At 43.3% G+C, this 72,089-nt stretch overlaps 2 protein-coding genes across 2 annotated transcripts; both read left to right on the top strand.

The window, feature by feature from the left end:
- The first annotated feature begins 14,632 nt into the window (after nucleotides 1-14,632).
- On the top strand, nucleotides 14,633-62,280 carry ccdc9 (coiled-coil domain containing 9). The gene is given in 18 exon segments (XM_034115862.1): nucleotides 14,633-14,726; nucleotides 15,830-15,876; nucleotides 16,048-16,152; nucleotides 18,929-19,078; nucleotides 26,368-26,431; nucleotides 26,690-26,923; nucleotides 27,061-27,077; nucleotides 27,438-27,521; nucleotides 28,205-28,312; nucleotides 28,314-28,370; nucleotides 28,477-28,658; nucleotides 29,022-29,083; nucleotides 39,040-39,160; nucleotides 39,615-39,750; nucleotides 41,376-41,889; nucleotides 42,046-42,207; nucleotides 50,073-50,222; nucleotides 59,873-62,280. Coding segments are annotated over 17 exon segments (2,154 nt in total). The 5' UTR covers nucleotides 14,633-14,726; nucleotides 15,830-15,873; the 3' UTR covers nucleotides 59,878-62,280.
- Nucleotides 62,281-64,430: 2,150 nt separating this feature from the next.
- LOC117471108 (putative transmembrane protein INAFM2) lies at nucleotides 64,431-66,444 on the top strand. Its single transcript, XM_034115908.1, has 2 exons — nucleotides 64,431-64,978; nucleotides 66,132-66,444. Exon 1 carries the CDS (start codon nucleotides 64,663-64,665, stop codon nucleotides 64,939-64,941), a length of 279 nt encoding a protein of 92 aa, XP_033971799.1. The 5' UTR covers nucleotides 64,431-64,662; the 3' UTR covers nucleotides 64,942-64,978; nucleotides 66,132-66,444.
- The last annotated feature ends 5,645 nt before the right edge of the window (nucleotides 66,445-72,089 follow it).

Here is a 72,089-nt window from a genome sequence, read left to right as displayed (position 1 = left end):
GTAGTCCACAGGGAACCTGAAATGTTCCCACAAAGCTGATTTAAAAGAAGCAGGTGGGTCTTATAGGTCCTGTGTGTTATCTGAACTTGCAATACTAACTTTTCTTCTTCTTGTATTTTGTTCGTTTTGTTGTGTTTTCTTCTTCTTCTTCATTTGTTGTTTAAGGGTGGCTGGCAAACAGCCTTTAGGCGCAATACCGCCCCCTGGATTATATATAGTGTAGTGGATAATGCCCTGAATGACAGACTTTTTTCCCACTCGAAAAAAAAAGAAGGCGTATTCGTCGTGTGACTGCATGCACCGAACCGTGATGTCCGAACCGTGACGTCCGAACCGTGACGGTACGGGACAAATACGGATACCGTTACACCCCTACCCCCTATACAACTTCAAAAGACTTCCTTAAATGTCATAAAACCATATATTATCACAAGAACAAAGGCTCAATAATGTATTATTACTAGGGATGTCCCGATCACCTTTTTTGGCTCCCGATCCGATTCCGATCATTTGATTTTGACAATCTGCCGATACCGATTTTTCCCGATCCGATCTTTATGCAATGCATTAAGAGAAAAAAAAGGTAACAGATAACGGCTGGTCATCCAACGCGATGAATTCAGCTATCTTGGCTGTTATTTTTTTGGCCAGTGAAACAGTGAAAACACTGTTCTGGGGCAGTTTCTCTTTCCTTTTAAAAGTCTCTGAAAGTGTCGGTTGTTTCAGTGCCGTTACCCGAGTGGCCGCTGTATACTCCTCATGTTGTTGTTGGTGTTTGTTTCTCAGGTGGCGTTTCTCTGTTCTTTCCACCACGCTGAACCTCCGCCTTGCAAACATTGCATCTGGCTGTTACACTGCCTTCACTTTCAATTTTATAATACTTCCAAACTCCTGACATTTTCTCTGTCCCGACTCCCGAGGCACCAGCTGAACGTAGCCTCTCGTTAGCTTACTGCTACTATTAGACACTGCGCCCTGCCCACTCTGTTGCCAGATTTGAGAGAAATAAGCAACACATACATGATGTTGTGTAATTTTAAACCAAAACTAAGGCCTCAGGATGACTTTAAGACGTGAACATGGTCATTTTTGTTTTGTAACATTCAATAAAATAATAAAAATATTTTATAAAAATTCCGATCCCCGATTTTTTTCTCCCGATTCCGATCTTTTGAAAATCACGTGATCGGCTCCGATCCCCGATCACGTGATCGGATCGGGACATCTCTAATTATTACCCCCTAAACTTCAAAAAGGACATCCTTAAATGTCATAAAACTTCAAAGGATGTTGTAAAAGAGATTGAACAATATGTTATAGGGGGCGATACAACAACAACAACAGGCGATCAAACACTTAAGTCATAAAACATACTAAAGAATGCTTTATAGGGGGGTAATACAACAACAAGTGATCAAACATTTAAGTTCCAAGTCATTTTGGAGCGAACTGTTGCCTCCCAACTACAATCTCACCTGGACAGCCATTTCCTTCATGAACAATTTCAATCCAGTTTCCACACTTGCCACAGTACTGAAACTGCTCTACTCAAGGTCACAAATGACATACTCCTCTCTGCTAACTCTGCTTCCCTCTCCATCCTCATCCTTCTTGACCTAACCACCGCCTTCGACACCATTAACCACTCCATCCTCATCATCCGCCTTCAGTCCTTAATTGGCATAACCGGCAACGCCCTCTCCTGGCTCAAATCATATCTATCTGGCAGAAAACAATTCATTTCCATCAACAACTGCAAATCCCCCACCGCTTCAGTCACTCACGGCATCCCCCAGGGCTCTGTACTTGGTCCCCTGCTTTTCACCATTTACATCCTCCCACTTGGAAAGATCCTCCGTCAATACCAACTCCGGTTCCACTGTTACGCCAACAACACCCAACTCTACCGCTCTACAAAATCTATTTCTACAACCACCCACTCCCAACTCACCAACTGCATCACTGACATCAAAACATGGATGCAAAACAACTTTCTGAAAGTAAACTGTGACAAATCTGAAATAATCGTTATTGGCCCAAACTCATTAATCCGCTTCACCCGAGACTTCTCTCTAAACATCGACGGCTCCATTGTCAACCCCTCAAGTCACGTCCTTAACCTTGGCATCATCCTAGACCCCGCTCTCACTTTCCTCTCTCACGTCAACCAGGTCACAAAAACTGCCTTCTTCCACTTAAAGAAAATTCTCATCCACCGCTGCTGAAACCCTCATCCATGCCTTCATTACATCCCGACTGGATTACTGTATCAGCATCCTCTATGGTTCACCTGCACTCTAAACAACGATTCATGGGGTTAGTAGATTCCACTTAAAAAAAAATACTTTTTCAACATAGAACATTTAGTTTTTTACCTCAACTTATTTTAGTTAGCTTACAACTCATTTTAATAAGTCGGTCAAACTGAAAAAGAACACATTTCTGCGTTCACTCAGCTATAGTGAAATACTAAGTTAGAGTAACTCATATCTATTGAGTTTCAACGGTATAGTTTCAAAACTGAACACACGCCAGGACTCTGCTAGACCGCATGTTGAGTTGGAGCAATCTGCATTCATCCTGGAAGCGGAACACTTGATAGCAGTGGAACAACAGGATTTTAATCTAATAATCTATCAAGTTACTTAGTAAATAGGCATTTTTGTTCAGCTTAATTTACAACAGCTGTTTACTGCATATACAGTGTAACACAAGCTATAAGGTAGTCATTAGCTACTTGTTTTAAGCTACTGTAGCATGCATAGTATACAGATTAGCTAGCTGTTTGTATCCTCCTGTATCCTTTGTTTTACAGTTGCAGTCAAAGTTCATTATTTGTAATACAGTATGTATATATAATTTTTTTTTCTTGTTAGAATCAACGTTACATTTGATACAAACTGATTAAAATAAATATGAACAGCAACTGACAATGCCCGGCATGTTCAGTTTTTGCAAACAAACCTTTGTTTTTCTTTCTCAACATTAAAATGTTCTCCTTTTAAGGATGATTCGGTGGAAAGAATAAAAGAGGTTGCTATCCGGTGCTTGGTGGTGTGTCTTCGTGAAAAGGAGGATCTCTTCAAGGAAAACGTAAGTACTTGAAGACGATGCTTAAATCATACTGTAACTTGTGTTAACCTGAAACACAATGCAATGTTTTCAAATCTGATTGCACCAAAAACACTGAAATGTATTTTCTAATCTCCAGGATGGTGAAGTGGAAGTTAGCAATGAGGTGCTGAAGATTTCTTGACCAGGGGTGCGGATGCAAGAATAGTGATTGAAGGAACAGAAATCCAGAAGAGCCTGTGCCATGCTAATGGGGCTAATATACGCATTCAACCTATGTTTGAGAACATTTGTTATAAAAAGGTCATTGTGTAAAGAACATTTTAAAATAAACTGTTAAAAAGTGGAACTTAAATGTGTATATTGTTTTTGACTCAAATAAATGAGTTTCTAATACTCAAACAAATGAAGGTAACAATTTGCATGGACATTTGTGAGTAGTATGGACTTAAATAAATAAATTACATTAGCTTAAATTAAACAAAATGCAGCTTAATATCACTCCATCTTTACGATTCAAATTAAGTTGTTTCAACTTAATTTAGTTTTTAAAGGTGAAAGCAAATTATGTTTAGTACTGAACTAATTGAGTTAATCAGATTATAAATGGGTACTCGGATTAATTTAATAATCGATTAAGTTGGAAATACTTAAAAAGATAGACGCAAATTGTTACCTCAATTTATTTTAGTAGAGCCGGTGCATACATCCTCAATAAACTGCAATATGTCCAAAACTCTGCTGCCCGTATATGCTCACCTCCACCCGACACTCCGACCACATCACCCCTCCACCACCTCCACTGGCTCCCCATCAAACACCGGATTGACTTCAAATTATTACTTCTCACATACAAAGCCATTAAGAACCTTTCCCCCCCCTACATCAGTGACCTTATCCAACCACACACCCCTACCCGTCGCCTCAGGTCTGCTGACAATAATCTACTACAGTCCATCAGGACAAAGCTCCGGACCTGGGGTGACAGGGCCTTCGCAGCAGCCCCCCTTCCTCTGGAACTCCCCCCCCCTCCCTCTGGACCTGGGGTGACAGGGCCTTCGCAGCAGCCCCCCTTCCTCTGGAACTCTCTCCCCAGTCACATCCGAAAGGCCAACACTCTTGAATCCTTAAAAAAAAAATCTCAAAACTCACTTATTCACTCTAGCTTTTCAAACTCTGATCAAATAGGAAACTGATCTGTCTCCTCACATCCTGGTGAACTTCTACCGCTGAACCATTAGCCGCGTTCACACCGGAGTACTTTTCCCCGTACTTTTCGCGTTTAGTTCCGTTAGTACCCCTTATGTCACGTTCACACCAAAAAGAGTACTGAGTGCCGGGAACTTTTACCCCCATTTTTAGTGCCTGCTGAGAGGTGGTACTTTCCTGGGGGAAAAAAGTGCCCCAGTTCTGATTGGCTGGGCGAATTGCAAACCACGCCCCGTAAAACTCTGAAATGTTTTGTAGAGCCGCCATTTTATTATCCTTGCATTAGCATTATTAGCATTAGCATTCGCCCAGCGCACAAACGCAGAGAGACTAACTTATGGCAACACAAAATAAAACATGGGAGCGGTGGAGATGAGGAGGTATCGGCGTTCTGGCGATTTACTCGGAAGGCTTCAGTAGAAGCTGCTGGGAGTCCCAGCAGCTTCTACTGAAGCCAGTCCCCAACTCCGGGGACTTCGGGTGGCAGTATACGCCGTGAAGTGGTTTGCAGCCTGCCAGTAAACCCAAAGCAGAAGAAGACGAAGTGACGTCAGCGGCTCATTTGCGTAATCTTCCCTCAGGGAACTTATTCTGGTGTGAACGCGATCTGTACTAAGGGCCCTGGGGTAATAAGTGCCGGGGCACTAAGTGCCGGCACTAAGTACGGCAAAGTACTTGGTGTGAACGCGGCTATTGAGAGCACCCTCACCATCAGCATCAAGGGCTGAAACTGCACTGCTGCAGACTGGAAAACATTCCAGAGGGTAGAAAAAACTGCCCGACGCATCACCGGTACAATCCATCACACAAGATGTCTGCAGAAGGCGCGCAGCATCATCAAGGACACTTCTCACCCCAGCAACAGACTGTTGGCTCTCCTGCCCTCTGGGAGGCGCTACAGGAGCCTCCCAGAGGGCTCTTCCAGGAGCAGCAGGTTCAGGAAGAGCTTCTTCCCCTCAGCTATCACCTGGCTGAACTGTAATAATAATAATAATTATAATAATAATACATTTTATTTAAGGGCGCCTTTCATGACACCCAAGGACACAGTACAATTTAGTAAATATTCTAAGACGTTAAAAAGCAACAGAAAATGATAAAAAAAAACAGGCAATCATGGAGGAGAAAATCAAAGTGTACACAAATTATTGGACAGGTGGACAGGTTATTAAGGGGAAACAGATGATGGTTGGGCACTACAGTGAGTAGGCTAATTTGAACAGGTGGGTTTTTAGTAAGGATTTGAATGTGGTGATTGTGTCAGACGGTCGGATGTGTGGGGGGAGGGAGTTTCAGAGTCTTGGACCCGAGCACCCATGATGACGAGGTGTGGGGTGGGGACGGTTAGCCAACCAGCAGAAGATGAGCGGAGGGAGCGAGAGGGGTATACTCCTGAAAGAGGTCAGCCAAAGAGGTGGGGGCCAGATTAAGGGCTTTGAATGTGAGCAGGAGGTTTTTCTAGTCGATCCAGGATTCAACAGGGAGCCAGTGCAGTTGGATGAGGATGGGGGTAATGTGGTCAGAGGATTTGGTGCGGGTGATGATCGGGGCTGCAGAGTTCTGTATGATTTGAAGTTTATTGATGAGTTTGGTGAGAATGCCTGAGAGGATGGCATTACAGTAGTCGATACGGGATGTGACGAATGCGTGAACCAGGACTTCAGTTTTGATTGAGACAGGGATGGGCGGTGTCTGGATATGTTGGGTTTGTGGAAGAAACAGTATGGGTGATGTTATCTATTGGCGCATTTCCATTGCAGGGCCTCGCTCGGCTTAGTACGGTATAGTTAGGCCTTGTTAGGCCTTGTTAGGCTCACTTCATGCTGCGTTTCCATTACAGTTTAGTAGCTGGGGCAGTAACTATAGTAACGCAGTGTAGGCGGAGCCGTGACGTCATCTTCAATGCGAACCACAGAAAAATGACATCAGCCGTTAGCTGTTAGCACTCAAGCTCACAGCTCCTCATATCTGTTCAGAAACTAGACAAAAGTTTGTCTGTCTGTGTCATGGTGAATACAGTCGCTGGTTTATTTATGTCTGTATAGGCCGTTGTTGTGAGTGTGGACGGTCGGAGCATATACTGCGTTAGCTTAGCCAAGCTCCATTTAGAAAACACACATTTTAAAAGTGTTTTTGCCTGCCGCCTTGTCTGCAGACTTGTCAAAGCATTAATTCATGGTTTTTACTAACCGGTATCATTATGTTGTTACTTCGGCATCATTTTGAAACGTGTATTACAATTAAATCACGGTCAAATATGTTCATTTTGTTGTAGTTGTAGCCCCCTTGCCAGCGATTCTCTCTCTCTAGTTTAGCATACTCAGCCCGACTCAGCCTGGTTGTTGGCCCGCTAAGAACCTCGATTTTATGGGGCCAGAAAAACTGTGAAATAGTACCCGCTAGCCGGTACTACGCCGAGTGGACACGCAACCAAAAACGTGCCGTAGTGGACATGCGCCATAAGTGAGGTTCAAATGACAGGGAGCTGTCCAGGATGACACCAAGGCCCCGTCCACACGGAGACGAAAACGAACCTTAGTCGTTTTCAAAAAAGTATTCCGTCCACACGCAAACGGCTCAAGAAACGTGTCCGTCCACACAAAAACGCTGGAGACGCTGTAGTACATATGCCGGGCCTGTAAGTGGCGCTGTACTTCCGCCACAAAATACACCAAAAGCAGCGAATAAGACCGATGACGATTATTATTATATTATATTATTATTGTTGCTGATGGTTGTGGTAGAGGAGCTGTAGATTTTACACTAAAATCTGTATCATGGTCAGTAGCGTCTGGAGCACGAACGCAACCCTGTGATCCGCCATTGTTGTTGTTGTTGGCAATCGTCATCGTTTTCAGGAAATGATCGTATAGGGTGTACACACGGAGCTACAAGCGTTTCGTCCTCAGACCTACCCACTTTGGGAGCCTTTATCAAAGTGTATCGGATTCGGGCTCCGAATCGTCGTTTCCGTTTCGGCCTCATGTGGACGAACCGTCGATGCGATAGAGAACGTTAGCGGATTCAACTGATATCGTTTCCGTGTGGACGGGGCCCAAGGCTTTTAACTTGGCTCTTAACTCTGAACAATGACAGCTGCCCTGATGGCAGTCACCCGGCTCTGGTTGCAAGATCTTATCAAGTGATTACCAAATCCTTCTTGGTCATTATCTGCCCCACAACAACCTGGCTGTTTGTTTTGACTGAAACTGGGCCATGGGATAGTCTGTCATTTGTGTCTGTGTGTGTGTCTGTCTGTGTCTGTTACAGAATAACAAGAAAAGTGCTGAGGCACTGCTGATGTTGTACTCTTTTAAAAAGGGAAATAGTGAGTGAGAGAAGTGAAGACATAAAATCACGCAGCTCCCGCCTTCACTCGTCTGAATCGAGCCATCTTTATAATGAAGCTTGTACATTTACAATGAATACACTCAAATTTCAGGACCAATAATTATGACTAAATTCTCCTTTATCTTTAACAGTGATAACACAACATCTGTATGGGCATGTGAATGTAACAGTGCCTAGCTTAGCTGCTAACAACATGACAAAAGGTCAGATTCTACAGCGGCACCACAAGGTATACAGCAGCTAGCTTCAATGCCCACAAAGTTAGCCAGAATTAGCAAGAACGTCCAAACAATTCAACAAAGTGCAAAATACACACTTTCCTCTCACAACGAACCACGGTGATGTAATACGGATTATATATAACATGGGTTGATAGTTTTATAGTGCTTTGTATACTGTAATTAACTTAAAAAGGGAAATAGTGAGTGAGAGAAGAAGTGAAGACATAAAATCACGCAGCTCCCGCCTTCACTCGTCTGAATCGAGCGAGGAAGAGCGCAGTAGTGATGTGTCGGTCGCGAACGAGCCGATCCTTTTGAACGGCTCTTTGGTACGAACGAGGGGAACCGAGTCGTACTTGGTGAGAGCCGTTCTTTTTATCGTTCAATCGTTGGTCCGCACTCACTGCCTGCCAAAATTCACTCGCCTTTTAAAAAGCTTGAATTTGTTCCCCAAACGTATTCTGTGAAGACCCGCCCCTACTCTGATTGGTAGGTTTCAGCACGAGGAGTGAGATGGGGTGGGTCTTAAGGGAATACGCGCGAGAGAGAATAACAAGTGGTACAGGACAGGTAGACGACGTGTTTTTCGGATGGAAGATGAGCCAAACGCGAAAACGCAGCAGCATTTGGATGCACTTCAACCAAAACCCAGGCAGTGATAAAGCGCACCATTTGTAAAGGCAAAATATCCTTTAAAGCAGGATCAACAAATAATCTCCATCGCCACTTAAAAACACAGTATCTAATATTAAGAGTTGCGTGAATTTCATTCAAGGCAAGGCAACTTTATTTACTTAACACATACAGAGGGTAAATTCACTGTAGTAGTACATTCACTGACATGAATGACATGGATATGACGCCACCTTGTGTCATGTTTACAATGCAGATTATTGACATTAGGTCTGGCAATACAGTCAATCATTATCCTGGTGATTATTTCGCAGATAAACCTAGTAATCCTGCCCCCTTTAAAAAAACGGCTCTTTTGAACGGCTCTTTTGAACGGCTCATTGAAAGGAACGGAGCCATAAGATCCGGCTCCCTTCAAAGAGCCATAATTCCCATCACTTGAGCGCAGTGATCCAACCCACCGGGACCCCAAGGCATTACCAACAGATCAACGCACAATCAACCCATACAGCAGGATACATCTATCTCTCAGAATGTACTATTCTTGTCTGTCACACTGACATATTACTTCAAGTCAAACTCTCAAGTGCTCCTTTTAATTTTTAATTTTACACTTTGCTATATAGTTACTTTTACCTTTATAGATACAAAAAAGTTAGATTGATAATTTATTCATCCGAAATTTGGAAATTATTTGAAAAGTTTGGGATTTATTTATAACTATTATTTATACTATACCCAGAGCTTATTTTATGATTGCCTTGATTCGAATCTATGAATATGCACATTTTATTTGAGTTTATGTTTAAATCAAAAAGTGAAGCTGCATGACTCATAGGCGGCGCGTGAGTCTCAGGTTTGGGAAGGCTAAATAACTTTTTTTAACCTGACGCTGCCCGCCTCCGGCGTCTATAGAAAAGAGATCAACTCAATGAGAGCACCGCCTGCTGACCAATCAGAGCTCAGTGTGCGGAGTTTAAATCTATCAAGTCATATTACAGGATAAAGGAAATACAGTTTAAACTGCCGTATGCAGAGAAGACGCCGACGTGTCGCACTTATCATTCATATCATATCACATCATCAATCAGATCATCGATCATATAATATCATATGTTTCCTTATCTGAGTCAGCTTCTTGAGCCGTATCTGGCCGTGCATCACTTACATTGTCACATACTGTATGCAGAAGTATTATTTTAAGCAACACATTAAGTTGACGAAACACTCGAGTCAAATGTAATTAAAGTCAGATCCACTCGTGTTTTAGACGGGGCAGTGATATCATAAAACTGTTGTACACTTTCAAACACTCGGTATCGTTTATTTATTTTTTAACCAGTTGTTCTATATTCACATTGCAGGTGCAACTATGTGGCTTGTATCCTGGATTATATGTTTAAATCATGGATGTTTAAAGTTCATATTTGTCTAATATTAGTTTACTTTTCATTAATGAAGTATGACGATGCGCTGTCAGTACACTTGTCCCTGTTTGTGATTGGTCAAATGTAGCTAACCCCGCCCCTTTCACGTGAACGCGCTCTTAGCTGGAGAGAGAAACCCTGGCTTGATTTACCGAGTTGATAACCAGTCGTACGTAGTGATGGGAATTATGGCTCTTTGAAGGGAGCCGGATCTTATGGCTCCGTTCCTTTCAAAGAGCCGTTCAAAAGAGCCGTTCAAAAGAGCCGTTGTTTTAAAGGGGGCGGGGTTACTAGGTTTATCTGCGAAATAATCACCAGGATAATGATTGACTGTATTGCCAGACCTAATGTAAATAATCTGCATTGTAAACATGACACAAGGTGGCGCCATATCCATGTCATTCATGTCAGTGAATGTACTACTTTGAATTTACCCTCTGTATGTGTTAAGTAAATAAAGTTGCCTTGCCTTGAATGAAATTCACGCAACTCTTAATATTAGATAGGCTACTGTGTTTTTAAGTGGCGATGGAGATTATTTGTTGACCCTGCTTTAAAGGATATTTTGCCTTTACAAATGGTGCGCTTTATCACTGCCTGGGTTTTGGTTGAAGTGCATCCAAATGCTGCTGCGCTTTCAAGTTTGGCTCATTTTCCATCCGAAAAACACATCGTCTACCTGTCCTGTACCACTTGTTATGACTTCTCTCTCTCGCGTATTCCGTTAAGACCCACCCCATCTCACTCCTCATGCTGAAACCTACCAAACAGAGTAGGGGCGGGTCTTCACAGAATACGTTTGGGGAACAAAATCAAGCTTTTTAAAAGGCGAGTGGATTTTGGCAGGCAGTGAGTGCGGACCAACGATTGAACGATAAAAAGAACGGCTCTCACCAAGTAGGACTCGGTTCCCCTCGTTCGTACCAAAGAGCCGTTCAAAAGAATCGGCTCGTTCGCGACCGACACATCACTAAGTCGTAGGACCGCTTAGCGAGATCTCGTTTGTTAGGGTTAGTTAAAGGGCCCATGTCATGCTTTTCCGGTTATTACCCGTCCCCTTGTGTGTTATGAAGGTTTTTATGCATGTAAACGGTGTGCAGAGTCAAAACCCTCAAAGTACACCCTGTAGCGAGTAAAACTCTAACACAGAAAATACCTCCCCAAAACGCCTCGTTGGAGATACGTCACTGCCCATTTGAGTCTTCCATTTAGTTCCGGGTACGGCATGATGTCATGCGGTACCCGGAACGAAATGGACCAATCCCGAAGAGCTATGGCCACACCCAGCGGCGCTGGCCGCACCCTCTGCCAGCCTAACATTTACTGTTGGAAGCTCTGGTTCAGTTCACAATCGATCCAGTCATGCCAATGCCAAGGACCTGTTTGCTGAAATGTGAGGAGAAATCTGAGCTGTTTGTCCTACCGACGGAAGAACCACGACGAAGTCAGTGGTTGAAATTTCTGTTTAACACTGTTCCTTCAGAGGTTCGAAGAACGTTACTGTGTGCGCGGCATTTCACAGACGAAAGCTTCCAAAACATTGCCCAGTTTGAGGCCAGATATGCACAGCATTTGAAACTGAAGGACGATGCTATTCCTAGTTTGTTTGGACCGTTTGGAGCAGGGGAAGATTCGGGTACACAACCTGTAAGTTTGCATTGTTATTTGTGTATTTATCAAACAAGGTATCTACCACGACTGTTTAAATGTGTAAACGTGTGTCGGACTGCTAGCGTTTCCATATATCAACTCTAATATCAGCAGATGGCCTTACATACATGTATCTCATAGCAGGAGAATGTCTGCATTCACACACGAAATACTCATAGACAGTATACTCCGGGTGATTTACCGTACGGTCAGTCGCGAAACGTAATTACATTATAGCTGACGTTCCTAGCGTGTATGCTACCGAGCTAACCAACGGAGCTAGACATGGGTTTGCTCGGGAAAACACTTGACACAGTGCTTACTGGGCTAACGACGTTGCTAGCGTTTAAATATATCAACTACAATGTCAGCAGATGGCCTTACATGTTTGTCATGGCAGGAGAATGTCTGCATTCACACACGGAATACTCATACAGTATACTCCGGGTGATTTACTGTACGGTCAGTACATTACAGTTGGCTAGCTAACGAGGCTAGCTATACATGCTAGCGGAAAACATCGTATTCATGCCAGTTACAATGAATGACCGAACGTAGCAGACTACCCGTATAAGATTGCAATTATAAACACGTTATTGCTAGCCTAATATGAACCACTAGCTTTTGTTCATAGTAGTTTTATTACACTACATTATAGTTGCCGTAACTCCGAGCTACCGTTCATATCGTGTTTGCTACCAAGGTAAACAAGAAAGCTAGGTTAGCATATTAGCTGGCAAGCTTACTGTGTTGATTAGATAGATGGATTAGATAGATCCACACTCCTACCACAACTACTACTAACGAATCTAAAACAACTAAGTTTCTCTAATATTTTGTGATTTGCATTTGATTTCGTCCAGCCAGATCAGGACACTCCTGGCGTATCTGGCGGACAACACACACACGGGATGACCCACTCTGATGCCTCGTCCTAAAAAGCCCCGGCAGCCGCTTACAAAGCTGCGATAGGCAAGATGCCGAAAACGCCTATAAGGGGAGGAATGGATGATATACAGTGTCTATATGTATATTTACTAGGGCTGTCAGTCGATTAAAATATTTAATCGCGATTAATCGCATGATTGTCCATAGTTAATCGCGATTAATCGCAAATTAATCGCACATTTTTTATCTGTTCTAAATGTACCTTAGAGGGATATTTTTCAAGTTTTTAATATTCTTATCAACATATGAGTGGACAAATATGCTTTATATGTTTGTTTATTATCATTTGAACAATGACAAATATTCTCATGAATATTAAACACAACAACCTCTGAACATTACAAATATTCGCCTCAATTCAACCTGGAACCTCTCTCATACAATAATACAATACAAAGTGTGTGTGTGTGTGTGTGTGTGTGTGTGTGTGTGTGTGTGTGTGTGTGTGTGTGTGTGTGTGTGTGGAGACACTGTGATGGATCGTTGGAGCTATGTGCAGCTCAAGGCTATATGCTCGATCGGGAGCTGCCTGGACGCTGCAATCATGTTGCGCACACTATCCGTGCTGAGTGTGCTGACTTTTCGTACAATGTCCCACTGTCTGGCTACCTGCATAAAGTCAAGTGCTCGGCGCAGTTGTCGGCGAAATGTCGCTCCTCTGTTTTCATTGAAACAGCTCCTTATATCCGTTAGCGCAGCTAGCTAGCACCAGATGCTAACAACAACACGTAAGATGTGCCTCGCTCGCGAGTCGGGCCACACATACACACATCCTCCCGGTCCTCCCGATGGCCAGTCCGGGCCTGCCGGTGAGCGTGGAAGTGTGGTCTGCCACAAGCGGGCGGCAGGAGCGGGGCTGTCAACATCAGCTTGTAGATGGTATTTTAAACTCGATGCGCTCTGAAACTACGGGGCGGCCGAGGACAAAAAATACACATGCGTTAATCGCGTTAAAATAATTAGTGGCGTTAATTTTTTTTTGCGTTAACGCGTTATTAACGCGTTAACTTGACAGCCCTAATATTTACGCATTTTCATTTTGTACATTTCTAAAAATAAAGTTTGATGGAAATACTTAGTAGGCCTATCCTTTCTTCCCTGAATTATTTGCTCCTATAACATATCATTCATATATAGCAAACCATGATTTGATTTCTCATCAAACAGTAGTAGTTTATTACAGGTAAAAATAACTTACTCTTCTATAACAACAGTTGTAGGTACAGTTCGGTTAGTTAGCGTATAAAATATACGGCTGTACCGATGCCATTATAAGACTGATGTTCCGAGAGCGAGCCGAAAAAAGCACTGTTAGACATGGGCGGAGCCTCTCTGGTGGTTGACTAATCAGAACAGAGTGGCCGAGCTGACCAATCGGAGCACACCCAGGCTCACAGGGAGGGGGGGGCAAGAGCTCCAACGAGTCGTTTAGTGGAGTGAGTGAATACACATACTTTACAGAGATGCTGTATGCGAAACCAATGTGAGTTTGGAAAATTGCACAGTATAAATCTATTTTAGTATACCTCAACAATGTAATTATGATCAGTGGAAATGGCCATGACATGGGCCCTTTAAGATAACTAAACATATCCAGGGTATGTTGAACTGGCTTCGTTGATAGCCTGTTGTACACTATCAACGAATAGGGCACAGGTGGCTGCATAGCAGCGCTAATGTCAAAGACACAAACGTTATGCATTATATATTTATTTTACCAGGATGCAGTGACACAAATATTTGGGAAGGCTTAGCCTCCCCTAGCCTACAGTACCCGCCGCCCCTGTGCATGACACAAGATGGCTCCTACTTGTGTGTTTACCTTTAAGAGTTTCGGCGGCAGGATCATGGGCAGAATATGTAGGCTAGTTGTAGAAATACTAGTAGACTGACCACTGGCTCACTCTGGTGGACCGTTGGCGAATTGCAAGTGCTGCACAGAGAACATATTCGTTACAATTATCTAAGTCATTGTTCAAAAAAATAAAAAATAAAAAACAATAACAGTTTGCTGTATTAATAAAGTGTTATCAACACGAAGTTTATCGTTAACTGTCTCTTTAAATCGACCGAGACGGAGGTCAGTATTTGGCAGGAAGTTAGCTAGCAGCTAACAGGAAGCCGAATTATGAGGACTCATTGAGGCGCAGGAATTGGCAAAGAGCAACGAGTCCAGCATTGGTCGTTACAGTCGTTACAACTCCCCCTGAAACAGGTAACACAAACAAAGTCTCTCCTTAACGCCTTTAAATGTTTATATTCCGCTGTTTGGTTGTGTGTCCGTGGTTTCGTGTGTGTGTTGTGTTTCCATCGTGGCGGGTCAGTGCTCTGCATCAGTACAGACAAGGCTCATGTGCTTAACGTTACTACCAGAAGAGTTGAGTGGATTAATATCCATAACTCTTTATAAAAGTGCTGTTTAAAGTCACTGTCAGTCTGTGCAGGGACTTTGACCTGCACCCTGTCTGCAGCTCTAATACGCTTACAGAAGCTTTGCAACACATGCAGGATCTATCCATTTGGGTTCTTGTGACACACACACACTCACACTCAGACACACTCAGTCATGGAAGTAGTCACAAGTTGTTACGAGAATTGTCTTAAAGAAATTGCTGCATCAAGACCAGACATTACAATAAGCAGGAATACATGTTAAACATCAGCCTGATATGAAAACAACCTACAAATGAATCACAGGCCTTTTACTATTTTAAGGGCTATAGGAATTCAAGACGTACATCTAAAAATAAGTACACACAATCAAACACTGCAGTTATGTGTGTGCCGTCCTGTCTATCAGCCAGCAGTTTCCTATTTATCAGTTTGAGTCACAGAGGGAGACATGAGTTTGAAAATGATATTGATTACTCAAGAGGACCCTGTATTTCAATGCAGTGGCCTGCTCAATAGTAGACCCGCTCAAAAAGGTCCTAAGGGAAGAGGGTCAGCCATGGACCCTTCAGACTGGAGCCAAGTGGGTCTGCAAATAATTATCGATCAATTTATTTTTTGCACCGTAGATAATCATTATTGTTGTAAATATTGCAATAGTAAAAAATGCAATTACTACTCGCAAAATTATAATTACTGCACAACATAAAGTAGGTTAGCTCTCTAAAAAAGAAAAATAATCATCAATGAAACTCTTAGATCTCTGGCTCCCCCCCAACAATGTTCATACAAATGTGTTAAAAAAGAAAATAATGTGAACAGGACAATGAGCAAAACTCATATTTGAGTGGATTGTAAAGCAACTAATGGGCAAATCTTTGACTGATTAACGCTGCAGCATCATCGTCTTCATCTTCCTCACCGCAGGAGGAACAGCAGCCAGCCACCTGTGTTTGAAGACAGAAGCCGCTATGGTGAGTAATTGAGAGAAAAACCATAGAAAGGCAGGAAAATACCAAATGTTAAACTTGTAACAATGTTTCTGGAGACAGTTGACCATCTAACCACATACAATATTAGATATGGACAAAAGTCTGGCCTCAAACTCATTCCCTTTCTCTCCTAACCCCCCCTCTCTGTGGCAGTCTTCAGCGGTGGATTTCAAGACTAAAGAGGAGAAGGATGCCGAGTTGGACAGACGGATCGAAGCCCTGAGGAAGAAGAATGAAGCTCTGGTCAAGAGGTATCAGGTATGGAGGACTGTTTCACACAAACGCTCACACGTATCTTTGCATCTACCTACAGTTAGTGATACATCTGCACTACACTCACATATATAAATATATATATAGGGGATTATCACTGACTTTTTTTTTAAAAACCAGAAGCTTTTCTTCACAATAACTGCAAAAGATTGGCTTTTACTTTACATATCTGTGGGGGCTGTGAGGGCTCTGAAGCAATTGGAGTCAGGACTTAGGCGCCGTTTACACGAGGAGGAAACTGCTTGTATCTGCATAGTTTCGCGTGCGTATAGCCCTATTATTTACACGAGGCCGATAGAAACTGACCCCACAAACGATAACGGGTCCCAAGGTGGATAGATTTGCAAACGAAACGCTCTGGGGGGTCAACCAAGTCCGTGTAATCACCTCTATACGAATATTTCCTGAAAAAATAGCGAAAAAAAAAAAAAAATAGCACCTCTCCTGCTCACTGCTGTAGCAACTATCAAAAATAGCTGTGTTAATTAAACGCACAAGGGGTTCTTGAATGAAATAATATTATAAAAGGCAAACCAGAATTGTTAACGCCCAATATACTCCTTAAACAAAATAAACAGAGTCAGATTTCATGCATTGATCCATTATATTGACAAAGGTGCATCTCACCCGGTGTTTGTAGAGAATATCTCTCTTTCTGAGCCGTCCTCTCGATGCAATATCCACAGAGACGTGCTTCTTGGTTTCTTTCAGTTAACTTCCCCGTTGCATTTATCCATATGCTGAGGAAATGACTATATCCCGCTGAATACCAGCAATCGCCACACACACTGACTTCCTCCTGTCAGTAGCTACTGCTAGTGCTACTGCTACTGACCATGCTACAGATATTAGTGCAAAAATATACAGCTCCTCTACCACAACCATCAGCAACAACAGATTCGGTTTCTTTCAGTTTCAGTTTCAGTTTCAGGGCTTAAACAGAAGGGTAGCCATGGCAACATTGCTGCGGGGCTGCTCCAGGCTGCTCTTCTTTGCGGCTTTTGGTGTATTTTGGCGGAAGTTACAGCGCCACTTACAGTCCCAGCATATGTACTACAGCGTTTCCAGCGGCCTCGTTTAAACAGACACGTTCAATGAAACAAATGCATGTGAACGGAAGACTTTTTTGAATACGCATACTGTGCATAAACGCAAACGGTCCCGTGTGAGCGGGGCCTCAGAGAGACACGAGGAGAGCTGGAGCTTTGATGGCAAACACTGACGGTTTATTTGGAGCTTCGGCCGGAGAATTCACAAGACATGTCACGGGCCACGATCTGACCACACGGTTGAGATGCCACAATCAATTCTGAAGAACTCTACCCCAGACCCGTGTATTTAGCTAGTTCTGAGAGAATAATCAACATTGTGCATAACAAGATAGAATCATAACACCTCTATCAGCTGACGCCAACAGGCAGGAACAGGGAGACAAAGCACTGAGAGCACAGCAGCCAAGGTTACAGGTGCGTGTGCTCAGTCAGGACAGTATAAACTGATAAACTGGGTCAAAGTTATGGGCCTTGGGAAATATTGCCCCAACAATCTATTACCATTCAATCGGTTTACGGTTTGAATTCAATTATATGGTCAATCCACCAATTTACTAAATAGGGTGGTGAGCGCATTCAATGTTTTTCACCATATCTGCACTGATTCAAATCCATCAAAATGACCCTAGAGTGATGTGTAATTCATAGGTACAAAAATAAAATAATATTTTAGTTATGGGTAGGGATGCTCCGATCGCCGATTTTGGGGCCGATCTCCGGAATCAGTATCGGCCGATACCGATTCCGATCGAGTGGGCGGGGCCTAAATGGAAGATTTAAACATCACTTTAAATCTTCCATTTAAAGTGATGTTTAAAACTCAGTTAATGGGGCTCATTCACTGGAGCTTCCACAAACAACAACCACCTTAATTATTACATTCAAATTATGTACATTATTCAAGTTTACATTCACTTTGGATAATAACACGGGAGAAATGAGCGGAAGCGCTCTCTTGTCCTCTCTCCCTCTCTCTCTCCCCCTCTCTCCCTCTCCTGACAGCCCGTCAGTATCTCCTGCAGCTCACTGATCCAGTAATGAGTGACCCGACAGTGAAGAATACATATATTTATAACTAGTTTAGCTTGTTCCAGAGGTAGATAAAATAGCTAAGTGTGTTAGGTCTAACTCTTGTGTGTTTTGCTCCGCTCACCGGTCCGTCACAGCGGGTGGAGCTGCAGGATTTCTGCTTCACACACGTTGCATACCGCTATTTTACTGTCTTAAAATAATGCCAGACCGGTGAAGCCATTTTGGAGAGCTTGTTTTGCAGCGCACAGAGAAAAGTGTCATGTATTTTACGTCATGCGATCGGCTCTCGCGATCGGCATGTTTAGAGAGCACCGATCGATCGGTAGAGAGTGAGTATCGGCAGATCTCGATCGGTAGAGAGTGAGTATCGGCAGATCTCGATCGGTAGAGAGTGAGTATCGGCAGATCTCGATCGGTAGAGAGTGAGTATCGGCAGATCTCGATCGGTAGAGAGTGAGTATCGGCAGATCTCGATCGGTAGAGAGTGAGTATCGGCAGATCTCGATCGGTAGAGAGTGAGTATCGGCAGATCTCGATCGGTGACCGATCGATCGGAGCATCCCTAGTTATGGGGTTCGAACATACATGCCCAAAATGTGCTCAGGATTAGCCTTGATAATATATTTTGGACAAATCTGTAGTCTCATATCACTCATGTTGTCACCTGATGTCAATAGGAAATTGAAGAAGACAAGAAGAAAGCAGAGCAGGAGGGCATCGCCGTGACAACCCAGCGTAAACCCCGCCAACACGAGCCGGAGGCGGACAGGAGGAAGACGGACAAAGAGAACTTCACCGTCACAGTCGACCTCTCTAAGCAGACAGGGGTAAGACATGATGTGCACCTGATTTAAATCATGCCACCTCTGCAGAGGGACAATTAATCATGATCACATTCATCCCATAAAACTATATAATATGACAAACCATATATTTAACCATCATGCCCTGCACCAGCCTTCTGCCTGCTTCTTGTGTTACATATCTCGGGTGGTAGAAACATTTGGAATACATAGGTTTTTACAAACATACATAAAAGTGCCAGATCATAGTCACGTAAGACATTTGATATGTGTTGCTTTCCAGCTTTAAGCACATTCATGTTAAAAAGGCTGAGTTGTTAAATACAAGCATCATCATCATCAGAACTATGAAGAAACTACTTAATATGAGAAAAGATGAAACGGTGACACCTGCAGGAACATCTGGTTAAAATAACAGCAAAAAGTGATATTCCAATGTAAAAATACAACAACGTATTGTACAAGAAAGTTGTAGAAACAATAGAAATAAGAGCGAAATATGTCTATAGTGATAATCGTATTTTTTGTTACACAAACTATTCTAGATATATGATGAACAAAATGAGGTTATATCTGTATGATGCCTGGTGAAATGTTGCTTTTGTAATTGTTGGAAATATTAGATTCAAATATGAAATAGTGGATTATTTTCTTTAAATAGAAAAAATCCAATGGATATCACAAAAGGTTGAGCTGCAGTGATGGAATAAGAGCGTAAGTGTGGGAGAGAAAATGTATTTGGAAAGCAGCTTTAATCTTCATTATGTGTTTAGTTTCATAAATTATACATCTGTTTGCTTTAAAAATGTCAAACATCCTGTAAAATCAGTTTAGCCATCTAGCAATCCTGCTCAAGTACTATTACCACAAATGTTATACTGTGTAAAGAAGCATCTATTCAAATGATACCACATTGATTATACTTAATGATTCCATGTAAGAGTTTTTGAGAAAAGGGTTTTCATCAGTTTAGTGTGTGCCATCCAAATTGCTCTGCCTATTCTTGATTCGATTTCAAAACAATTCTGGCAATGTTCCTAAAACAGAGCTGATGATTGCTCCTGTTATAGCCTCAGAATGTTGTAATGGTAGATTGAGCAGCAGAGGAGTCATCAAGTTAAAGTACACTCCTGGAAAACAGGCTCTGTAACCGGTTTATCTTCATGTCCAGTCTGCCGTTCAATAGGGATGGGCATTTCAATCTGATCATCATTGGGAAATATTCTAGATTCATTCTTTGAAGATCTTTGCTGTTAATATAGTGCAACAGTATAAAGAGAGAGGAAGAGAGTTCCGGCACCTAACAGCTGTCTGGGCCCAGCAAAGTCTCCTTTAAAGTGGAAACAAGGGAAGCAGCTGGACAGATGTTGGTTTAAATACATCTTCCACATTCTGAGAAGGTGTAGAAAAAGAAAATCTAAAACAGTATGCATGCAATTATTGCTATAGTTATGACAGAATAATAAACTTGTAGGGACATGTTGTCTGACATGTGTGGAGACTTTCAGATCTGAAGTGCTTTGCAGCCTGTGGGGACCACTCTTTTGGCCCCTAGGGCCCCCAGCGCACACAACATTGACATATCTTCACCTTTTAAGTTGATACTAGTATTATTCAGTTTGTTGGCTCAAAATCTTGTTCTTCTATTAGCCAGACTGTTCTGTTTCATGTAATATGAGAGAAATGTACATTACGTAATCCGTTATTGATCAGGATATTTACGCTGGCGTTGCATCGCTGAGGTTCTTGATAATCACAGGGATGCAAACTTGTCACCTTTCGGCGAAATTCGCCGTTTTGAATCCAAAATAGGTCGTTTGTGTGATTCATGTAGATCTGCAATAAAAATATTTTTGGGGTATGGGGGGGGTCTGGGACCCGGAGTAATCGGCGGCCGCGAGCTGTTATGTGCCATCATGACACGCATGGTGTATATATTATAATGCAGCGCGATCTGTGTGCTCGAGTCTTCTGCTCATGGATGTATAATAAGGCTCTGCTGCTCCACGATGATGGTCTAGCTTCATTAGCTACATTATCTACGTGTGCGTTCGTTAATATTAACTGTGCGGTCCGGAGTCACTGTGGCACAGACTGCACCGCTGGTGAACAGCTGTTAGAACGGGCCGTTCAGGTGTTCAGAGCAGAGCACCCTGTCGGAGCGGCAGAGCGTGATGTGCACTGAAAAGTTTTTCTGTCGCAATATTATCGTTGTCGAGCTAGCTAACTAGCATACATTGTCACTATCTGCTAACGTTAGCTTTAGCCTTCGTTTTCTAATAGTTTTTTTCATAGGCTATAAACGGAGGTATATATATATATATATATATATATATATATATATATATATATATATATATATATATATATATATATATATATATATATATATATATATATATATATATATATATATATCTTGTACTTGAGTAAAAGTAGAAGCACTCAGGTTTGAGTAAAAGTAGAAGTACCAGAGTGTAGGAACAATCCTGCAATCAAAATGTTCCTCAAATAAAAGTACAAAAGTATTATCATCAAAATATAGTTAAAGTAGCGACAGTAAAAGTAGAAGTACTCGGATCTTGTACTTGAGTAAAAGTAGAAGTACTCGGGTCTTGTACTTGAGTAAAAGTAGAAGTACCAGAGTGTAGGAATACTCTGTTACAGTAAAAGTCCTGCATTCAAAATGTTCCTCAAGTAAAAGTAGAAAAGTATTCTCATCAAAATATAGTTAAAGTCGCGACAGTAAAAGTATTCATTGTGCAGATTGGTCCATTTCAGAATAATATATATGATATGTTTTATAATGATTGATCATGAAAGTGTTCTCAAAGCTGGTAAAGGTGCAGCTAGTTTGAATGACTTTGTATACTGCAGGGTAGCTTGTGAATTTACTCCAGGTGGAACTAAAGTCTGATTTAACACTTGATTAGATTTCACATCATTCATCCACATCTGTAAAGTAACTAAAGGTATTAAATACATGTAGTGGAGTAATAGTACACCATTTTCCTCTGAACTGCAGAGGAGAAGAAGAACAAAGTAGCAAAACATTGAAATACTTAAATAAAGTACAAGTATCTCAAAATTGTACCCAAGTATAGTACTTGAGTTTATGAACTTAGTTACTTTACACCACTGGCTATAAAGATAGAAAGACTAAGCCTTGCACAGAAGCATGAAAATACATTTTCAAAATGCTCAACAGTGCTGCCAAAATTATAAACGGACTGCTACACAATTAAAATAAATGCTTTTATATATTTCTATTAGATGTGACTCTTTGGCGTTTCTGTTATTATTAACTGCTTTAGTTGTTCTGACTGCTAAAATCCTCTGTTATTCCTCATTTTAAAGCCGATATTCCGTGGGGTCGGGGGGCTCGGATCCTTGTCACCTTTTTCATACCTGATGAGGTTGCATCCCTGAATCAGGCCTAATAGTTTACTTGCCAGCTCATAGAGTCTATTGTGAACCCGGAAATGTTGAGTACGGATTATGATAGAAATGTATAGTACGGATTCCCCGCACATAGAAACTGCCGGACTTGCATATGTTGGGCAATATGCACAATTGGCATACATTGCCTTAATTAGCATATGCAGATAACTGCGAAAAAAATAGCTTGGCCAATTTAGGCAATTTCTGATTTTTTTTGGGAGGTTATTGAGGATGTTGGCCATAGAAAGTAGCCATATTTGTACTCGCAGTGGGTTGATTTTGATTAATGTTGGGGGACTCGTACTATACATTTCTATCATAAAACTTCGGGGTACTCAACATTTCTGGGTTAACACACCTGGCTAGTATCAGAATCAGAATACCTTTATTAGTCCCACAGAGGGGACATTTACATTGTTACAGCAGAAAAGAGCCAAAGATAGCTTAATGTTACCTAAGAAGCATGCATAAAAAAGTATTAACGATAACAAAATTATAATTAAAAAAAGTTACACAATTTACAAAATACACACCCTGTAACAGTTCTGAGGATTTAGCAGCCAGGTATATATTGCACAGTTATTAACGGCATATATATACAGGGGTAGACATTAAGGGTCAGTAGATTTTCATTATCACTGGCCCCACCATTGTAACCACTGGCCCAAGAGCATTCGTCCAAAAAATCGACCCTAATAATGAAGAAAATGGACACATTTGTTGCAATAGTAATTTATGCACAAACTACATTACATCTACTAGGGGCCGTGCTGGTTATATAGTCTGACCGCTGCAGGAAGGAAGGACCTGCGGTATCTCTCCGTGAGACAGCGGCGGGCGGGGCAGCAGCAGCAGCAGCAACAGCCTGTCACTGGAGGAGCTGCACAGTGAGGACAGGGTGTCCTGGAGGGGGGACACACATTGTCCAGCAGGGAGGACAGCTTGGCTGCCATTCTCCTGTCTCCCACCACATCCACAGTGTCCAGAGGACTCCTGTCTCCCACCACATCCACAGTGAGGACTCCTCTCTCCCACCACTTCCACAGTGAGGACTCCTCTCTCCCACCACCTCCACAGTGAGGACTCCTGTCTCCCACCACATCCACAGTGTCCAGAGGACTCCTGTCTCCCACCACATCCACAGTGTCCAGAGGACTCCTGTCTCCCACCACATCCACAGTGTCCAGAAGACTCCTGTCTCCCACCACATCCACAGTGTCCAGAGGACTCCTGTCTCCCACCACATCCACAGTGTCCAGAAGACTCCTGTCTCCCACCACATCCACAGTGTCCAGAAGACTCCTGTCTCCCACCACATCCACAGTGTCCAGAGGACTCCTGTCTCCCACCACATCCACAGTGTCCAGAAGACTCCTGTCTCCCACCACCTCCACAGTGTCCAGAGGACTCCTGTCTCCCACCCCCTCCACAGTGTCCAGAGGACTCCTGTCTCCCACCACCTCCACAGTGTCCAGAGGACTCCTGTCTCCCACCTCCTCCACAGTGTCCAGAGGACTCCTGTCTCCCACCTCCTCCACAGTGTCCAGAGGACTCCTGTCTCCCACCTCCTCCACAGTGTCCAGAGGACTCCTGTCTCCCACCACCTCCACAGTGTCCAGAGGACTCCTGTCTCCCACCACCTCCACAGTGTCCAGAGGACTCCCGTCTCCCACCTCCTCCACAGTGTCCAGAGGACTCCTGTCTCCCACCTCCTCCACAGTGTCCAGAGGACTCCTGTCTCCCACCACCTCCACAGTGAGGACTCCTGTCTCCCACCTCCTCCACAGTGTCCAGAAGACTCCTGTCTCCCACCTCCTCCACAGTGTCCAGAGGACTCCTGTCTCCCACCACCTCCACAGTGAGGACTCCTGTCTCCCACCTCCTCCACAGTGTCCAGAGGACTCCTGTCTCCCACCACCTCCACAGTGAGGACTCCTGTCTCCCACCACCTCCACAGTGAGGACTCCTGTCTCCCACCACTTCCACAGTGAGGACTCCTGTCTCCCACCTCCTCCACAGTGTCCAGAGGACTCCTGTCTCCCACCACCTCCACAGTGAGGACTCCTGTCTCCCACCACCTCCACAGTGTCCAGAGGACTCCTGTCTCCCACCACCTCCACAGTGTCCAGAAGACTCCTGTCTCCCACCACCTCCACAGTGAGGACTCCTGTCTCCCACCACCTCCACAGTGTCCAGAGGACTCCTGTCTCCCACCACCTCCACAGTGTCCAGAAGACTCCTGTCTCCCACCACCTCCACAGTGAGGACTCCTGTCTCCCACCACCTCCACAGTGTCCAGAGGACTCCTGTCTCCCACCACCTCCACAGTGTCCAGAAGACTCCTGTCTCCCACCACCTCCACAGTGTCCAGAGGACTCCTGTCTCCCACCACCTCCACAGTGTCCAGAGGACTCCTGTCTCCCACCACCTCCACAGTGTCCAGAAGACTCCTGTCTCCCACCACCTCCACAGTGAGGACTCCTGTCTCCCACTACCTCCACAGTGAGGACTCCTGTCTCCCACTACCTCCACAGTGAGGACTCCTGTCTCCCACCACCTCCACAGTGAGGACTCCTGTCTCCCACCAGAGGACTCCCCAGGACAGAGCTGGCCTTCTTTACCAGTCTGTTCAGTCTCTTCCTGTCAGCAGCCGAGATGCTGCTGCCCCAGCAGACCACACCATAGAAAATGGCTGATGCCACCACAGAGTCATAAAATGTCTGAAGGAGTGCCCCCGCACCCCAAAAGACCTCAGTCTCCTCAGCAGAAAGAGTTTGCTCGGCCCCTTCTTTTACAGAGCAGCAGAGTTGTCTGACCAGTCCAGTTTATTGTTCAGATGAACACCGAGGTATTTGTAGGATTTCACAATCTCAATTTCCGCTCCCTGGATGTTCACTGGTGTTGGCGCCGTCTGAAGTCCACCACTGTGGTGTAACGGTGCTGTCAGCCCCTGCTGAGCTTCAGATTACATAAATATCCTGCTGATGACTGCAGACCCCCAATGTTCAACATGGAAAGGTCACAAGGAAACAGGGTGGCATCTGCTCCAGATGTGTACCTGTCTGAAGGGGTTTTTAAAAGTAAAATGGTCAAGTTTGGTTCATTAGTCTGTTAAAGCTGTACAGCACACTCCTGATACCTGAGCTGAAAGAGCTCTTTGAAACACTGATAACAGTCATCCGCCTCCCAGCCTCGCTCTCTGGGCTCATCATGCTGTAGTTTTGCATAATCCATAGCCCTTACTACTCTTTTGTACTTTTTACTGCACCAGTTCTAAAGATTGAGCAGATTGAATCTGTTTAAATTAAAAGTAGAGCGGTTAAATTCAGGACAGGAAATATATTTTTTCCAAACCCACTGGCTTTCTAAAAAGATAATGAGTAATCACTGGCACAGCTGTTTTATATTTATTTATATCTCTTTGGTTTATGAGACCAAAACCAAGCTTCAATGCAGAGTAGTGGAACCAATCAGTTTAAAGTGAACATTTATTGCTGTGGTTCCCTGTTATTTTTTATTAAAAGGTTCATATTTATTTTTCATAGGTAGGATTTTAATGTAATTTTACAAAGGTACTATCATCATCTGCCCATGCAAGGATTTTTATTATGACCCATGTAGGAGCCAAAATGCTTATTAAGCCATTGTCAATTATTTCGATTATGAGCATTATTTGTTTACACCACACACAGTTGTATTTGGGCACTTCATGCAATTGTCACATGGCTGTGGAGTCAGGTATTTAGTCCACCTTAATCGCTACAACCCCTAAAAGTCCTGTCAGTCATGAACAGAGTCCTTGCTCTACAAGTAAAGATTAAAATATGTGACTGAGTAAACTTAGACTAATTCTCTGTGTGTGTTCCCTGCAGGACAAGAGAGTCGTAAACGATTGGAAACCTGTAACTCCTCGAGCTCGGAAGACCTCAGAGGAGAGTGATGCCCAGCGATGGCCCAGCGACGCCCAGCGATGGCCCAGCGAGGGCCACCACCGGGGGCCCAGCGAGGGCCACCACCGGGGGCCCAGCGAGGGCCACCACCGGGGGCCCAGCGAGGGCCACCACCGGGGGCCCAGCGAGGGCCACCACCGGGGGCCCAGCGAGGGCCACCGCCGTGGGCCCGGCGAGGGCCAACGAGGGCAGAGCGACGGGCACAGAGAGCCAGATGACAGCCCCCAAGGAGGTCCCAGTGAAGGCCAGCGGGGGCCAAACAGCGAGCACAGCCCCCAGAGGAAGACGGGGTCAGGACGAATGAGTCGGGGAGGTCAGAGAGGGGGGCGCCAGGAGAGGAGAGAATGGGAGCCCAGGACACCCAGAGAGGGAGAACCTGGGGAGACGGGAGGACCGGGACGCAGAGGAGGGAGGAGAGGAAGAGGAGGAGGAGGAGAAGGAAGGGGGAGGGGGGGAGGAGAAAGAGGAGGAAGAGGAGGAAGAGGAGGAGGAGGAGGAGAAGGAGAAAGAGAAGAGGAGAAGGAGGAGAAGGAGGAGAAGGAGGAGAAGGAGGAGAAGGAGGAGAAGGAGGAGAAGGAACACCAGGTGGAACACCAGGTGGGACACCAGGTGGCCCAGACAGGAAATCCAAGGTGAGGATGAGCTTTATTGATCAAAGTGAATGTGCAGAAAATGGGGATAGAGAGGGGACTAGACTTGAAACCTGGCCACTCAGGAAGAGATACATCAATATGATCTCAATATTGGTCAAAATAATTGTTATTATCAGTTTCGCCATAATCGTGCAGCCCTACTACACGTGTTATACATTTGTTATAAGTTTACATGGAAGAGAAAGTGTTTTTGACCAAGGCTTCTTTCAGACCAACATTATTCCTGCATGATTAAAGCCAGGCTTGTTCGGCAAAAAGGTTTGAGCCTCATTCTGAAGGCCATGTTCACGTCCTACATTGTGATCTGTCACTGATGATGCTGCCCTGTGTTTTGGACAGGAGTGGGAGGAGAAGAGGAGACAGAACATTGAGAAGATGAACGAAGAAATGGAGAAAATAGCAGAATATGAGAGAGGACAGCGGGTAAGAGAGTCTCTGTTTATTAAGATTATTATTATTACTATTCATATAAAGTGTTTCAACTCATGAGATGGCATTTCATCAGTAGTGCTTTTAGATTTCCTTTTAAAACAATTTAAAGTCTCCCATCTCTCTTCTCACACTGTTATAATTGTCAGCTTTATTGTTGAACTTGTAACACTTAACTTTCTGAAGGAGCATGGAAGAAACGCAGAGGTTGCGCTAGACTTTTTCGCTGTCCGTCATTTTGACAGACAGGATCGTAAAATTTCCGTCAAAATCCAGTATTACCCGTCGGCCTTTACACAACTCTGACAAGGGGGGGGGGGGGGAGAGAGAACGCTCGTGAACTGTTAGCGCCGTGTTATGCATGGCATGCCCACTGCACCTCGCGGGAGCGCGCACAGTGTAAAGCCAAAACTCACAGACATTTCAATGATTTGTACGGCAAAGTTAGGTTTGGAAACGGTATCATTTCCTTTTTGGCGGCCATGCATAACACCGGAGCCTCGCTGCGGGGAAACGTTAGCGCTGTTCCGAGTTTGTTCTAATCTGTCAAAATGACTAACTGCTTTCAGATTTTTCCGTCATTGTTAAAACAAATCTGTCATAGACGGAAAATATTCGGATAACGCGACCTCTGGTTAAATGTGACACATTTTGAAGTGTATATTTCCTCTCCTTAGGCAGATGGAGACAAGCCGATCCGTAACTTCCTGGATGACCCGAGACGTTCAGGCCCAGTGCCAGACATAGACCGCAAGGATGGCAGCCGGAGACATGTGCGGAACTGGGGGGGGGCTGGACTTTGATAACGTCAAGACAGGAGGCGAGATGGAGAAAGAGTGGACTGTGAGTTGTGTCGTTTTTTTTAAAAGGTCGTAGGCCAGCAGGCCTTTTGACAGCATAACAATTTTTCACTTCCCACTGTAGCACTCATTAACCCTCCTGTCTGTAGAGTCGGAGGCCCGGTCCCAAAGACTCTACGGACATGACCGTGTCTATGACCGGCCGGGAGAGAGCCGAGTACGTCCGCTGGAAGAAGGAGCGCGAGGAGATTGACGAAGAGAGACTCGCACGGCATCGTAACGCCACAGGCCAGTGGAAACGGGAGTGGGACGCACAGAAGACAGAGAACATGTGAGGAAGGGGATATTAGACCCTCATTAATCCTATATCTGAATATTTATTTTATCTAGGAGTATAAGTAATACGTGTGTTAGTAATATATAAGAGAAGATATACTTCATTGATCCCAAATTGGGAAATGTTTTTGTTACAGCAGTAGTAAATAAACAAATACAAAATATAAACATTTCAAAATGGAAAATTAAACGGAACTAAAAAGTAAATTGATTTAAAAAGATTAAAATCTGTAGACTATGTGATAAATACTCACTAAGAAGGGCCAAAATACAGCCAACACAATTCAAAAGTGTGATATTATTTATATATTAAGTGCCTGCTATAATTGTGTCTCTGACCCTGCGGCTTTTTTCACAGGTTTAAGGAAGAACCATATGCAACCTCAGAGGGCAGCACAACCGAGCAGGGCAGCAGGAGAGGCAAGTACACACACGCACACGCACACGCACATACTTGTGTGCTGTTTCCAAGGTTACACAACAAAACAGCTGTCAGGAGTATGACACCACACCCATCCCATGTCTCTGATCGTCTGACATCTTGTCACTCCAACATGTCACCACACACACTGTAAACACACCACAGGACACAGCACCACCTTCCTCCTCCAGCTAATTAAGGCGGCTATGTAAATAAGGCTTGATTAAGCTCCTTATGTAAACGCCTGCTGTATTTCCCCGGAGTCCAAATCCACCCCTCGTGCTGATCTTAGGCCCTAGCCACACGGTGACGAAACGGGTCGTATCCGCTACAGTTCTCTATCTTATAGACCAGGGGTTTTCAAAGTGTGGGAAGGTGAGCCTCCCCTCAGAGAACATAAGAACATAAGAACCCCCCTCCCAATTATTATTGCTATTATTATTATTATTATTATTATTATTGTTGTTGCTATAATGCAGGGGTATTCAATTGCATTTCAAATGCGGCTTTCACACCAGCGCTTTTCCCTTTCTAGCTCCGAGCTAGAGCTTTTCTGGTTCAGCTCCGGTTTCCCTTTTCTGCTCCTGCTCTGTTCACACCACTCAGAGCTGGGATGGTGCTGCCGCTGCTGCGTCATGACGTCACCGTTTACGTCGCTGATTTTCTCCCCAACGGAGCTCACAACAACAACAACGGGGGACTGCGTCGGGTCGATGATCGTGTTGCTTTTAATCATACGAAGCCAGATTAAATTAAATAACGACTTCTCCAACGTTATACTTTTCTCCAGAGTGCCGTGGTTCATTGTTTATTAATGTGTTTCAGCGGCATTTACCGACCGCTGCAGTGCTGACTGCTCTTCCACGGGAGTTTATTCTCCCGTTAGCTCCGGGTTAGCTCACACGGCTCTAAAGTATTCACTGTCTGAGTCACACAAGCAGCTGATACATATCCCCAGTTCCCCTTAAGTGAATGTGTGTCAGTCTGAATTGACGCTGTTTGGCATCACAACGCTGTTATGAAAGTTTCTCTGGTATAACATGGGTGATGTTAGCATAGCAACCGAAGCTAAACTGACTACTTGCTAAGCCGTTTTCTCCAGGCACATTTTACCGGCGTATTTTTCATTATGATTCTACTTGTGATAGTCGGACATGACAACCTGTGCAGCCCATGTATTGATTCCATCCGATAGCTGCTATAATACAAAACAAAACGTCTGCCTGCTCTCCACAATGATCAATAACAGCGAACGGATGGTCAAAGTAAGGTACAAATAAACAGAATCACACGAAGCCTGGTTAGTGTTGCCTGACTTTATAAAGTGTGTTTTTTTTTATAAGTGTGTGGTTGCCTTCTAGTCACTTTGCTCAGCGCTACTTCTTGTAGGCAGGCATGACAAGACTCTTCAGTCGACCCATGTTCAGGGGAGGTGGGTTTAGTTTCCTGCACGCCTCGACGTAAGAGAGACGTAAGCGGCGCCGCCTCTTAGCTCCGGAGTCTTGCTTCGAGACCGACAATTTTTTGGAGCTGGAAACGAACTGGATTCCGGAGCTATGAGGTTTTTGTGTTGTGAACAGGAAAAAACGGTACTTTTCAGGCTCTAGCTCCGAGCCGGCGCTGAAAACGCGTTGGTGTGAAAGGGGCAAAAGAGGTCCAGTAAGAGAAAATGTCATTAAATGCTCTGTTTTCGCTGTCTACCTTCCGCCATTTGAAATTACTCCGGCTGTTTCTCTCCTCTTGTCTCGTCTCTGTGTGTGTGTTTGAATCTATCGTGCTGACTCACTGACTGCACCGATTTGATTGGCTGAGTAACGTCACCTCCTTAAAACATTAAACAATAACTTTTTTAAACCTTTTTATCTTTATGTTTTAAACATATTGTATAAAACTCCCCCTGTTAGAGCCACAATGAAGTCAAAGTTATTATTTAGATTCATAATTTGATAAATGAATTAACGATGGAAAATGATTTATATTGCCATGGTGAATATCTTTTGTTGAAATTATTGTTTATTTTAAATCGTAAATATGATCTGTTTCCTTGTACCTTCCGGTGTTTATTTAAGTGAGGTAATTGGACTGCAAAGTATAGTTTATATAAGAAAGTATATCACCGAAATATTGTTATTTTGAGACTATTTAAGTCAATACTTTTTTGTTAATAAATTACATTTTTTGACTGAAAACCTTCGGCTGCTTATTGCTTTGGATTGCGTGTCGTCAACCCCGCTCTCTAGTGGCAAAAGGAAACCTTGGATGCCACTACACCCCCACTACTTGGACTATTCCTTGCACCCCTCTAGAATACGCCTGAATGGTCTCAACCATATTGCATCAGTAACGTGCACTTGTTGTTATAACAAGATCCCAAGGACACTGGTAGCGATCGGACAATTGAGTGTTGTTCAGTTTGTGTGTTGTGGAACATGCGTGTGCGTGCATGAAAATATACCACACACCCAATTACAATTGCATGTTCAATTCACTACCCTGGAAGTTAATAAAGTTGTTAAAGTTGGAACAGCCTGTGGACAGCCGTTCTTCCTTGCATGTCAGTCGCCGACACCTTCTTACAGAGGACAGGCAAATCTAGCTGCAGCACGACCCGTATATTTTCGCACGCCGTGTTCTCAACACATATTTTTTTTAACATTTTTAACATTTTCAACATCGTGGATACATCCTTATATGCTCCCGGCAACACACTGAACGTCAACTTTGCCTCCTCATTACACTCACCCCTACTTTAGTGGGAACAATGAGTCTGCGTCTTTTGATGCACACAGGAATACTCTGGCTGCAGCCTTGACCGGTACTTGCTTTTGATCCGTACTTGCTTTTGATCAAAGTCAATGCGGAAAACCCGCACTGACACAGGGAGGTGGAGGTGAATGGAATGAGCACTTTTACAGCCTTTTTGGCGAGGTGGGGGAACTCGGTCTCCACAGACATCCAAAAGTGTGCAAGTGTCACTTTACTCATCTTTTTCTCGTTTTTTCTTTTCTCACGCTGCGCCTCCCCTGAAGCTCTCTGGCGCCCCACAGGGGAGGCGCGCCTCACACTTTGAAAACCGCTGTTATAGACGGTTCGGCCACACAAGGCCGACAGGGAAACGCGGATAACGATAACGGGTCCCAAGGTGGGTAGATCTGCGGACGCAACGCTCTGGGGGGCCAAACGGCTCCGTGATTACGCCCTATACGATCATTTCCTGATAACGAAAATACTGACGAGCTGTCAGGAGAGGGGGAGGAAAAGAGAGACTCCGTGTATTATTCTTATATTGTTATATAGAGTCGTTATTCATTTGTTTTAAAGCTCAATAAATAGAAGACCTTTGACCGGCACTTTTATAATTTTGTCCGGAAGATTTAAACTAACGGACATGTTGACCGGAAACTCTGCCGCACGGTTCCCTTGGAAGAGGCGGAGAGGTGGGTGTTTTTCATCTGCTGGTGGACTACCGGGGAGATTTACAGCAGTAGCACACGCTTGCCTCGGGGAGGGAGAAAGAGAAACAGCCAGAGCCCTGCCTCTCTCCACCTCTGCTGCTAAATCCACTGCGGAGAATAAACAGAAGGGCAACCATGGCAACCATGCATGCTCTGGAAGTCTCAAGGTTGTTGAGGGCTTTGAAAGTGAAAAGTAATATTTTAAAGTCAATGCGGTGTTTGATGGGGAGCCAGTGGAAGTCATGGAGGAGAGGGGTGATGTGGTCGGAGCTTCAGGTGGAGGTGAGCAAGCGGGCAGCTGAGTTTTGGACATATTGAAGTTTTTTTTAGTATGGATGCAGGTGATCCAAAAAGTATGCTGTTGCAGTAATCCAGTCGGGATCTTATAAAGGCATGGATCAGAGTTTCAGCAGCGGTCGATGAGAGGGAGGGTCTGATGCGGGCGATGTTCTTTAAATGGAAGAAAGCTTTTTTTGTGACCTGGTTGACGTCAGGGAGGAAAGTGAGGGTGGGGTCGAGGATGATGCCAAGGTTACGGATGTGAGTGGAGGGGTTGACAATGGAGCCATCGATGGTAAGAGAAAGATCTTGGGTTGAGCGGGTAAGTGAGTTTGGGCCAATGATTATAAGTACCGATTTGTCACAGTTAAGTTTTAGAAAATTGTTTTGCATCCAAATTGTTATGTCAGTGAGGCAGGTGCTGAGCTGGGAGTGTGTGGTTGGAGAAATTGATTTTGTTGAGAGGTAGAGCTGTGTGTCATCAGCATAACAGTGGAACTGGAGTTGGTGTTGACGGAGGATTTGTCCAATTGGGAGGATGTAGATGATGAACAGAAGGGGACCAAGTACAGAACCCTGAGGGACGCCATGATTGACGGGGGCTGTGGGGGATTTTCGAGTTGTTAATGGAGATGAATTGATGTCTGTCAGAGAGATAGGATTTAAACCAGGAGAGGGCAGTACCGGTTATGCCAATGGAAGACTGGAGGCGGTTGATGAGGATGGAATGGTTGATCGTGTCAAATGCGGCTGTTAAGTCAAGGAGAATGAGAATTGAGAGGGAACCAGAGTCAGCAGAGAGGAGAATGTCGTTGGTCACTTTGAGTAGGGCAGATTCTGTGCTGTGGCGAGTACGGAAACCAGATTGAAAAGGTTCATGAAGGTACTACAGCGTCTCCAGCGGGTCGAGCGGTCTCGTGTGGAAGGACACGTTTCTGATGCCTATTGCGTGTGGATGGAAGACTTTTTTTATATCGAATTTGGTTCGTTTTCATTTCCGCGTAGCTAGGGCCTTAGAGGAGCTTTCAGAAGAAACCCAGTTTCCTTTAACGCCGCAACTCATTATCACTCTGTGAAGTAAAGGTAAAAACACGCTGGAACTCCAGAGGGATGCATGATTATTTTTCTGATTAATCCCACATTAAACCAAAAGTTACTTCTTTCAATTAATGACTTATTTTGGTCTGGATAAAAAAAATTGAATAATTAACCTATTTTTGTTTTATTTATTGTTATTTGGTTTGTGTGCGTTTCGCAATGTTAATTATTTGAATTTAAAACAAATGCCAGCATATGGATGCTAATATGAGGCTGTTTATTAAACTTTACAGTAACATAAGATAACATTTGATTTTAGTGCCTTGACTTTCTTTGGTAATTTACATTTAACCGACAGCCACTGAGATTTCCCCGTAGGGTGAAAAGATTCTCTGAGGGCCTGTGGTAATCCCAGGAGTCGACCTGTTGGAGTGGCTTTGCCTCTCCACTGCTGTGTGTCCTCATGGTGTGTTTCTCTGACAGAAAGGCGCTGGCAGAGTCCGCCTCATCCTTTCATCAAAGCCTTTCCCAGCTCCTTTTCTAAATGTCTTGACAACATATTACCACGTTGACAGCAGTTCAGTGACGTGCGGTGAGGTTCATGGCTGGTGAGGCACTGACTCTTTCAGAGTCAGATTTACAAATATTATAGCCTATTTTGACCTTAATCGAAATATTCTGTTATTTTCAAAAGCTTTTTTAGTCTGATGCTATGATTAATTTTAAACAGACCGATCAACAAAAGGATACCCAAAATCTAAATATTGGATTGTTCTTTCTAAGTAAGATCCCATTTTCATTACAGTTGTGGTCTTACCTTGACTTGAAGATGAATATAAGTCCATGCTATCCTTCTGGACAACAATCTCTATTACTGTTTTGTAAAAGTCCTCCTTATCTTCCTGTAGTTTCAAAAGTCTAGTTTGTTGTTTGCGGTAGAATAACAGTAGCAACAAGAACCTGTGGGCTCACGTGCGCCCCCTTCAGTGCGGCAGAGGTTATGGTTGCCTCTCCTGGTGCTTTTTTCATTGCCGTTGTACGATGAGACCAGCGAGCCTAAATATCATATATACGTGAAATAAGTTATTTAGAGACTATAGATGGCGAGGATAAATGTAATAAAGGGATCTACAAACATTACATTGGTGACCTACAGTGAGATGGTAACGGGCATGTGCTTAGGGCCCGCTTTCCAGCCAGTTTCTGTGGGGTGACGCATTCTGAAGTGAGGCAGAGCTCATCTGTGCCTCACCTCACCCCACAGTAACTGGCTTGAGCGCGCTCACAAAATAAGTGGCCGCGCTAAATTAGTGCCCGCGCTCCAGCAAGTTACTGTGGGCTTACGTGAGGCAGTGCTCGTCCCTGCCTCACTTCTCATCGCTCCCGTAGCGGAGCTCGGCAAATTTGCTGATTTTGACTATAAAATGCGATTGGAATCATACAGAAATCACATTTACACAAGATCAGTGGAGACATTTTATTATTATTATTATTATTTAGTTTTTCTTTAATTGTTTTTCCGTTACATTGGAGTATGACAGGTGAGGCTCTGCCTCCCCTGCCTCCACTGACTGCATGTCGCTGCAGCAGTTGTATGATAAACTAGCATCACCCCAATATAGTATAGTATAGTATATCTGTACATAGGGATGGGTACAGAGCCCCGGTATTAAACGGGCCCCGGGGCTGAATTATTAAAGACCGTGGTACCGTTAAGCTCCGACGTTATCTGTCTTTTTGTCGGTAGGGTACTGGAGACATGTAAAAAATACCTGGACCTGGAGGTGCTAACCTGGTGTCAGTAGCACTTATTTTAAATATGAAATAATATGATTAAATTACATCAGCTATATTTGACTTGTTAACTTACTAATGTAACATTACTGGAGGCTAAAGGAACAGCTTAATCTTATTTACCTGGCCATGGTCCTCTTTATTTCATCGCCGACGGTGATCTCCAAAAAATGGATAAAGTATAAAAGTAAAGTTTCTGGATCCTTTTCAGCTGAGTTAGCTTGTAAGCTAATTTGCTAGCAGGCTGCTGGAGCAGCGCAACCGAACAGCGCGTATCACGTGGCGTAGATACGAAGCGCTCCGTAGGCTAGACCGTCTCATTTCGTAGGCCGCTCGGTCCAGCCTACCGTGGACCGCGTAGGCTGCGTACTCCGAAGCCTCTGAATTGAGACACGGTCCTCGTCTCACATGCGTGTACCTCACTGGTGTTTAGTTTTTTTTCTTGGTAGCAAGATGAGTGATGTCTACATGGTGATTTATCTCTTGTTAACTCTCTCTGTGTGTGTGTGTGTGTGTGTGTGTGTGTGTGTGTGTGTGTGTGTGTGTGTGTGTGTGTGTGTGTGTGTGTGTGTGTGTGTGTGTGTGTGTGTGTGTGTGTGTGTGTGTGTGTGTGCGTGTGTGTGTGTGTGTGTGTGTGTGTGTGTGTGTGTGTGTGTGTGTGTGTGTGTGTGTGTGTGTGTGTGTGTGTGTGTGTGTGTGTGTGTGTGTGTGTGTGTGTGTGTGTGTGTGTGTGTGTGTGTGTGTGTGTGTGTGTGTGTGTGTGTGTGTGTGTGTGTGTGTGTGTGTGTGTGTGTGTGTGTGTGTGTGTGTGTGTGTGTGTGTGTGTGTGTGTGTGTGTGTGTGTGTGTGTGTGTGTGTGTGTGTGTGTGTGTGTGTGTGTGTGTGTGTGTGTGTGTGTGTGTGTGTGTGTGTGTGTGTGTGTGTGTGTGTGTGTGTGTGTGTGTGTGTGTGTGTGTGTGTGTGTGTGTGTGTGTGTGTGTCCTCTCTGTAGCCCGGGGGCGTAACTCTCGAACAGAGCCTCGGGGCAGGGCCTCAGGTTAGACCACAGCATGGGAATGAGACTCCATTGTGTGTGTTTTTATTTTTTTCAGTTGTGTCGTCTGAAGCACAACAGCTGCACCCTAAACCAAATGCACCCCAAACTCCCTAACCTGAAGAAATCAGCTACAGCCATAATTTCAGTAACTCAGTTCACTGCTATTCATATTATTCTAGTTTTTACTTCTGTCTCAACATGTTGCATGTATATACAAGTATCAGAAACGTTTAATGTGCTACCTCGGTACATAACTTGTCACATACAAAACATTCTGCTACACAGAATAACACCTGAGGATTTGTACCTGATATACATTTTGTTTTATTTCCTGAGACAGCCGAGACTAGAGTAGTTATGTTTTCCTGTTGTATGTCCTTCCACACTCATATCCTTCTGACCGGGATATCCCAGGAAAAGTCAAAGCTAAATTTGGCAAAAACGTCCACTCGAGGATGAACCAATTTATATTTTGGTGGTCAAAAGGCAAGGTATTAATTATGACCATTTCCCATACTGTTTATGTACAACCCGATTGGTTGGCGAAGGCATTTAATGACAACTCTTAAAACCTAGCTTTGATTGTTGTGTTTGGAAATAGGACTATCTTATCTTTAAAAAAAGCTCTAAAAGGTTTTAATTGCACTTTTTTTTCTTGTTCTGTACGTTAACAACCTTGTTTACATTTGACCTATTTGTATCACAAATCAAAGTTTTGAGAATATATTAAGCCTATCTTTTTTATTTAAACAGTTCTTATTGTTAGTGTTGCCTTCTCTTAGTACCTCGTGGCAGATCATTTTTGTTGGACAGAAAGTCAAATCAATTTTATTTATATATCCCTAAAACACAATTGTCTCAGGGGGCTGTACGATTTGTACAGATCAACAAACATGAATGACAGTCTAATAAAAACAATTGATATAATGGCAATGTTAATGTAAAATACAAAAATATAATATAGGATCCAGGAGGATTCAAGGACAGCCTGAGCCAGCCCTAACTTTAAGCCTTATTAAAGAGTAAAGTCTTAAGCCTGTCTTAAATGTGGAGAGGGTGTCTGCCTCCCAAACACAAATCTGAGTTTAAATCAAAAGTATTTGATCTTCAGGCTGCTGTGCTGTGATGAGGGGATTCAAACCAGCGCATGATTCTACCAGCTGCTCATTCCTGCTTTATTCCTTTTCTTGCTGTCTGGCTGCAGAGGATGTTACAGATTATGACATTACACCGTCCCCACATTAAAGCCTGCGCACGCTGTGTGTGTGTATATGTGTGTGTTCCTTTTCTTCTCAACCACTTCTAATTTCTGGAATGACTCGAGTGTCCTCCTCACGCCTCTGGCTGCTCTCTTCATCCTCTCAGTTTTTAGTATTCTCCTCTGATCCCTTCATTTCTTTTGTGCTTGCGTTTTCTTCTTCTTGACCTTTTTTTGTTATCACAAACCTCCTCTCTCCCTTCAAGCCCTACTCCCCCCCCCCCCCCCCCCCCCCCCCCACTCTCTGCATCTCCTCTCTGACCTTCTGTCTCCTTCCCTCCTCTGCTCTTCCTCCCTCCCTCCTCATCACATCTTTTCTTAACTGTGATTTAATTGCTTCACACCTCTAAGGTCTTCTGTCCATCTTCCTGCTATACTTTTTTCTATCTTTCGGACATTTCTCTTTCCTTTATCCCTACTTCCTTACTCTGCTACATCCGATTATAGCATGTTTCTCATTTCATGATCTCTTATTTTCCTCTACAGTGATATCAGACAGTGACCTTTGTAACACACTGGTTGCTTACTGAGATAAATAATACATATGTGACATTAAGAGGGTTTGTTTAACAATATGGCACATTCGCAAAATACAACCCACTTATATATTATTCACAGCTTCTTTTATAGAACATTTAGCACTACCTACCTGATGTTTTTCATTCCTGATCATTATATTTACATAAAGCCGAGGTGATTTACCACGTCACTCACTAGCTGAGAATCAGACATGTGACCTCAGTTCAGAGACTCTGCAGCAGTCTGACCTGCAGACAGCTCTGATGTTACACATCCACTCTGACTGCAGATGTGATGTGTTTAAGATACTCTTCGTACCATTAACCTGCACTTTTTTAGAACCGTCTTAAATTAGGTCTTGTATTTGGTTTTATGTAGATGGCATGTTGTATATTGACACACTGTATGCCTGATCCGGTGCATGAGTTCCTGCCTTCATGATCTCACTTCCTGTAGAGGATTTCTCCTGGACTGATCACGCTCATCTATCAGTCCCTCTCCTCTGATTAGCCCTACCCTTTTTAGGTCAAGAATAACAAAACCATTGATTTACACTCTTAATTGTTTTTCTTGCAGACGACAGTAAGCGGCCTCCTCAAACTCCAACGTTTGGTGACTTCATGTCTCAGGGCCGGACCCCGGGGCCACGGGGGGACCGCGGCAGAGGGAAGGGCCGAGGACAGAGGGCCAGCTACAGGTAAATCCAACAGTCTCTCCTCTACTACATGTTAACTAAAGATGTTCAGCTCATGCTCAAGTCTACTGTATAATTACTAGGATTTGGTGTTTCTTTTTATCACTTTTAACATCTAATTATTATTTTCAATTTTATTTGGATTTTCTTTTTTACAGATATCTCAACAACAAAAAGATCATTTGTCCATTTTACATTTTGTAATAAAGCATTACTACTCTATAATTAGAATACATTTGTTATGATATTAACATTTTAGGAAAAATTTATATTCTTATTACTTTCTCTTCCTTGATTAGTTTACTTGGTAAAGGTATGTTATGTTTGCAGGGAGACTATAATGATATATATATAGATATATATATATATCTATATATATATATAGATATGAGAGTTTGGTGTTTGCTGCTTCCATCACAGATTTTGTGTTGAACACATATGTGCGTATCTTTCGCAGCATGCATGACAACCGCTGGGAGGGAGACAAAGAAGAAGAGGAGGAGAAAGAGAAGGAAGACAAGACGAAGAGAGAGCAGAGGGCTAAAAAGAACGAGAAGGAGGCAGAAAAATCCAAATCTCCTCCAACACAGAAGGTAGGGGGCTTCATCGGGACGAACCATTCCGGCAGCGTCACCGTTAATGTACAGCAGGTGGAGGCACAACGATGGACTAAACTGGACATGATTGATACTAGATATTTCCTTGTGAACTCGCAAACACTTAATTCCTCCTCATTTACGAAAGAAACGGAGCATTCAACTAACATTTAAAAAGAAAAATACAGCTATTATGTACTGTATATCTTCTTGTCATATTTTACTTTGCCGACTACAGTTCCCCTCAACTCTATAGGCTGTTTGAATGTCTGAATGCTGTATTCTACCTGCCTGCGACACACAGCATTAATACAAAGTAAGACAAAGCCAGAAATGTCCCTTAGGAGTTGGTAGAGACAAATCTAATTGTCAACAAAGGAGAGTAAATGTTGAGTGTGTAAATAGCCCAACCGTTGCTACCAGAGGCCTGTACTACGAAGCCGGATTTTCGCTTAGCCGGCTGACTTCAGGGAAAATTCGGGCTTTCCGGTCCTACGACGCTGGTTCTCTTCTTAGCGGGCTAGATCTCCATGGTAACTTGTGCTGTGCGGCTAACCTCCTCGGGAGGAGGTTAGGTTGCAGGCTAAGAGATCAACTCAGTGAAAGCACCGCCTGCTGACCAATCAGAGCTCCGTGTGCGGAGTTTAAAGCTATCAAGTCATATTACAGGATAGAGGAAATACAGAAAAACTGCCGTTGCAGGAAAGACGGCCGGCAAAAAACAACTGACTGTGTGAACGTGAAAATTAATAGAATATCCCCTCCCATCTTCAGAGCAATCTGACTATTATAACATTAGCGTTAAGAAAGCTTACTTAAATATCTGCCACGACATAAGTAACCGGATCAGAGTAACATTACGTACAGTCCGCGGCACTGTGAGTGCAGACGTCGATGTGTCCCATTATCATTCATATCATATCACATCATAATGTATCATATTTCCTTATCTGAGTCAGCTTCTTGAGCCGTATCTGGCCGTGCAACACTCACAGTGTCACATACTGTATGCAGAAGTATTATTTTAAGCAACACATTAAGTTGACGAAACACTCGAGTCAAATGTAATTAAAGTCAGATCCACTCGTGTCTTGGACGGGGCAGTGATTTCATAAACCTGTTAATGTACGCATTCAAACACTTTTTCTTTTACCAGCTGTATTCACCTTGCAGGTGCAGCTATGTGGCTTTTATCCTGGATAAAGTGTTTAAGTCATGGATGTTTAAAGTTTAACTTCTTCATATTTGACTAATATTAAAGTTCACTTTTCATTCAGGAAGTATGACGCTGCGCTGTCAGTACGCTTGTCCATGTTTGTGATTGGTCGAATGCTCCAAATACCACCCCTTTCATGTGAACGCGCACCTAACTAGATAGGACACGGCTGGCTTGAGCGATCCACTTGATATCCAGCGTCGTAGTACAGCTTAGCGAGAGCGCGTATGTTTTGGATTGGGCCAACCGGCTAACTCAAACATATCCAGGTTAAGTTGAACCAGCTTCGTAGTACAGGCCTCAGGTTGACCTTATCAGCAACTGCTTAGTTGTGGCAGTTTAAAAAAAAAAGCAAACTCTTCAATAACTTTCCCAGTAATCTCCTCATTCCATTTGTTCCCCTCAGGTGGAGGTGAAGGACGGAGACGGAGAAGACGACGATGAAGAGTGGGAGGATGCCAGTGGTGGAGAAGACGACGAAGTCAGCGACTCAGAACAGGACTCCAGAGGCGATGAGAAGAAAGACGTCGGGAGAGAGAAACAAACCAAGAGCAAAGACAACTCCCCCACACCTCGCTCACGACCAACATCAGCAGGAAGCCCCAAAGAGCAGCGCCCCCCCAGGCCGAAGGTCCACATCCCCCCACCAACAGTTCAGGAGTCCCCGGAGGGAGGAAAGCCCCTCAGCCCCTTCCTCCCTCTGGAGAGCCACCAGCCTGTTTCAGACTGGGGGGAGGAGATGGAGATGCTGTCGCCCCGGAGCAGCATGGGAGGCGAGAGTCCCCTGAAACCCCCCAGCGTGGAGGCCAGCCCACCCCAGAAGAAGGAGCAGGAGCTGGAGAAGGAGCAGGAGAAGGAGTTGGAGGAGGAGCAGGAGGGACAGACTGAACGTGCTGAGCCACAGCAGGAGGAGAACACAGGTAGGAACTAAAGGCAGGTTTATCTTCTGTTCATCTCTGCTCCATTGTCCATGTGTCTCATCTCTACTTTCTCTTTTCCCTCTCGCTCCATCCCTGCCTCCTCTCACTCTACTTCCTGTATCCCTTCTTCACCTCCTCTCCATCTCCTACGCTCAGCCCTAGATGTCTCCTCTCCTTCAGAAAAGTCTGTCATAGTGTCAGAACCAGACTCCGACCCCACAGAATCCCCCGCTGCACTGCCATCTGACCCCGCCCCCTCTCAGGTCCATGAGGTTGCAGAGACGGTGGACGAGGAAACCCCTGCTGCTGTAACAAAAGGTATGAAAAAACTCAAATAACAAACTAAACACGGCTAAAAGTCTGCACTCATGCTAGCATCTCTGCGAGGCTGCACTGTAAAAAGTCTGGCAGCTGGTGCTTCCAAACACTTACCGTCAAATTACAGTGAAATACCCTAATTACAATAATGTGAAAAAAACGTAAATTCACAGTAAATATAATTAATTTCCTTTACAGAGAAACACTGTTATTTTACAGGTATCTTCCCTTATTTATTACGGACATACTTTAGAGTTAAGCATGTAAAAACTGTTATTTAACACCTTCAATAAATTGACAGAACTTAAAGTTCAGCAGAGAAACACTGTTATTTTACAGGTTTTCCCTAAATTATTACAATCAAACACCTTCAATAAATTGACGCATTAGAAACTCAGCAGAGAAACACTGTTATTTCACAGAAGACCAAACACCTTCAATAAAGTGTTAACACTGGCTCAAGGTTTTAAAATAACAGTTTTATTTTGGAAGCAAGAGCGGTAAACAGCTGAAACAGATTAAATAATTTCAAACTTTAGCTTGCAGTGTTTGTTTAGATGTAATGTTTAAAGACAGTATGTAATGTTAAACCTATAGAAGTACAATCTAAAGACAACATTTAATGATTCATTTTTTGTAGAATTACAGTACAGACCTTAAATGAAACACAACTTTTAATATGTAAACCACTGTGTGTGTGTGTGTGTGTGTGTGTGTGTGTGTGTGTGTGTCTGATTCAGATGATATATATACAGTGTATTACCAAGTAAAATCAAAACATACCACACCACTAAAGTTCAATGAATGACAGTCAATCACCGGACAACAATCCTCCTCCAAATTGGCAGTAATCAGCTGGATCCTTGGTGCATCTGGGGTGGAACAAAAAACAGGAAAAAAGGACACTATGATTCACTGAAAAGTCCTTCAAAGTAAGATGACCATTGCTTTAAACAAACTTAATTTAAAGGGAACCTATCATGCAAAATGCACTTTTGTACGTCTTTTCTACATGAATATGTGTCCCCGGTGTTCCAGGGAACTCACCAAGTGTCAGAAAACACAACCCTCTCTATTTTCCTCCATACCCAAATCTCTAAAAAAGGGGCTGCAACGGATCTGATAAAAACTGATCCAGATTTGAACACTGTCCTGACGTCAGGACGGTGGCGCTACGGCTATTGGGCCAACTCTCCACCTATCAGGGGAATGTGGGGTTGGGCCACGGCTGGCCATTGCCGCTCGAAAGCGCTGGAGACGCTGTAGTACATATGCCAGGCCTGTAAGTGGCGCTGTAGTCTGCCACAAAAGCAGCGAAGAAGACTTCCCGCCCATAGTTACCATGGTTACCCTTCTGTTTATTCTTCGCTGTGGCTTTTTTTCTCCCTCCCTGAGGCAAGCGTTTGCTCCCGCTGCTTTAATTCAATGCAATCCCTCCCCGTCGAGGCAAGCACTGTAATTCTCTCCGGTTAGTCCACCAGCAGATGACAAACACCCACCTCTCCGCCTCTTCCAAAGAACGAGGGGACCGTGCGGCAGAGTTTCAGTTAGGTTTTCTTTCGCCGGTCAAGATGTCCGTTAAAGTTTAAATCTTCCGGACAAAATTAGAAAAGTGCCGGTCAAAGGTCTTCTTTGTTATTTATTGAGCTTTAAAACAAATGAATAATGACTCTATATAATAATATAATAAAACACGGAGGACGGACATCTATTTTTCTCCCCCTCTTCTGACTTGATCAGAGCGGCTCCCCTCTCCTGCAGGGGGGCGTGGTCAGCTCCAGCTCACAGAATCAGCCCCCTGCAGTGCTGGAGAACAGCAAATCGAGCGAAATGAGGCATGGCTAAAATGCATGATCTGTTTGGTATTTTGAAAACAGAAACGTATAAATATACCTTATATAGGTATGGCCCTACAATATATCATTTAAATATAGCATGATAGGTGTCCTTTAAATAGTCTGTACCGATATTTGCCACTATTACACATTTGGGAAATGTGAACACAGAGTACTGTCAGCTTTGAGAGTGCTAGTTGTTAAATGTTTAGCAATAAAATGCCCCGTCAGAAAAAAATCACCAACAGAAGGAAGACATGGATTCACAACTCTGGACACCAAGCCCCCAGGTGGGCTATCTCGCTGGGGCCTTTCTGTGTGTAGTTTGTTCTCCCCGTGCTCACTTGGGTTTCCTCCTGCACTTGAGGTCTAAATCCATAATAATACATATATTATCACCTAATGTTGTGTTTCAGTGTTTTATCAACTCAAATGATTGTGAATAATACCAGTTGTGAACTTCCATTTGCTATTTATGGCCAGACATTGTCCCATCATGCCCACCGACCAACGCCACCTTGTATATATATTAGATTAGACTTATTGTGCTATTTTACCCAGTTTCAATGTCTAACAATGACTTTTGTTTTGAAACCATTGAAAATTATTATAAAGTGACACAAAATACCATGTTCCCAACAGTTGCGGATCTACGGGGTGGAACAGGGTGGCAAGTGCCACCACAGACGAAAGTCTTGCCCCCACACTTGCCACCCCACCCAAATTCAACTTCCCAATCAAAACTGACTGGTATGATTTATAAAGTTTAAAGTTTATTAAACTGTTACAAACGAGTGTGGTTCCCGCGGTAAAGTTTAGCAAACTGTTACAAACGAGTGTGGGGCAAAAAAAAGGGGCATTGTACTTGAACATTTGAGAAATGTTTTGAGACACACACAACCCATTTTATACACTAATTGTAATCTTACCCATTCATTTTTAATGACCGGTCATGTCTGACTGGGAAGACAGAGGGTGCACTGGGTGGTCAATAAAACACTTTTTTTTTAACTTTGTGCTATGAGATTATATGGTAAATATTTGTATTGATTTTCTCAGTTTTTTTAACAAAAGCAAGTGATATAGATTCAGTAAAGATATATACACACATGCTGACAAATCAAAATCTTCATTTCAATCCCACCACTCTGGTAGGGATGCACAGGTCACCTTTGGTGCCAAACCAAAAAGGGCACAGAGCGGGTCAGGCTCAACACGAGTTTTAAACATTTCACTAAAAGATTTAAAAATACATCTCCAGAAAGTAAAGAGGCTGGGACATACCCAAAACATGTGTATTAGGTCTGCTGGCTGGCTTCTGCATCGGGGACAAGACGGTTCAACCTCTGGATACATTTTAGCCAATCTAGCGTTAGTTAAATGAGCTCTGTGTACCACTTTCAGTTGTATCAGGCTGTGTTTAGCAGAAGAGGAAGATGTGTGCACCCGGTCCATGACTGATTCCCACTGGTCATCCGTCAAAGTTCTTCCCAGATCAGATTCCCAAGCAGCTCTTAAATGTTCAATAGGGTGCGGATCAGCTGTATTTTGAATCTTACTCTGCCGGTAAGGGAGAGCCGACAGCTTTTATCAGAAGAGGAAACGTAAAAGCCAGAGCAAGATATGTGCTCAACCAGTGTCAAAAATGAACATACCAGGTACTATGACTGGTTGTTGTGATGGTAGAATTAATATTAGTAACCAATTAACAGTTAAGCAGCAATAGCAATATGTAACTGTTACCTCCTGACGAGTAATTCGTAACATTGTCTCTTTTGTCTTATTTTCGGAGCACAATGCTCGTAAACTACGAAAGAATATACTCAGTGTCCACTTGCCGGTCGGCTTAATTAGCCAGCAGCTTGGTTCACTCACCGGCTAGTCCAACACATCTAGTTTGCAGCAGGTTGACGGCGCTTCAAAAAAGCAGCAACTTCAGCCGGAGAGTTGAATTCGTGCCTCGTCCCGTCCACAACAACCCGGAGTTTAGCGGGGAAGAGGAGGCTGTAAGCGAGCCCGGCGTTTCTCAGCGAGGACTTGATGGGGGTAAATGCGGCTCTCTTCCTGGCTACTTCTGCACTGTAATCCGCATATATGTGGATCTCTGCGCCTCTGTACATCAGGGGGCCCCAGTGTTTCCCCTATATACAAATAGCGGCGGCGCTCATCCTAATTTTTGGCCTTGATGTAACAACATTCATAATTAAGTAAATGTAACGCCCTTTTCACCCCCGTTACGGTACGTCTACACAGCAGCGTTAAAAAAATCTTGGAGGTGGGCGTATCTGAAGCTTGAGGATTTTTTGCGAGCAACCAATCACATGAATCTCCCGCCCGCGACATACGAAGCAAAAAAGCCCGAAGTAAACTGGATATAAACTCCCCAAACAGGCGAAAACATACCACTGTCTCTGCCACCTCCCTCCATGCCTGGCTCCTCCGGTTTATATCCCGGTAGGTCTGGTCATAAAGCACCGGGTGATTGATTCGCTACCGCTCATTTCTCCTCCATTTTTTGGAATATGAGGAAATGACCTGCGGTATGTCTCTCCCAGCATACACGCCGTTTGATTGGCTAGAGCTTGAACTGTCAGATTTGCGTACACGGGATTTGATTGGCTGACGCTTCCACCTCAGCCTCAAAAGTTGAACATTGTTCAACTTTGAATCCTCAAAATCCTGAAAATCTCCGCTCGCCTGCCCACAATGCATTTCGGCGAAAAGTGAGGGAAAGTGACGTCACCCCATTCAAAGTGAATGGGCAGAAGCGTTTCAAGATTTTTTTAATGCTGCTGTGTAGACGCACCGTTACACTTTTCATTTGCCCTGTACGATGGGCGCTGTAAGTCATGAAAGTGGGGGATGTTGGCTTATCTGGCGCCCGCAGCTCACAGCCAAAGTGCGAGTGTGGGAGCGAGAGAGCGAGCGAGGAAGAGAGAGAGAGAGAGGGCGCACCGGTACCGGTGCTGTTGTTATTAGAATCTGGTGCTAGCTGCGCTAACGGATATAAGAAGTAGATGTTTCTACAACCAGGGTGGAGGAGAGCTCTCCTGTCAGACTGAGAGGCTCAGTGAGGTAAAGGACTCTCTGAGTGTTTAGATAGGTAATTTTAGTCTAAGTCATCTCAGTGGGTCTCAAACACATATGTGTTACAAATTATGTAAACACATATTTCCAAGGCACTCCTTTATAATTATTAGGATCAATAAATCTCAATCTCAATCTCGCCTAAATTCTCGCCTAGGGCAGCAAATTGGCTAGAACCGGCCCTGGTACTAGGCCTCAAGAGCCTTTCTTGTGCTGGCAGACTACAAATTGGCGGGGCGCACTTCGCACGCGCACACACTAAAGAATTCCACGCGTTCCGCGCTCACATTATGCTGGGCCTACGTGCCTTAGCACCGCTGCTATGACTCCATCCTAGGGGAAACACTGGGCCCTTCTCCCGTGCAAGCTGCATTATTCGTTGTTTCATCTGGAAGTGGTGAAGGCAGGCTATGAAGCGACGCGGTGCGCCGTCTTGTCTCCTCTGGATGGCCAGCCGGTGTGCTCTATCCACGGTCAAGGGGCGAGGAAACGCGCCGGGGCCGAATATTTCAGCCAGAAAGGATTCAATGAAAGTAGTTGGACGGGCACCCTCAGCTCGCTCAGGTATACCTGTTATACGAATATTACACCTCCTGGATCTGTTTTCAAGGTCGTCAACTTTCAGCTTCAGTTGTTTGTTCTCCTGCACTATATCAGCCAGTGTAGACTCCACTGTAGTTATTCTTCCTTGGAAGTCGTTCATTGACGTTTCAATGGCCTGGATTGTCTCATCGTGCCTGATTATAGCTGCGTGGTTGGATGTTATTTGTGCTGTCAAGCTTCCAATTATACGCTCTTCCATGCCGGCGAGTAGTTTCTGTATGTCAGAGAGGGACAGCGCCTGGTTGCCGACCTCGCCATGTGCGGAGTTGTTGCTAGCTTGTGAAGCTAACTCACAGCCCTCCTCGCCTCCGCCGTCGCTTTCATCGCTTTTCTTGGTCTTCCTCCCCATGACAAATCGTGTACAGTCGACACCAAGTCAAAGTCACTCTTAGAAGCAGGCCTTGCAAGTTTAGGTGGGAAATTAGTAGGGCAAATTACAAATAAATGTTAAATGGTGACAGAGCTCTTCCGACTAGCAGCTTACTCCGCCATTCGCCAGACCGGCCCCCGCTATGAGATTCCTATTTTATTTTTAAATCTCAAAATTTAGTTTTGAGTGTTCAGATGCCATGTGTGAACAAAGTCAAGGAACCTTATGACAAACAGATTAAATTAACTAAACATTTTAGAGCGAGAAATTGTAAATTGGTCAACCGCAAAGACAACAGGAGGGCGTTAAGGTAGAAATAAACATTTTCAGTTTTTCCCGGATAAGATTTTTTAAATTTCATTTAATCGTTTATTTGAATCGGGACAATGCACATTGATGAACACTTTAAAACAAAATAATGCTTACAAGTGTAAATGAGCCGGATTTTAGCTTTGAGCTAATTTCCATTCGTAGTCCTGTCACATACAACATTTAAGAACATGACATTTATATACATAGCAAAAATAAATACATGATATGCAGAAAGAGCATGAGCAGCATACAAGTATTTACCACATGGCGGTACAATGTAGCAGCTACGACATATAAAGTGCAAGATAAGATAAAAGTGCTACATAAAGTGCAAGAGGAGAGACCCCTGTGTGAAAGTGCATTTAGCGGTGATTACACGTCTGTTTGTTTCTCAACCATTTTTTTAGTTGACCTTTTAAAACTATTGAGAGTGGGACAATCCCGTATCTCAGTTGGGAGGCTATTCCACAAAGAGCTGCCTTTAATGGAGAGGACATTTTGTCCAAAAGTTGTCCGTCTGTGGTGGACTTCACAGTCTCCTCTGGTTTCTGACCTAGTGCAGCGTCCAGTGGGATTTCTGTGGATGAATTCCCCTAAGGGAGGGGGGGGGGGGCCAGTCCATGTAAACATTTATAAAAAAAACACATACTTTTAAAAGACTTAAAATCGTCAAAACTCAAGAAATGGTGTTTCTCAAGGATGGTACAGTGGTGGTATGAATTAGGCTTTCTGTCAAACACCTTGATAGCTCTCTTGTACAGCTGTTCTATAGGTTTCAGGTTTGTGGCACAAGCAAACGACCAGTTTGTCAAACAGTATTCAATGTGGGATAGAATCATACAGTGGAGGTATGACTTTGCAGCATTGACAGTTAAGAAAGGTCTAATTTGTTTAAAATGTTGCAAGTTGAATTTAATGGTATTGGATACTTTCTTAATATGTTTCTTAAAAGTCAAGTTCGAGTCCATTATGACTCCAAGATACTTGAAGTGGGAGACTAGTTCTATTTCTGCTCCGTTTAAAAACACATTGGATCCTTCAGCAGCAAACAGCAGACGGGCACATTTAGAGGCTAGCCGCTGAACACTGACTGGAGCATTTAGCACATAGAGAGCCAGATATTTCCCTCAGGACTTGACCAGGTAGAGTCTAAAAAAGGACACAAGTAGGACTCCAAATTATAGATCCTCAATGATCATCAATCATTTTGTGAAGCTGTGCTGCGTGAACCTTAAACCTAAACATTTGTACTTTAACAGCAAAGAAAGAGGTTATATTTGAAGATCTTTGTGCCCTTGTAAACTATTTTTGTTCTCAAAAAACAGGTTAATGATAAACACATTGCCAACATTGCGCAGACCCCTGTAGCCGTCTTAGTCCCAGGTTTTTCTAAGCAAAGTTAGAGCCAGTCACAATGCTCTGTCATGAAGATGTGCCCGTTAATCCCTAACGTTATTAATTGGGGGCTTCAATGTGTGCAGTATTATGACAATCCATCCATTGTCTGTCAATATACTGTATTTCACTCTGAACTAAGAATGTGAACCCCATGTGACACAAGAAGAAAAACCATTGAAGTGTTTTGGACTGCACCAAGTGTCTTAGATGGTAAAACAGATTGCAGGAATGACACTGTAACGTACACTTACTTCTGACAGCTGAGAAACTGGACTCCCCTCCAGCCGCCCTGCAGGCTGAGCAGAGCTCCTCTGAATCTGCTGGAGAGAAAGATGAGGACACGACGCCCGCTGAGACGGAAGACGCTCCTGCAGCAGAGACAGAGGAGTCCTCCCAGCAGACGCCCTCAGGTACAGTCCATATCAGTCACTCAGACTGTCGTACTGTAAGAAACCCTCGGTGCTAAAGCCCTCCCATGCTTTGTCTTTTTATCTTGTAAAGGTGTTTATTTGAGTCTTTCATTTCATTTCATTTCAAACCTTTATTTATCCAGGTTGTATCCCATTGAGATCATTGATCTCTTTTTCAAGGGAGACCTGCTTTGTTTTCAATGTTGTGGTTCTCGTGCTTACTCAGCCTTGCTTTCTTTTCTTTTCTTTTTCTCCTTCAACGTAATGATAATGTTTGGTGGCACAACAAATCCAAAAATATATTTACCCACACGCAACATTTTGCCTGGTTTGATCTGACATGACTCTCCTCCACCCAATCAAGACCCCTCTTCCTGTTTGTGATCCAGCTGTAGTATGAGCTCCATCTTCTCTTATGTGATGTACTTTCTGCCTGTGTGGTGCATGCTGGCTCCATCCTTCCTCATCTTCCTCGTCATGTCAAAATCTATTCTGTTTTCCATTCTTCTGTGGCTCGCATGCTGCCTACAGGACCAAACCTCGGTGTGATGCGTCCCATTCTCAGTTTCAGTTTTTCTAGGTGTCGAAGCAACATTTTAATTTAAGTTACTCATTTGTTACTGTTGAGGTGAGAGAAAAAGAGCTATCAAAGTGAAATGCTGGCTTGTCTGCTGTGCATTGATGTCATCTGCCTAAAATGTCCCACACAAAATTCAATCAATCTAAATTGCTGCATTATTGCTGATTTAAAAAGTGTTACGCTCATAAATAAAAACAAACACTATATCCAGGTGTATAAGAATCCCAAGAGGCGGACATGTTAGATGTAGCTGCTATGTTGGCTGCTTTGTGTCATCTGGCAGCAGTTATCCCTGAATGTCCTGAACAAATGTGGATTTAATCTGCTGCACAGATTGAGAGGGTGACAACATGTTTCTGAGCCGAGCCAAATTGGAGATCATTTCACGAATCAGTGCCTGTGTTTATCAAACAGCTCAGAGTAGAACATCAGTCCAAAGAGGGATGCATTTATTGGACCTCCTATTTGCGGAATAGGAGTGAAAGCGTTTTATCAATTTGATCAACTTTCTCAACTTGTTAAACCACACGTGTCCATGTTAGGAAATTGCTTTCTTGCAGAACTGTTTGTGGGAGGAGATGTGTTCAGGGAATGATTAATCACAATAGGATTTGTTAAAGGATCATTTTCATCTTTTGAATTTGAACAACCACTAGTTTTTAAACGAAGGCCTTGTACAGCCGCAGAAGAAGACACATGCAGTCCCTGCGGAAACCATGCTTTTAGGGGTAAATAACAAAAAACACTTGAAGGGTACATCTTCCTCCAGAGATTGTGTTGGAAAATAGTCCAAGTAGTGGGGGAGTTTTATACAATATGTTTAAAACATAAAGATAAAAAGGTTTAAAAAAGTTATTTAATGTTTTAAGGAGGTGACGTTACTCAGCCAATCAAATCGGTGCAGTCAGTGAGTCAGCACGAAAGATTCAAACACACAGAGACGAGACAAGAGGAGAGAAACAGTCGGAGTCATTTCAAATGGTGTGCTCAAAAAAGAGAAAGGTAGACGGCGAAAACAGAGCATTTAATGACATGTTCTCTTACTGGACCTCTTTGAAATGCAATTGAATACCCCTGCATTATAGCAACAATAATAATAATAATAGCAATAATAATTGGGAGGGGGGGCGCAGCTGTTCTTATGTTCTCTGAGGGGAGGCTCACCTTCCCACACTTTGAAAACCCCTGCTCTATAGGATTTAGATCTGGTGACTGTGGAGGCCATTTGAGAACAGTGAACTCATGAAGTCATGTTCAAGAAACCAGTTGGAGATAATTAGATATTCGAGACATGGCGTTATCCTGCTGGAAGTAGCCACCAAAAGATGGGTACACGGTGGTCATAAAGGGATGGACATGGTCAGCAGCAACACTCTGGTAGGCTGTGGCGTTTAAAAAAATGCTCAATTGGTACTAAATATGCCAAGAAAAGACCCCCCACACCATAACACCAGTGTGAACCGTTGATACAAAGCGGGATGGATCCATGCTCTCATGTTGTTTACGCCAAATTTGACCCTACCGTCCACATGTCGCTGCAGAATTCGAGACTCATCAGACCAGGCAACATTTTTTTGGTGAGCCCGTGTGAATTGTAGCCTCAGTTTCCTGTTCCTATCTGACAGGAGGGTCACCCGGTGGGGTCTTCTGCTGCTGTAGCCCATCTGCTTCAGGGTTCCACGTGTTGAGGTTCAGAGAGGGTCTTCTGCATACCTTGGTTGTATCTAGTGGCTAATTGAGTAACTGTTGCCTTTCTATCACCTTGAACCAGTCTGGCCTTTCTCCTCTGACCTCTGGCATCAACAGGGCATTTTCTCCCAGAGAACTGCTGCTCACTGGATATTTTCCCCTTTTCGGACCATTGCCTGTAAACCCTATAGATGGTTGTGTGTGAAAATCCCAGTCGATCAGCAGTTTCTGAAATACTCCGACCAGCCCCTCTGGCACCAACAACCATGTTCAAAGACACTTAAATCTCCTTTCTTCCCCGTTCTGATGCTCTGTTTGAACTTCACCAGGTTGTGTCTACATGCCTAAATGCATTGAGTTGCTTCCATGTGATTGGCTGATTAGGTGTTTGCGTTAAAGAACAGTTGAACAGGTGTCCCTAATAAAGTGGCCACTGACTGTATAGTTGTTTTTCAGTTGGGGACAAAGTTAACTATCAGTTTCAATTTCAAAGGCCAAAAAAATACAAATACTAAAAAATGTGCCCTTTGCTTTTAGTGTGTGGAGGGACAACGGTATGTCTTCAGGCTATTGCTGTTTTTTTTATTCAATGCCATCTTGTGAAAACCCTTTTATTGGTATTGAAGTTATACAGTATGCCTCTTGGATCCAAAGCACCCCATAATACCGTGATTCTTTACCCTGTACATCTTCCTCCATCAGTGGGAATGAGTCCTCCTCACTGAACTGCATGATCCATCCCTCCAGCTACTGTTTCTACACACAGCGGTCAGGGAGTGAGCTGAGTGAATAAACCTCAGACCATCACTCAGTCTTTAGATTCTGTCTTTACAACCACAACGCCTGTAGTTGTGGTCTTATCACTTTGGCTAATGGCTAAGTTTATGGAAAACAATGTAAGAACTGTGCCTACTGTGAGCTTAAAATGGTGTGAAAACCTAGAAGTAAGAATCTGGTGTGCTGTTGAGATTCATGTTAAAACCATCAGGGAACCGCTGAATGACCTTCTCCTTGCCCTTCAAAAATACTCCAATACCCCTTTCACACCAACGGTGTTTCAGGGCCGGTTCGGTGCTGGTGCTTGAAAAGCACCGGGTTTTCCTGTTCACACCGCAGCGGAGCAGCGTCATAGCTCCGGAATCCGGTTCGTTTCGAGCACCAAAAAGTTGTCCGTCTAGAAGCAAGAACCGCATACGTCACGCTTACGTCGGAGGGGGGCGAGATTAACCTGAGCTAACACTTAAGGCGAGTACGGCAAATAAAAGTTGTAACAAGCAGTAGTGCTGAGCAAAGTGACTAGAACGCAACCACACACTTGTTAAAAAAAAACACACTTTATAGAGTCAGGCAACACTAACCAGGCTTCGTGTGATTCTGTTTATTTGTACCTTACTTTGACCATCCGTTCGCTGTTATTGATCATTGTGGAGAGCAGGCAGACGTTTTGTTTGTTATTATAGCAGCTATCGGATGGAATCAATACATGGGCTGCACAGGTTGTCATGTCCGACTATCACAAGTAGAATCATAATGAAAAATACGTCGGTAAAAAGTGCCTGTAGTCAGTTTAGCTTCGGTTGCTATGCTAACATCACCCATGTTATACCAGAGAAACTTTCATAACAGCGTTGTGATGCCAAACAGCGTCAATTCAGACTGACACCAAACAGCGTCAATTCAGACTGACACACATTCACTTAAGGGGAACTGGGGATATGTATCAGCTGCTTGTGTGACAGTCAGACAGTGAATACTTTAGAGCCGTGTGAGCTAACCCGGAGCTAACGGGAGAATACACTCGTGGAAGAGCAGCCGGCCAGCACTGCAGCGGTCGGTAAATGCCGCTGAAACACATTAATAAACAATGAACCACGGCACTCTGGAGAAAAGTATAAGGTTGGAGAAGTCGTTATTTAATTTAATCTGGCTTCGTATGATTAAAAGCAACGCAGTCCCCGGCCCGTTGTTATTGTGAGGTAGTGATGTGTCGGTCGCGAACGAGCCGATTCTTTTGAACGGCTCTTTGGTACGAACGAGGGGAACCGAGTCCTACTTGGTGAGAGCCGTTCTTGTTATCGTTCAATCGTTGGTCCGCACTCACTGCCTGCCAAAATCCACTCGCCTTTTAAAAAGCTTGATTTTGTTCCCCAAACGTATTCTGTGAAGACCCGCCCCTACTCTGTTTGGTAGGTTTCAGCACGAGGAGTGAGATGGGGTGGGTCTTAACGGAATACGCGAGAGAGAGAAGTCATAACAAGTGGTACAGGACAGGTAGACAACGTGTTTTTCGGATGGAAAATGAGCCAAACGCGAAAACGCAGCAGCATTTGGATTCACTTCAACCAAAACCCAGGCAGTGATAAAGCGCACCATTTGTAAAGGCAAAATATCCTTTAAAGCAGGATCAACAAATAATCTCCATCGCCACTTAAAAACACAGTATCTAATATTAAGAGTTGCATGAATTTCATTCAAGGCAAGGCAACTTTATTTACTTAACACATACAGAGGGTAAATTCAAAGTACATTCACTGACATGATGACATGGATATGGCGCCACCTTGTGTCATGTTTACAATGCCGATTATTGACATTAGGTCTGGCAATACAGTCAATCATTATCCTGGTGATTATTTTGCAGATAAACCTAGTAACCTTAAAAAAACGGCTCTTTTGAACGGCTCTTTTGAACGGCTCTTTGAAAGGAACGGAGCCATAAGATCCGGCTCCCTTCAAAGAGCCATAATTCCCATCACTATTGTGAGGTGAGCTCCGGCGTTGGGGAGAAACTCAGCGACGTAAACTGTGACGTCATGACGCAGCAGCGGCAGCACCAGTCGGGCTCTGAGCGGTGTGAAAAGAGCCGGCGCTAAACCGAAGAACCGGTTCTGAACCAGAAAAGCTCTAGCACGGAGCTTGAACCGGAGTTGCGTTGGTGTGAAAGGGGCACAAGTCATCCTAATACGAGTTTGAGCTGGATATCTTCATTAAAAGGTTTGGGATGTGTACGTACTGGATGTTAAGGAAACATTTAATCGATTTAGTGAGGGGGTGATGTCCATTTTATTTAGGTTGTGTAACAGTCAAAAGGACACTAGAAGAGACACAAGACTGTCCACATGTCAGACATTGAAGTAGGTTTGTGCCGTTGTTGTTTGTCCCCTTTCATTAGAGCTGCTGTAGAGCCTTCACTGAATATCATTTCTTAATCTAAATTGTGTACAAAAACAAGGCTTTAATACAAATAACATTAGTTTGATTTATTCCTTATCTGCAATTTGAGTTTAAACAGAATGAATAAATGTACAAAACGGTTGCGCAGCATAACGTATTTGATAGTCAATGTTGTGATGTGAAAAGATTCTACCCTAAAATAATGTGATAATCAATTGATCATTCCCTCCCATTTGAAGGCCATACATACTCTGGTTCAGCTCCTTCAGTGTGAGGATGCATGTCTTTTTCTTCTCTTATATCTCTAATTCTATATTGAGTTTTGGACCGGTGGTTGGGGAAAAAAGACACTTTGCAAAATGATGATATGCCATTTTCTATATAGTCTGTTATTTCTTGTTTTCTGCTTTCCTTTTGACAGTGGCCTTTTTATCTTTACAAAGTGTCTCCCTTACATGTTGGTCATCCTGTTATTACTTACTCTCTCTAAAAGAAACTATAACAAACTCATTTCTGATGATCAGTAGAGCATATACAGATCAACACTTTGAATTCCAAGGAAGGAAAATGTTTCTGTGTTTTCTACTCTTGTGTAAAAGCCTCATTTTCCAGTTACATTTCTTCTGATGACTCATTAGTGATAAGCAGCAGAAGCCAGATGAGCTCATGTGGGCATTGTGTGTGTGTTTGTGTCATGCACACACATGGCTGTTGATGTATCTGTGTGTGTGTGTTGGTGTCAGGGTGGAGATCAGGAAACCAGGGAATTAGAGGCACAATTAAGTTTGAAAAGGTTTTTCAGAGGAAATGAGCTGCTGGACCGATGATGGCAGACAGAGCGGAGACGCTTTTGAAGTGTGATTGAATTAAACCTTGTGAGGCTCCACAGTGGAATATCTGACACTCAAGTACCAGCAAACGCCCATACTAAATAAACACTAAAGCTGTTTCAGTGTTTATATTCAGAAAAAAACACATTTTATTGTATCCATAGAAATGTACAACACTTTGGGAAAGATGGATACCACTTTCCTGCTTGTGTCGATGCTGCAACAAGCTGACCTAGCTCTAGGTACAGGGGGGTCCGCTAGAATGGATCTGCCCACCAGCACCTCTGTAGCTCACTCATTTACATGTTCATGTTCAAAACACAAACTAAAGTGTATAATCACCAAATCAGGTTCTTACATAGGGCTATCAGCCCTTCAGAATAGACAAATATGTGCTTTCTGGAGCTGATGGTGGAAGTTGTAAAGGAGTGAGCCATCTTGCTTTTTACTCATCTCTATAGTGCCCCAATCTGGCACTTATGACAAAGATGGTGGCGGGTAAAGACAAAGTTTCAAAACACAAGCAACCATTTAACAAAAGTTCAGTTTGGTAGTGCCAGAGGATATGGGCGGAACTTGAGAATAACTTAGCAAAGATTAAACATGACAACTTTTTTTGTTTGTTGTTTTTCTAATAAATAAATAAAATAATTGTAAAGAGGCAAGTATGAATAGTGTCTGACAATAAAAAAACAAAACATGAATCACTGAACTCTGGGTATGTGCCAGACTTCAGTGTTTCCCCTAGGATGGAGTCATAGCAGCGGTGCTAAGGCACGTAGGCCCAGCATAATGTGAGCGCGGAGCGCGTGGAATTCTTTAGTGTGTGCGCGTGCGAACTGCGCCCCGCCAATTTGTAGTCTGCCAGCACAAGAAAGGCTCTTGAGGCCTAGTACCAGGGCCGGTTCTAGACCATTTGCTGCCCTAGGCGAGATTTTATATATAAAGAATAAATGAAAAATCTCTACAAAAGACAAATACACTACAAAAACAGAAACTTATTGACATAGGTAATATACGTCAAAATGGCTTCAAATGTATTCAGTATCGTATGAACATGTTTTAATTGGGGGGTGGACGTCACATCCTCTAGGGGGGTCCGGGGGTATGCCCCCCCGGGAAGATTTGTTTGAACATTTTAAAGTAAAATGCTTCAATCTGGTGCACTTTGAGCACACAATTACTAGAGACCTGAGGCCTGCACTACGAAGCTGGATTTTCGCTTAGCCGGCTAACTTCAGGGAAATCTCGGGCTTTCCGGTCCTACGACGCTGGTTCTCTTCTTAGCAGGCTAGATTTCCATGGTAACTTATGCTGAGCGGCAAACCTGCTCCGGAGCAGGTTAGGTGGCAGGCTAAGAGATCAACTCAGTGAAAGCACCGCCTGCTGACCAATCAGAGCTCCGTGTGCGGAGTTTAAAGCTATCAAGTCATATTACAGGATAGAGGAAATACAGAAAAACTGCCGTTGCAGGAAAGACGGCCGGCAAAAAACACCTGACTGTGTGAACGTGAACATTAATAGAATATCCCCTCCCATCTTCAGAGCAATCTGACTATTATAATATTAGCGTTAAGAAAGCTTACTTAAATATCTGCCACAACATAAGTAACCGGATCAGAGTAACATTAAGTACAGTCCGCGGCACTGTGAGTGCAGACGTCGATGTGTCCCATTATCATTCATATCATATCACATCATAATGTATCATATATTTCCTTATCTGAGTCAGCTTCTTGAGCCGTATCTGGCCGTGCAACACTCACAGTGTCACATACTGTATGCAGAAGTATTATTTTAAGCAACACATTAAGTTGACGAAACACTCAAGTCAAATGTAATTAAAGTCAGATCGTGTCTTGGACGGGGCAGTGATTTCATAAACCTGTTAATGTACGCATTCAAACACTTTTTCTGTTACCAGCTGTATTCACCTTGCAGGTGCAGCTATGTGGCTTTTATCCTGGATAAAGTGTTTAAGTCATGGATGTTTAAAGTTTAACTTCTTCATATTTGACTAATATTAAAGTTCACTTTTCATTCAGGAAGTATGACGCTGCGCTGTCAGTACACGGCTTGTCCATGTTTGTGATTGGTCGAATGCTCCAAATACCACCCCTTTCATGTGAACGCGCACCTAACTAGATAGGACACGGCTGGCTTGAGCGATCCACTTGATATCCAGCGTCGTAGTACAGCTTTAGCGAGCAGCGCGTATGTTTTGGATTGGGCCAACCGGCTAACTCAAACATATCCAGGTTAAGTTGAACCAGCTTCGTAGTACAGGCCTCTGATCTAGGGGAACTCTAAACACCCATATGAAAAAGATCGGTTTACATTTTAATAATCAAAGAAGTATATGAACATAACCAATAACCTACCTTAGCCAATAACAAATAAATGTAACTTATTTTATTTTTGTTGTTCATTCATATCTTATTTTACCTAGTTAACATTTATTTATTTATGCATATTTTTGTATCTCTCCAACTTCAAACGATATGTCTGGTTTACTGTCCTATAGTATACATTGGAATGATTTCAAACCTGTTTTTATTTATCCTAATAATTATAAAGGAGTGCCTTGGAAATATGTGTTTACATAATTTGTGGTCAAAACGTTTGAGACCCACTGAGATAACTCTGAGAGAGTCCTTTACCTCCCTGAGCCTCTCAGTCTGACAGGAGAGCTCTCCTCCAGCCTGGTTGTAGAAACATCTACTTCTTATATCCGTTAGCGCAGCTAGCACCAGATTCTAATAACAACAGCGCCGGTACCGGTGCGCCCTCTCTCTCTCTCTCCCTCGCTCGCTCCCACGCTCGCACTTTGGCTGTGAGCTGCGGTTGCCTGATAAGCCAACATCCCCCACTTTTATCACTTACAGCGCCCATCGTACAGGGCAAATGAAAAGTGTAACCGGGGTGAAAAGGGTGTTACATTTACTTAATTATGAATGTTGTTACATCAAGGCCGAAAATTAGGATGAGCGCCAACGGTCAAAAATGTTTTTTCCCCTCCCAGAGCTACCAGCGCAGCGCCCCCCAGCCCTATGCTGCACCGCCGCTATTTGTATATAGGGGAAACACTGGACTTACTATTTGTACCTATAATCCAAACACCATGAAGTGTTTTGTTATCTTGGAACATAGCCAGGCCAGCTGCTCCCCCAGTTTCTTATCAGTTGATATGATATAGGCTCCATGAGTCCGTATTGATCAGCACTCCTCAGTGAGCAGAGGAGCTGAAGGATGCTGCTGGACTCTCCCCTGGGGCTGCTCCCTCTGAAGTGTGCACACTTTACAGTTACTGTGATATGTTTGGGAGAACAGAAGTAAACGCACGCTTCACCACTTCCTCTCTGTGTTTGTTTCCACAGGCTGAGGCTGCTGGGAACAATGAGACTCACTAATGAGGAAGAAGATGGACGAAGAGCATCCCACTACCCATCACCAGAGTGACCGCCACACATCTAAATAGAACAACAATAACGAGGAGGAGGGACTGTCTCTCTCTCAGCTTTTCCATTTGGATCAGTGGGTCTGATATTTCTGGTGTCTCTCAGTTAAGTAAATGAAGATTTATAATATCCTGTCAGTCGCTGGTTGAGATCTCACAGGGGGGTCTTGAGGATTTCTGCGCTAGTAAAATGAACTGCATCCAATTGTGTTTTATTATTTATATTTTGACAGAAGATCATTAAGACAAATGACTGTTGAGCCCTCAGCAGTCAGAAACATTTAAAGATTTTAAATTTTTTAAAGTGTTTTAGTTGTTTTTGGTAGGGCCCTAGCTGACCTGACATCAGTTTCTAAAGGGCTTTCAGCTGACCAGTTCTGAGGTCAACATCTTTTTTTAAACATACTGATTGCCTGGCTCAGGAACAGAACCAACATGTGGCTGGTTTCTGTGTTGGTTTTGGCTGGAGAATGATCACTTCATCATTCACTGATCAAAATGATTATTTTGTATCTCAAATAGGCCAGCGTGTTAGCTAATTAACCTTAGCATGTGACGTCCTTCTGCCTGGTTGTAAACACATGTGACGTGGCTAACATTTACCAGAAGAATGGGTTCAACTCTGTTAATACAGTGCTCCCCCAAAGTACTGTTGCACTTCAATAACATTTGTGTTTTTCAAATAGCATCAGAATGAATGCAGCAGAACCAGAGATGCGTCTTTATGAGTTCCTTGCATCCTGTGTCAAAACATGGTGCCTACAAAACCCACAATGCAATTGACCGCAGACTCGAGTGAGGTAATAAGATGTTGTGCTGCTCCCCCTGAAGCCACAAAAGGCTTTATGCCGTTTTTTAAACGTTTGTTTGATTATCAATTGCTTTACAGGATTTGCCTCTTGGCTAATTTACAATGTCCAGTGTTGTTATTCAGACTGAGAGTTTGAGCTCAGGCCTTTTTAATTTACACACACTAAATAAATATATTATTGTAATATGAATTGATCCGTTTTTATGTAACATTTGTGCACATTGAGCTCTGGGTGCAGTTGCTCTTTCTGTTGCAACTTTCTAAAGCTTCTGTTGTCGGTGTGGTGGCCATCATTGATTGTTACATCTCAGTGATTTCCATTAGTGTTCAGAAAGTAGAGATTAGACTCCAGCCTCCCTCCTCTTTGGTTTTATTTTGTGGCTTTTAATGACTTCGATATGGAATAATGATTTCCTGCTGACAGGAAATGGAAATATTTTTATTTTTATTATCAGACCCACTGAATCTATTTTATTTTTTCTTTGAAAGACATCCTGACATGTTGTTCAAATATAAGAATCATGAGCTTCACTGCAGGTAGATAATGATGTTTTAAGTGTATTTATCTGATGTTTTAATGTAGGGTAACGGTGATCAGATTACCATCAAGGATCAGCTGTGTGGCTTAGGGCACTTTGACAGGACTCCTCCTCCTCATCTCAATATCTATCCAAATACCAACTCTGTTCTTCAAGGCGGCACTCGCTTTCCTTCAAAATCACAATGCAATTTTGTTTTCACTGACACTGCTGTCATTTTATGAATCATCAGTTATACACAGAAATCTGTTTATCTCTCTTTAATTGTTTTCAAATCAATGAATTGTGAATAAATAGTTGTCTCTAATTTGGAAAGACAAACCTGCATTAAATGGAAGTGCTGTAACATATATTTCTAGCGTAATGAAGTTTGTTTTGGGATGAAAGCCTTCACTCGTACCTCAGCAGACCAAAGGCTTTGAGTTTGTGTTTTATTTTCTGCAAGTCTTTGAATCATACCTGTGGACACTGGGATAAAGGAGTTGCTTTCATGTTTGAGTTTTCTGTATAGGATGAACAAAGCTGATGCATTTTGATTCATATGAACTGCAATATGTACAGTTTTTAAATGGAAATGAACATTCCACAATTGGGTGTTTTGTGCAAAATGTAGCCTGTGAGCTATGAAAAATGATTCTGTGTTTTGCATATGGATGTTTGTTCTTCTGAGCTTTGATGACTGATTGTAATTTAAGCAGGAGATATTTCTACAACCATTTCTACAATGTCTTCCTGCTTGATACATGAACTCACTGAGAACCTGTGCAGCTGTTTTCATAAAGATTATCAGGACTAGCATGAATCCAAAATGGTAGCTTTTGAATGTTCTCAAAGCCATAGATGGATTAAATGTCCCTCATCAGCTCACACATCCAAGGGAAAATAAGCCCTATGTTTGTATTCACATGAAATGTAAAGCACAGTATGGCTTTATCAGTTTTTCTTTCTCTTATTTAGCCAATAAATGTATTTCTCCGATTTCTGCAGCCAAGTGTGATTTTTGCAGTAGGTGATGGACCAGAGGCAGGGGCTAGTGCGCAGGTCTTCTAGCATGTAGGGCAGCCTCCACTGTGTCTCCTCTCACCATCTGAAATAGCACATAGTTCATCACATGTTCTCACACTTCATTATGCTTTCTTCATATAGTAAAGGCACTTTAGAAGGCACTTTTTAAATGTCTTTTCCGTTAGGACACGATGGAGATCCTCCTGTTTTCTCCACTGAAAAGCATCAAATTGTTATTTTAGCAGAGTTATAAGGGCACTTCATCACATGTTCTTCACTGAAATGGCCTTTCATTACATTTTCCACTGGAAGGGCATGCACTGCACACATAGTATCCCATTTGGCACTTCACCATATTGTATCCACTGGAAGGGTGCTTCATTATGTTTTCTCATGGTAAGGGCACCATAGAAGGCACTTTTTTTTATTTCTTGTTAGGACACCATAGAGATCATCCTGTTTTCTCCACTGAAAAGCATGTCATTAGCATTTTAGCTTAGTTTTGTAAGGGCACTGCACCACTTTCTCCAGTGGAAGGGCACTTCATGTTGTATCCATAGTTAGGGCCCCATAAAAGGCACTTAATCTCATCTCTCCTCTGTTAGGACACCATGATCATCACCTTTTCTCCACTGAAAAGCATCTTAAGGTCACTTATGCCAAGTTTTTGAACAGGGAGAAGTTCAAAGTCAGGTTAAAGGAATGAAATATATTGCGTGCATGCGCCCATGTTGGATTAAATGCTGATTCAGATTGCATCCACTGAAATATGACTGATGATGACCTCACTGCTTCTTTATTCATTCAGAGACTTAATGTGGAATTATATCCTGCTGACCAAGCAATGAGGCAGTCTGAAACCATTCCGCCTTGTGCACATTTAGTTTTTTCTCATGCCTCATTATGACCTTGCAGACTGCTGCAGGGAAGAATACGGGCTCCATGGCTCTTCTTTTCGTCCCGTTGCAGCTCTCAATACGTAGCCTATTTTTGATATCTGCAGCCGGTGACTCATCTGTGGAGGGATTTATTTTTTAATTGGGTCTGATGCCTCCTATGTGCTATGGCGACCGGCTGCTGAACAGGTTTTCCGGGCTGGAGGAGGGGATCAGAGAGGGGGTCGAGCACCGCATCTCTCCCGTCTTCTGCTGCGGGACGCTTCACAAACTATGACCCAATCGTTGAGTGTTGCGTACTTTCAGCCCCGCCTCGTCCGAAACTGCGTCAACCAAGCGCAGTGCCACCGGAAACGAAGCGAATTGTCCTTCAGAATAAGAGTGGTTTCCCCCGATCCTTATCACAAAATAATAATCCTACCAAGTGTAAGCAGGCCTTCAGTGAGTCTGTGGTACCCTGAAGTGGAAGAAGCAGGCTGTGCTACTTCATTAAAAGGTAGCATAGTTTTACAAGTTAAAGCCGAGCTGCATTTAAAAATGTTTCTTTTGTAAAATAAAAGTTATAACATCTAAATATGTTTTAAAGTAAAGGTACATATTATGCACAATGGCCTTTTCTTAGAAGAATAACATATGATAATTGTATTATAATTACATAATAATGTGTTCATCACTTAAATGCTACTGTTTCAAAGGTTATGTCATATATGCACATAAACTACAGTGTAGAAATGACAATTAAAATCGTATGACCGGAGCTCCTCCAATGATGCAACATATACAATAAAATACAAAAATACAAATACTGCAGTGCTATAAAAAGGCAATCTTAACTAAAGTCCATTCTGCTATAGCTTGTGAAAACAATTCCTGCTATTTTATGTTAATATGTTACTGGTTTTTGTATCATGTTCTTTATCATATTTACTACATCTTTCTAATTATACAGACACACATAATTCAATCCAATGAGCCAGGTGTGGCTTGTGTCCACATCGACCACCACTACTGCCACTCGTGTATTCTTGATTGTCTTTACATTTTGTATATTTTCCAATTTATTTTCTTCTATTCTCTTAGTTTTATACACACCATATTTATTATGTGGTGTTTTTTGCAGTTAACAGTTTGTATTATTTTGAAAGTTCCCACCGGAAACACAGTGTGTAACCATGGCCAGCCTGACAGCGGTCCCACCAGATGCTGCCAGAGTCAGCCTCCCTGAGTTCAGTTTGCCCGGCAGTGCGCACGGAGGACTCGCAGGGTCACAGAGCCTCACCGTCCCGAGGACCAGCACCGGGGGAGCAGCGGGTCACACTGCATCCTGATCCCGCTCCGGAGGAGAGAAGAGCCGCGCAGAGGAGAGGGGAGCATCTGGCTCTGCTGTCCGGACTCAAATGAACACACAACAGTCCGCAGAGGGAAAATCCTTGGAAACGGTGTCTGCGTTAATACCAAGATGAAAGCGGCCGGCAGGCAAGGCACCGTGACGGCGGAGAAGCTGAACGGGGACATGAAGCGGAGGCCGAGCTACCCCGGGGAGCTGCGGGCCAAACACGCCAACATGTCAACTAAGATCTGGGTGAAAGTCGCGTTGGCGATCGCCTATTTCCTCTGCGTATCTGTGGCTGCGTTCATCCTGGTCATCTACTATGTGTTCTTCTGGACCCCGGACCAGCACAACAACATCACCAGCACCACCCAGGCACCCAACCGCACCGACTGCCTGCTGGGATGACACAGCACGCACGGACACACACATCTGCACACATCATGTAGGTGACTGCACACACACCTGACATGCGGCTGCTGCAGGGGCTGATGGGGGCTGGCAGAGACCTGACTGCATTCAGAGTTTGGGATGCTGGCAGAGGACGTGGGGGGGTGCTGCTGCTCCATGCAGGATTCAGGCTGCAGGATGCAGGTGGGGGGGGGGGGGGATAATTGTTTTCCCAAACACCCCTTCCTGAGGCGGTCAATATGTTTTTAGCTTGTTCTTGTTTTTTCCAGATTCAAAGACATGTTTCCTCCAGGCCAGTAAGATTTTTAAAAACCTCTTAGAAATTATGCCTTTCTTCTTGATTTAGTGTCGGGGTGTTTCACTGTGTGAGGGATAAAATGGTGGTTCTTCTGAAAGTCATATGGGGGGATTATGAGTCAATGGGCCCTTAAGGGGGCACAGACATGTAAAAGCCCCCAGACTGAAGGAGACTCTCAGAGAACGGTTAGAATGCAGCTGTTCAAGAGCTGCAGATGAACTTCTCTTTAGTTCCTGACTAAACTACAATCTAAAAAATACTCAAAATGACAGCATGCTGTACAAATATAGCAGGAAACTGTCCTAAAAGCTTCAGCTCAGGTTCTGCTTGATAAAAGCAGTTCTGACAAACCGATGTAATGTTCCAATATTACAGTGAAATGTTACTTTGGACTTACAGTCGGTCTGTTAGTTGATCATCAAGCATTTAAAAGTTTTATTTGGCTCTTAATTGAGTATCTTGCATATTTGTTGGTCGGATTAAACAAGTCATTTGAGATGTAACAACGGAATTTTGAAAATAAATGCAGAATGAATCATCAATAGTGGAAACATTCGTTATGCAGCCTTAATCCTGAGCAGTGCAGCTGTTGTATGAAGGGAAATACAAATACAAAAGCAAATGTGATTTAAATATTATTTTGGTCCTTGTCTGACAACTCCGACAACATAACCACTAAACCATGGACAGTTCGGTAAGGATTTGGTTGTTGTTATGCTAGCAGCTGCTAATTTAGCGTGGAGCAGCGAGCTAAATAGGTTGGGTTAGACCACACATTATTAACATTTTCAAAATTGTAGTCTTCATTTGGGACAATTTGTTCAGTCATTTGTGTCAGTCACTTTGGAGTCGCAAATGGCTCAATACACCTTTTTTCTCTCAAATGCAGAGAACCCTCCAAACCCTGTGAACAGTGACGTGTTCTGATGTCGGACTTCCCCTTTCAGAACAGTATTGCAAACAGAAGCTTTGGTTGAGGGGCCCCCGACCTTTTTGGCCCCTGATCCTGTGCCCAGCAGGTCCGCTCAATAATCCAACCCTGCGGAGACTCTTTTCAGTGATTTTAAAACATCATTTCTGCCTCCTGAAGAAAATTGTTTTCTGGATATCAAACAGAACCACTTGAAGGTGGGGTAGGTAAGTTTGAGAAACCGTCTCGAGATCGCTAGAATTTGAAAATACACAACCGGAGAAAATCTGCCACTTCCTTACAGAGCCCCTCCTCCAACACACACGAACGCGCACATGACCAATGAGGGCACGAGATAAGTTTGTGCACAGATGGAAGGCTGACAGGCAGGTAGGCCATCCAGTTATTTTAGCCGGGCCGGCTAAAATGATTGCTCGTGCTTTTTACAGTACTACGGCTTCCACAGATGACATTTTTTTATGTATTTTTTGTCAAAGCATTTAAGATATTCATTGCTATCGGGATGTTAAGAGCATTCCATGGAATATAACAAAAAGTGTATCTCGAGCCGGTTTCTCAAACTTACCTACCCTACCTTTAAGATAAATAATCCACTTAGGACTCCTCCACCCTCAGGAACGCCTGAACACCTTGAATTTCCTGAGGAACATCCCCTGGAACACTTTTCAAAAACCCTCACAAGAACTTTAGAGAACCTTAAGGAACACGTTTATAAAGGTCTAAAGCCATTGCACCCCAAAACAGATCTCACCAACCTCCCCGAAGAACTCCTTAGAACTCCAAAGATCTACTGAACCCCATTCAAGAACCCACCCCCCCCCCCCCCCCCCCCCCCCCCCCCCCCCCCAGAACGCCCCCCCGTAAGACTAATGGAGTCTTTGAAATAAGCCGAATAGATGAACGATGGATTTCTCTCTTTGTTTCCACAGCAGGAAGCTGTTTTTATTCAGGTATCTAGAGGAACTCACAGCGGTCCTGTAGCAGAATAGCCGGTGATCTCTGGTAGCTCATAGCTGTATGAAATGCACAGCGGTCACTACGTATACTCTCAGTAGAAGACATTTAACCTTTTTAGAGCAACTTTTGTCTTGCAGCGCCTCACAGAATGAGCGTAATTATTCAATGCAACGTCACGTTTGTACCTCTTCTTCATCACACGGTTTGTTCACCTCACTTCCTGTTCATCATTTAGGTTTCAATCCCTCAATCTACTAGACTGTTTTTTTGACGATGTAGCCTTGACAATTTATTGTTATGATATGATAAACTATGCATTTATTCCAGTGTGGGTGTCGTCATTGTGCTGCTGTCACCAGAGGAGGCGGGGCCGGCCATGTCACGTCATTCTATTTATAAAGCACCATATCACACATCACACTCTTCCTCAGGGGGTTTAACAATCACACAGCGTGATGTCATTCTGCACCCAAATAACAGACACATATTTCACTGGAAAGGCCGAGCTGACGTCACTTTAGGTCATTTTCAGATTACAATTTGTTAACCTCCTACGTATCCTGTTAAACCAAGTATTTTCAATGTGTTGATATTGATTGTTTTGATAAACTTAAGAATGAAGTGTTCCTTTTATGAATTGAGAACAATTCTTATTATCTAAATAAACATTCCAAAAAGCTCTAAGATAACCTCAAAGCTGAAAGCAGGGCAATTTTGGGGGAAAATCTGACTTTCAAATGACTTGCTAAATTACTTTTCACCACTGAGGGACATGCAGCCAAACATTCAAAAGCATAACAAAATAAATATACAAAATAATGAAAGCCCAAGATGGAAGATAGTGTGTAATGTAGGTCAAATCTATACACATTTAAAAAAAAAGGCAGATGATATTGACACTGCGGAGTACCCAGCATGGTGGAGACATGTGCCCAGGTGTCCGTGGCAGCAAAGTTGTTGACACCCGGGCAGCCATTAGATCCTTTTTATTATAGCTATTTATGGAAATAATTAGTGGTATCTTATCTAATTTTTGGAATTCCTCTCCGATGGCCATTTAAATTCCCCCACCTCAAATAAAGGTTTTCTGATTCTGATTTAACCAGCAGGTTCTCTGTAGGCCCGGTCTATGCTGCACAGACCAACTGATTCAACCTTATCTCTGTAAATAAAGTGACTGAACTTAGTGGTATTTACCCAGGTAGGCACTTATTTGTTTCTTATTTTAGCTTCTGTAGGCCAAAAATACCCAGAATTCTTAGTAATAGTTCTACCCATTACAGGTCATGTTTTGCTTCTGGCCAATCAGAATCACGATAACGGCGTGGTGTTGTTACAGGAAGTCGCGGTAGAACTTCTCTTTATACATCCATGGATACAGGATACAACATTACGTGTTGATAATAAGACCCCACGGTTTGATGATTGATAGGTGTGTGGGCTGTCTTTCATTTTGACACACAGAACAATGGGGGCTATCCACCCTTATCCACAATGTAAAGTAATTCACACAGCCTCTTCTCTCTGTGAGGAGCAGCAGGTTCAGCTTTCAGAACAAAGTAACAAAAAATAATATGTCGTGTAGTAATAGATTTATTTTTTTTTTTCTCAAGAGAGTACCAGAATGTGTATTTTATGGTAGTATTTCAAAAAATCTCCTGGGGAAGAATCCCCCCAGACCCCCCTGCAGGGGTCGGGTTTTCAGCATGTCAACTCTTTCACCTGTGGGGAAATTGCAGGATTGGCTCCAGGTCGCCCTTTTTATTTACTACAAGACAAATGTGCCTTTTTATTTCATACAGTTCAATTTGGATTGAGACAGGGAAATCATCTAAACCTCACGCGTGGCGTTTCACTGTCAAGGGGGGCGATATAGCGTGTATGTAATTACATTGCAAATACTGACTTGAGCCCCACCACTGTATGGGTTAGCCCTACCATAGATTACCCAACAAAAATACCCTGGAGCCGCCACTGCGTGGAGATATGTTTGCAAAAATGAAATAATAATTACGGTCTTTAAAAAGGGAAATATCTTGATTTTTCACAAACGGACAAAAAAAAAGGAATAATTACCTCAGCGGATCTGTTCCTCCTGAAGCCTCTCATGACTCAGCAGATCTGTTCCTCCTGAAGCCTCTCATGACTCAGCAGATCTGTTCCTCCTGAAGCCTCTCATGACTCAGCAGATCTGTTCCTCCTGAAGCTTCTCATGACTCAGCGGATCTGTTCCTCCTGAAGCCTCTCATGACTCAGCAGATCTGTTCCTCCTGAAGCCTCTCATGACTCAGCAGATCTGTTCCTCCTGAAGCTTCTCATGACTCAGCAGATCTGTTCCTCCTGAAGCTTCTCATGACTCAGCAGATCTGTTCCTCCTGAAGCTTCTCATGACTCAGCAGATCTGTTCCTCCTGAAGCCTCTCATGACTCAGCAGATCTGTTCCTCCTGAAGCTTCTCATGACTCAGCGGATCTGTTCCTCCTGAAGCCTCTCATGACTCAGCAGATCTGTTCCTCCTGAAGCCTCTCATGACTCAGCAGATCTGTTCCTCCTGAAGCTTCTCATGACTCAGCAGATCTGTTCCTCCTGAAGCTTCTCATGACTCAGCAGATCTGTTCCTCCTGAAGCTTCTCATGACTCAGCAGATCTGTTCCTCCTGAAGCCTCTCATGACTCAGCAGATCTGTTCCTCCTGAAGCTTCTCATGACTCAGCAGATCTGTTCCTCCTGAAGCTTCTCATGACTCAGCAGATCTGTTCCTCCTGAAGCTTCTCATGACTCAGCAGATCTGTTCCTCCTGAAGCCTCTCATGACTCAGCAGATCTGTTCCTCCTGAAGCTTCTCATGACTCAGCAGATCTGTTCCTCCTGAAGCTTCTCATGACTCAGCAGATCTGTTCCTCCTGAAGCTTCTCATGACTCAGCAGATCTGTTCCTCCTGAAGCTTCTCATGACTCAGCAGATCTGTTCCTCCTGACGCCTGTCATGACTCAGCAGTTCCTCCTGCAGTCTGTTTACTCCTCTCCATCACATCTGGATTCTCTGGTATTATTTATTGTGTGCATTTTGATGTAGATATTTTTATTCTTTTACTTATAAGGAAGTTAGGAATTTTCAGTATTGCTACTTTTACTGGAGTAAGATATGTGAGTTCTTGCTTTAGCTCCTCTCCATCACACCCCTTCAGCCTCAGGTCACTGCTCTGTTCTCTCCCCTCAGAGTAAAATCAATCCATTTCCATCCTGCAGTAATGGTTTCTTCTGAAGACATGCAATCCTTTCTCTGACTCGCTCTTCTTTTCTCTTACCATTTTAAGAAAATAATTCATCAAACCACACAATTTAAGATATTTAGTACAATTACATTACATTAACTCGCTTTTGACTATTTCACTGAATGGCATCAAGTGGATCTCCTGCAGTGTATAGAAGTCATTCTCATTCCGATGCCTGAACTCATCTGAGGGCATTAGCCGGAATGAAGTGGCTGAATCAACATAAAGCTGATTTCAATTTCAGGGCCAGTGAACTGCAACGTGACCAGAATGAGTTCAGGTGCAGAGCAGAAACCTCCGGACAGAAGATCCTTTAGTCAGAGTACTGACAAAACACTGTCAAAATACTGCACTATGAAGTCCTGCATTTAAACCTTACTTAAAGGGGACCTATCATGCAAAATGCACTTTTGTACGTCTTTTATACATGAATGTGTGTCCCCGGTGTTCCAGGGAACTCACCAAGTGTCAGAAAACACAACCCTCTCTATTTTCCTCCATACCCAAATCTCTAAAAAAGGGGCTGCAACGGATCTGATAAAAACTGATCCAGATTTGAACACTGTCCTGACGTCAGGACGGTGGCGCTACGGCTATTGGGCCAACTCCACCAATCAGGAGGAGACAGCCACGGCCATTGCCGTTCGAAAGCGCTGGAGACGCTGTAGTACATATGCCAGGCCTGTAAGTGGCGCTGTAGTCTGCCACAAAAGCAGTGAAGAAGACTTCCCGCCCATGGTTACCCTTCTGTTTATTCTCCGCTGTGGCTTTTTTTCTCCCTCCCCGAGGCAAGCGTTTGCTCCCGCTGCAATGCAATCCCTCCCCGTCGAGGCAAGCACTGTAATTCTCTCCGGTTAGTCCACCAGCAGATGACAAACACCCACCTCTCCGCCTCTTCCAAGGAACGAGGGGACCGTGCGGCAGAGTTTCAGTTTCAGTTTGTTTCGCCGGTCAAGATGTCCGTTAAAGTTTAAATCTTCCGGACAAAATTAGAAAAGTGCCGGTCAAAGGTCTTCTTTGTTATTTATTGAGCTTTAAAACAAATGAATAACGACTCTATATAATAAAACACGGAGGACGGAGATCTCTTTTTCTCCCCCTCTTCTGACAGCCCAGCAGCTGATCAGAGCACGTCTCCCCTCTCCTGCAGGGGGGCGTGGTCAGCAGAATCAGACCCGTAGACAGCAAACAGCACATAGAGCGAAATGAGGCATGGCTAAAATGCATGATATGTTTGGTATTTTGAAAACAGAAACGTATAAATATACCTTATATAGGTATGGCCCTACAATATATCATTTAAATATAGCATGATAGGTCCACTTTAAGTATGTATTTAAGTTGTGTTTAACTATTACATGTTCACTGAAAAAACAGAAATGGTGACTGTAATTAAATGTATTATGGCAACAAATAATTGTATTAGGTTAGCTGAAAGCAATACTATTAAGTTGGACCTAATATTTGTATTTAAAGTTAATGTTACTGCGTAGCTTTCCACTAACCTAACACAGTTATGTGTAATCTGCTGACATATAACACATGTAGTTAAAGTCAACGGTTCAGTTTGTTTCAGTGTATGGAATGTTTCTGGATTAATGTGACTGCTGCTTTAATGGATGTGTTGCATTTTATTGCCGTATATGTTTAAGGTTCTATTGTAAAAGCTTTGATACTGAGTTTGATTT

The sequence above is a fragment of the Trematomus bernacchii genome, unplaced genomic scaffold (genome assembly GCF_902827165.1).
Source record: "Trematomus bernacchii unplaced genomic scaffold, fTreBer1.1, whole genome shotgun sequence".
Lineage (NCBI taxonomy): Eukaryota > Metazoa > Chordata > Actinopteri > Perciformes > Nototheniidae > Trematomus > Trematomus bernacchii.
This window is presented reverse-complemented; position numbering and strand designations above follow the sequence as displayed.

Excerpts from the sequence above, each read along its gene's own strand:
- LOC117471108 (XM_034115908.1), top strand. The coding sequence starts at position 64,663 with ATGAAAGCGGCCGGCAGGCAAGGCACCGTGACGGCGGAGAAGCTGAAC.